Below are 72,089 nucleotides of genomic sequence, written 5' to 3'. Positions count from 1 at the left end.
CAGTTCTTAAACCGGTTGTCCTATTAGACTGATATTTTCTGTTGGACATAACCCGACCGGTCCTTAAGACGGTTATCCTGTTAGACTGATATTATTTGTTGGGAATAACTCGATAGGTCCTTAAGTCAGCCGTCCTATTTTATTGAGTCATTCAGTTGCATTCTGTATACTCCCATTCTGTATACTCCCATGCCCTATGTCAGATTAAGCTGCTCAATCATGTTCTTTGCCACATTAATATACTCACTAAAGAATGATATAATACATTAGGATCTTTGGAAATCCTTTTGATAAATCATATGCTCAATTGGAATTCCATTTGGGCGATTGATAATAAAATATAAGTGTTGTATGTCTGATCGATCCTTGGCCTAACTGGGTGTATGTGCACTTTGGTCGGACATACCTAGAAAGGTTTATGAAGGTGAGGGCATTAAGCCAGGACAACTAGTCACATATATAAGGGCTGACAAGGCTGAATGCCTTTATCCCAGCCGATCTTCATCTGGTCTGTCATACATATGAGAATTGATGAGGTTGAGCACCTTTACCCCATCTAGTATTTATCTAGTCAAAGCATACTTGCTTGCCCGACTTTAAGGCCGAATGAATATGCCCGCACACTTTTACTTATAATTGATATTGTTGGAATGCATACTATAAGCCTAGCTTTTGTATGAACATCTGTTTTTGAGATATTTTTAAATGAGAATTACTTTGGTCAAATATCTGTATTTTATATTTATATATATGTCGATGCAGTTATCTATTTAATTTATATTGTAGATAACATGGTGTGTGGTGCCACACAGAAGATCATATTATCGGTTCCTTATAAATTATAAATAATAATTCACAACCAAGATGGATAGGGACAAACCATTTGAACGGTTGTAGTGTAATTTGATATTAGTTTGTCTTTACTATATAATTACACTAGCACACTATGTGCGTATTGAGCAGGACCATTTGAGGTTGTTCGATTTATACTGATTATATAAAAGAACAGAACCTCTATTATTATAGATGTGCGTACTCTTAATCCCGATATAATAACAAACACATATACTTAATATTTATTTCTTTAACTTATCAATGGGTGAGATTTATTCGTTAAATCAATAGGCCCGATAAGTTGGGAGATAGTACCATTTATATGGTGTGTTGTTGATTATAAAGGGAAACTGTGTCCTATTTATTTAGGTTGATGATGTCCCCTTGAGGAGCTCATAAGGATTATCATGTAAACCCTGCAGGTAGACTTAGTCCAACATGATAATAGTTGAGTGGTACTACTCTTGGATTCAGATGCTAATTAAATGAGTTGTCAGTAACTTATTTAATTAACGGACATAGGATATCTTAAACACAAGGAAATTAACCCACTCATGATAAGTAGGAGCCCATATTGTAATATGGGATTAGTGCGGTAGTTCAATAATGACCCTTTAGTGGTATGTGTTATTATTGATGAACTTGAATTGAGTGTTCGGGTCGAACACAGGAAGCTCAAGTCCATCAGGAGGCCAAAATCAATTCCTCCTCTCGGTCCCTATTGTAGCCTCTATATATATAAAACCTCACATTCACCCAAGCCCTGCTTCTTACCTAAGCAAGGGGTCGGCCATAATAGGAAAAAAGGGAGATTTTATTTTAAACAAATTTTTTCCTTTTATAGCTATTTACAATGGTTTAAAAGAGAGATTTTAATTTTATTAAAATTTTTCCTTTTTTGTAATAATCCACAATAGGAATAAAAGGGAAATTTTATTTAAAATAGAATTTTGTTACAATCTTTCCTTTTTAGCCACCAATAAAGATTATAAGAAGAGGGGGTGGTTCCCAAAAACTAACCTAAGAATCCTCTTCTATTCTCTTGTGGTCGGCGCCCCTCCTCTCTTATTTTCCCCTTGCTTCTTTCCCTAGGGCCAACGACATCTTTCCCTTCCTCTTCATTAGGGCTGGCGCCCCTTTGGAGAAGAGTTTACTTTGTGGCCGGTTGCTTGGAGGAGAAGAAGAAGAGAAGGAGGCATCCTATTCTAGCATCTCTTGGTGGCCGAAAGATTGGAAACAAGAAGGAGTCGAGTGGTTTTGTCTTGGTAGATCATCGTCCACACGACGTCCAAGAGGAGGAGAGGAATACAGTAGAAGATCAAGAGGTCTTAGCATACGAGGAAAGGTACAACTAATTCTTATTCCGCAGCGCAATTAGTTTGTTTTTCTTCGTATGGATCTTGAACATCAACACAAGAGACCAACGATCTTGTGCTTCGATCAAGGTGCGCTTTGATCAATCAAGAACTTGCTTGATTGATCAAACACATGTTTGATCGAGTATGTGGGTTGCTTTGAAAGGTTCTGTGCTCGTACAAATTTTTGTATAAGGGATTTACACAGAACGAAACTCCCAGCGCCAACAGATATGTTGTAGAATGAGCCAGTCATTCCGACCGCTATATAAAATCAGCCATCCTTAAACTTAACCTCCCTAATATCTGGCCTCCCTTGAGACCTCGCTACAAGAAAAACCCTCATAGACATCGGTGGAACAACAACGGTTTTAAGCAAAAACTGATGTCTTTGAGTATTTTACACCAATTTTTCCAAAAACTGATGTCTATGAGCGCAGATTTTCGCTCATAGACATCGGTTTTTTAGCCGATGTCTATGAGCGCCTTTTTTTCGTTAATAGACATCGATTTTAATAGCGGTTTTTAAAATCCGGTGTCTATGATAAATAAAATAACTTAATTTTTCCACCAATACTTAGCCAAAATTTACAACACTTTACTCTTCCCTCCAAACCTAAACCAAACCTAAACCTTCCTCTTCCTAGATCGCGTCATCCTTCCCCGATGCCCCTTCCTCTTTCGATCAGGATCAACACACGACTCCCTCCCTTGTGAGGTTTGCGGAATGCCCCGCTTTCCCAAATGACCACATCCATATCCTCTTTCCCCTTCTCTTCTCCTCTCCCTTCCGTCTTTGCCCTCTCGCGGGTTGCTCCATCTCTTAGGGTTTCTTCTCCTCATGCTTTCTGGTTTCTCCGTTGATTCGTCGGCGGCCTTTTCCCCGGAAATCGTCTTGATTCCATTGTTGTTTTCGCTGCTGGTGCTCGGATTTGGCTCCTCGGGGCTGCTCCTTCGTCATCTACACTCATGGCGGCTCTCGTCAAACGCGGAGGTGATCCCTCGTTGATCCTTGTATGCTTAGCTTTTTTCTTAGTGTTTTCTTAGAGGAAATCGGTCGGCTCTGGGCTAGATCTGTTGGGATTTTTGAGTTCCTTGTTGGAATTTCTTCGCGCTGGTTGTTTTGATGGCTAGACTTTCTTTTGAGGGGTTTAAAGCTTGTTAAATTAAGGTGATGGTGTAGATCTATTAATATTTTTTAGTATTTACTTTTATTCTTGGTTTTGACTTCGCTTCTCAGGTCAGAGGTACAAATCTTTGATTGGTTTTGCTTCTGCTTCATTTTTTTTTGAGGGACAATTAGGGACCTTCAAGGGGACGCAAAGGCAAAGCAACCCTCCAAAATAAAATTTCTTCTATCTTTTGCACAGAGTGCCAGGGTACTAAATTATGGTAAACTAAGAACGACAAATTAAACAACACAGCATGCTACTATGAACGACGGATGTATGCTCGGCTCTTCTTGCATACATGTATGGGACTATCAAACAACAAGATTTGGAGAAGCATTGCTTCCCGTTGCTGGCTGCTGCAGGCAAGTATTATTTGCAAGACCTTAGAAAGTGTTGCGAGAAAATGCTTTTGGAAGATATCAATTCCAGTAATGTCTTTGAGAGACTTCAAGCGGCATGGTTGTACAAGCTGGACAGATTAAAGGAGGACTGCTTCAAATACTTGTCTGATTTCAATAAGTTACACGATATGAAAGAACAGCTGCATGATTTCTATTTCCATGCTGATAGAGAACTACTTCTGGAAGTCTTCAAAAAAACTATTAGTGCTAAGAAGCCTTGATGATCGTTGTGGCAGTGTCAATTGTTAGCAAATTAAGATTTATTACTTATAGACTTGTACAAATGAGAAGGTTTTGGTTTTTGAATAAAGCATTATATTTTTTTTCAGTTAAGACTATTTCAAATTTGCAGATCAAAAAAGCTGAGCAAATAAGTAAAATTATAGTAAATGATTTATTTTTGTAAAGCATTTGATCCCATGTATCTAAATTATTGGCTTATTCTTGTTTTCAGTGTTTTGGTTCCTGGTCATTTATGTTTTGATAAATTATGCAATTATATGGAATGATAGCAGAAAAAGTAGTGAGGAACTGATTTAAACAATACCTTAACTGTTGACTATTGGATTGAGGAATTGTTCTTTCTTTTAGCACACAGAACTCTGGTATTGCATTTTTAGACAGCAGAGTTTTTGAAAATCTCATTTATCATTGTTCTATTGAAATTTGTTTTTGGAAATTGAATGTAACTAAGCACAGCACAGCATGCTAGCCATATTGAGAAAGATACTAGAATGGCAAAGTGGAGGTGACTGGATGTAGTTTGAAGTGGTTGCATGCTGAAATTGTATATCTTTCCATTGAATGCCCTCAGTACTCATTGAGTTCCTTTTACTAAATGATCTGTTGTTTCTTTTCTTTTTTTCTTTAATGAGCTCTACTTATGTTCTCCAACTAGTTGCGTGTTTCATCTTATCGCATATCCATGCTAATGATTATTTGCTAGCATGTTTAATCCTAACCACGAGATCAATAATTATTTTCATATATTCCTTTGCTTGACATTGAGATACTAATTTTGGGTGTTGGTGCACCAAATGTAGTTTCTTATAATCGATGAAGCCGACCGAATATTGGAGGCTAACTTTGAGGAAGACATGGAGCAAATATTTAAGCGGCTGCCAAAGGTATGCTATTTAGTTCCCTTCGGTTTATAGTTATTACAGGAGTGTTGCAAAGTCGGCATCATGTTTTATAATTATCACATTCACTCCCTAATACGCAGACAAGGTAAACTGCTTTATTTACAGCTACCCAAACTAAGCAGGTTTCTATTTCTTTCTAACTACTATTCATAATCATTTTGGTTTTCATTTTCTTTAACTTATAAAAAAAATTGCAGGTTGAGGATTTTGCGAACTTATCATTTAAGGAAAACCCTGTATATGTAGGTGTTGATGATGGAAGGTCGAAGGTAATCTCCAGATTTATTTTATCATTGTTTTTACTTGGTTGTTTCGTCAATAGCAAGGTTGACACGAATTCATCTTTCTCAGGTGACCGTCGAAGGGTTGCAGCAGGGCTATTGTGTCGTGCCTAGCAATAAAAGGTTTCTGGTCTTGTATGCTTTTCTTAAGAGGAACCTTTCGAAGAAGATAATGGTCTTCTTCTCCTCATGCAATTCGGTCAAGTACCATTCTGAGCTTCTCAGATACATTCATGTCGATTGTCTCGACATCCATGGAAAGCAGAAGCAGCAGAAACGAACTAGTACATTCTTTGAGTTCTGCAAAGCTGAAAAGGGTATATACTGCTCTGCACTGATGTTGCTGCTCGTGGACTTGATATTCCTGCTGTGGTAAGTTAAACTTTGCTTTTATATTCATGCATTGTCTAATCTTAATGCCAAATCTTGTTGATTGGTCATAGGACTGGATTGGCCAATATGATCCTCCTGATGAACTAAAGGTGCGAGTTTAACCAAATGGCATGGTACCCTTTAAGATGCCTTATAACAGATTATTTTATTTTATTTTATTCAGGTAAGAGAACTGGAGAATCAATTAAATGGTGAGAGGGCAATCAATAAGGATGTTGCAAAGTTCCCAAAGCCTCCAGTGGCTCCTTTAAGATGGAAGCCTCCTTTACAAAGAATCACCAATCAGTTGTCACCCTCAGGAATAATAGTTATGTGTAATTTGTGGATACTGATTTGATGTACACAATATCTATTATCTTTTTATGTTATAAGAAGAATATTTATGTGTTGGTTATATAGATATTGACTTGGTGTATTTAGATACATCGATGCATTTTTATTTGTAATTTTCTTAGTGAATTAATAATATTAACTTAATTTTATGATGTGCTTGGTGATAATATTGGTTTTTCACTATTTCGGAAATCGAATTTGTGTCGTTAAACAATACTGATATTACATCGATTTTCCACCGCTACAAAACTAGTGTCATTAACTAATATTACATCGGTCGTATACCGCTGCCAAAACTAGTGTTATTAACATATAATATTACATCGGTTTTACACCCGATGTCGTTAAGTGATACTACACCGGTTTTAACCCGATGTCTAAAATGGCAGACCTTTTACACCGCCTTCATAGACATCGGTCGAAAACGTAATAAACATCGGTGTCTATGAAGGTTTTTGTTGTAGTGTCTTAGACTCCCTGATTCATTCAGCTAAAGGGTTGATCATCTTCTCCCGGCCGAATTATAATTCGATCTGATGAAATCTAAGAATCTTAGCCTTAGGTGATTTGATCAAAGCCAGATCAGGAGATTTTACTCCTAGAATATAATTATCACCGCACATTGACTTTGACCGTTTCTTCACTTGAATTTTGATCGTCATTTCATTTTCTAGATCCATTTATCATAATCCGTATCAATATTATAAATAATATTTTATTCACTTGTATTTTAATCAATATAGAAAGGAGATACATATACATATGCATGCTTTCAATTATTATTATTTTTATTATGGATGCATAATTGGTACAATATTGTGTAAGTCATTTTTATTGTGAACTCGTTTATTTTGGTTTTATTATTCAAGAACTAGCACGTGATTTTTAAATCTAGAGTCATGAGCAATATATATTTAAAAAAACCTAATTTATAATTTAAAAAAATGCAAGTTCATATTGGCTTCAACGGTTTTTATATTCCATTGTAGGAAATATCCTACAATGTTAGTGCTACGTACAATTCATGAGAAAAAAAATTTAAGGTAATGACCGTTATATTTGCCATCGTATCTTTGCACGCGGATTGAGTCATCTCTACGTGTTAAAGTATATCTAAAGCAAAAACATGATAGTGACATCAAATATGATATTAATTAAATAAAGTATATATTCGATTGGATGCCATTAACTAAAAGATAAAGAACAAAAAAAAAACTCCACTACATAAAAAGAAGGCAAAAAGTAAAATAAAATATATCCAAAACTATGGTCGAGTCTTGATTCTGCGTTAGTGTACTAACAACGTATTCCCATTGCGATCATCAGTTGAATCATATGTTTTTTTTTTAAAAAAAAAATAGAATTCATAAGAAAGAGTGGAGTACCTTAAAATATCCTCTCTAGTTTTGATTTTCACTTCCCTTTCTCACTCATTCCACACAACTTTGCAAGTGTATATCAAGGGAAAGTTTTTTTTTTTTATTTTTGCCTTTTTAAAAAAATTATTTGGTCCTTATTTTGATGCATAAACACGAGTTTGCTCAATGATCACAGTCACCTATTATCACCTATCGATAAGTGATGATGATTTATACATTCTGATGATCATCAAATGCTTCTTTCTTGGCTCCTTGTGTGAAGAATTCTTTTGCTAATAAGTCATCTTCCATTAGTTTCTTTATGCGTATCGTAAAAAAAATTATATGGGTTAAAGTAGGTTTCTTAAAATTGGTTTAAAAGGCTCTCTTCACAGCCAAAGATTATGACTTCGAATAGTTATAATCTGATTATTCTGTGTTTATTTATACGAAAGGTGATGTGAGATCAGTTGTTTTAATTTTTAAATTGTTAATTATTCTTGTAGAAGACAGTTCAATATCTTAGAATTTAGGGAGTAGAATTTGGATATCTTAGGAAATATGGAACGATAGACTAATTAAAGTGAGTTAACTTTCCGATGAAGCCAATATATATAAGTTAGGTCGATGGAGCTCTATTAGAAGATCTTGTGATATATTGTTGTCTTGTAAAATAAGTCATTGTATGTTTTCCGTATTGTTTTATATATATGCATTTGTTTCACTACATGAACATTTTTTTTTTTTTTTGTATATTCATTACTTTTTATTTTTTTATCCTTTTGCTCATAGATCTATTTTTTTTATATGTTTTAATTGACAAGATATTATTTTGGAGCTTAAATGGAGTCAAAAAAAACCCTCAGAGCGTGCATTCCAACATGGTGCATGGTTTATCCGTGCCCTCTAACATAGTCGTGCATCACTTGAAGAATTAGACAAAAAATAGAGCAACGTTTGGACTTCTAGAGCAAAACACGAGTAGACTGTGCTTTCTGACATGGTCGTGCCCCTTTCTGTCGACATAGAATAGAACCATGGCTAGACACAATTTAACTGTGCTTCCTAGTATAGTTGTGTCTGGCCATTTTTTGCACACCAACAAGCCACACAGCCCGATCTTATTTTTCCACACGACCATGGTACAATGACAGCACCCCATTATTTTTAATAGGCTCCAACAAATTTGGAAGGCTTTGGAGGCTTTAATAGGACCCAAAGGGCTCATGTATAGGGATTGAAGGAGTTTCCTTGTGACAAGAAATCCTAATTAGGAGTGAGCTGTTTCCAAAGAGTCGTCGAGATTCCGTCCATCAAGAAGTTTGGAGATCAGGTTGAAGCCAACTACAGACATCATGACTAAACTTTTCTTCTCTTTTCTCTTTTGATTTGAATTATAAAATGTTTTCCTTCGTATCTGTGCTTGTACCTTTATCTCCATGCAAGTGGTCTCTTAATTTCAAGATGAGGAAATAACTAGATGTCATTATTGACACTCATTTTATTAATTTATTTCATGTTATCATATGACATGTTTGATTTATAGTCCGGTTTTAGTATGCGTACATGACTACGACACTAGCATGCATTTTCAAATCCTACGAGATGTGGAGAAAGATTGAAAGGTGAGCCCAATTCTTTAACCCCTAAAGATCGAGATTTGAGGGGTTCACGAAAGTAGTTCAAAACCTCACAAGGAAACTATTGGCTATCACAAAACTTAATGAATTTATCCTGATTCAACTTCACGAAGTATGAGATAACACTTAGGAGACTATAGGATATAGTGATAGAAGTCTCCCTGAGAAAACGATCACTTTAATAAGATTATCCAAAAAAATAGATGTCATGTTTGAATAGATACTTTAGTATCATTCAAAAAGAGATTTCAGGTACCTCAAGATAAATCATCTTCATATTATCACATACACACAAAAAAATAAAAGAGTAAAAAATAATTAAGGTGTTAACCATCATGATAGCAAAATCTAAGTCCTAATATTACTTGATCAAATCGATTTTCCCCGCTAATCACTTAAATATAATTATACCATGTTTTATTTTTTTAAACTCCAAGATATATGATAACATTTGGAACACAGTAAGTCTTCAAATTTTAGTTTAACTTGACTTTGTTATTTATTATATTTAAAATGGGTAAATAGTCAGATATGGTTAGATATTAAAAATTAGACGACCAAGTCAACTCCTCGGTGAACCAAAATTCTCAGACGACAGTCATTGGATAAGATCGATTCCTACTTAATTTCACTATATAAATTTTGTTAATACATGAGTATTAATTATAAAATAATATGACAATGTATTTAAATAATAAATTTAATATAGTAAATATTATTTTAAATTTCATAAGTTAAAAAATAGAGACCTTATTTCTAATTTGATCTAACATATTCCTTCATATTTATATGATAAAATAATAAATTATACAATAAAATTAATATGTCTGATGAAATAATACGTTGGAACCTGTTAAAATATTTTTTCCCTCCCTTACATCATCATGCCGCCCCCCAGCACCAGAAGGCCCGACACCAAACCCGCGCATGATTGAGGCCAAGGAAGAGGAGCAGGGTGAGGAAGATAAGGAGGAGGAAGTATTGGATCCGGGAGGCATTTTCCTTTTGGGCCAACTGTTGCTTTCGAGCAAGAAGCACAAGAGCACCGATGTGATCCTCCTGAAGTTCCATTGGGCCCAAGAGTTCGAGGACGCCGAGGCACCGGAGATCTCCGGAGGACGCTGCGTTGGCAGCGGGAGTTCGGGCTCGAGTGTGTGAGAGATATTTGCGAGAATGACGATGAGGCGGCGACATTAACGGAGCACCTTAAGGGCACAACCTACATCCTGAGGCACGATCGGGATGGGAACCTTGAGTGCTACAACGTTTCAAGTTTGTTTATCTACTGGGTGATCCTCATTTGGAGGCCAAAAGGGTAGAAATTAAGTTGAATTTGAATAGTTCTTCTTCCCCTTTCTATACCTATCATTTTAGGTCTTGTGTACGACCTTTACCTTTTTTTTTAAGTATTTTTTTTTGTGAATTTTAGTTGCATTGCCTTCTTTAGCCCCTTCTACAATCGTTTAATGGAACTTGTCATCATTTATTTTTGTGAAAGATCTGATTTTGTTACATCTTGTTGTCTTGATTTTCAGATGTTCCTATAAAAAGAAATTCTACTTTGGTTTGTTCTTATGATTTTCATATTGGTACAAAAAGCACCAGACAATCGAATCTAAGCTTTGATTATGATAAAAGGTTCAAAGTTAAGTTGTCTTGTTGTCTTGTTGTCTAACAAGTTGAACTAAGTGTGCAGGAAAATCCTAAGTGGTTTTAGGCAAAAGTCCTAATGGATTCTAGGCAGGTGGAAAGTCCTAACTACGGTTAAGCATCGAAGTCCTGATCCGAGAGACTAGGCAAAGTCTTGGCGGGTTGAGGACGTTGGGCGAAATCCTAGAGTCGAGGACTCTAGGTGAAAATCCTGGGGGTCGTGGACACCGGATGGAAGACTGGATGGGTCGGGATTAGACGTTCAGCATGAAGTCCTAACGCCTTAAACGCTAAGCAAAAGTCCAGTCGGTTTGGAGGACTGATCTGGCAAAAGGTAATTGCTCCTGAGAGGAGTAGATGAGGACGGTTCCCCGTTGAGGGAACAGTAGGCGTCGGTTCGACTTAGGATTTCTAAAAAATCTGAAAGTCAAAACTGGACAGTCCGGAGACTATCGAATAATTTATTATTATTCATAAGTCATTGTGCTAACTTTATCTTGTAGGGTATATTTTATATTTTGGACTAACATGGCTTGTAGGGAGTGAAAACACACAAAATAAGTTCGGATGAACAATGCTCAAGGCACCTCCGGGGAGGTTGGAGGTGCCTCGAGCACCTTGGCTGAAGGCTCGCCTGAGAGGGGGGGAGGCGCCTTCCGTGTGCCTGAAGGCGCCTTGGAGTTGGGATGGAAAGCACCTTCTATGCCTTGAAGGCACCTTCAAATGGATAAACAATACATGCTACAGAGCTTATCGACATTGAGGAGTTGGAGATAAGATCCGAGCTAGAGGCGCCTTCAAGGAGGTTGAAGGTGCCTTCAATAGCTTATAATTGTCCTCTTTGAGCAGTGCATCCGCAACAACTCGAATTCTAGTCTACCCTCTTGAGCGCTGCTCCAAAGACGATCCAATGAAATCATAACGCTACTCCAACCACCAAAAGCTCTCAATTTCAACACTGTAGTTGTCAGTATAATTTTCAATTGTAGTACTTTAATTACAAATCTATTGTACTCATTTCTGTAATATTTCGGATTGATAGTGAATTGCTAAAGTAAATACTCAACGAGTGTGTGCCTTAGAGTAGAAGTCGGCATACGCTCCGAACTATGTAAAACCAACTTGTATTGTTGTTTTCTTTACTTGCTCTGATTCTGCTGTGTTTTACTCGATTGTTTTAAAACGAATGTAAAAGTCACAAGTCCTATTCACCCCTCCCTCTCTAGCACGTCTCGATCCTACAATTGGTATTAGAGTGAGGCCGCTCTGAATCGGTACAACTACCATTTGAGCATTTTTTTTATCTCTTTTTTGTCCGTTTTCTTTTCAAATTTTTGCTATAAGTCAAGATTAGTCTATAACCTCTCCTGAAAAATTTATCGATTCATCAAATTTTTTCTCAAAATTGGTACAATACCATTCGAGCCGATTTATTACCTTATTTTCTTACTACACTACTAATCTAAGACTGAGTCTTAAAACAAGTTTTATCATTTTTGTCTTTGTAAGAGTCTTTCTCTAAATGACCCACCAAGAAGGCTAAAACATTGCACGACCACCACTATTCTCTGACGAGGACTTCAGCTACTGGAAGAGCCGAATTAAGTATCACCTCAAAACGTAAATCGAAATATGGATAATCATCCAAACCGGCTTCACACTTCCACTTGACGACAATGGAAAACTAATTTCGTGCGAAAACTAGGACTCAAGTCTAATGAAGAAGATCGAAGCCAACGCCAAAGCAACCCAAACCCTCCAATGTGGATTAACCAAAGAAGAATTGAACTGAGTCGGTCCCTTCAACAGTGACCAGGAGTTATGGCAAAACCTAATCGAGTTGCACGAGAGCACCTCCGACACTAAGGTAAGTAAGAGAGATTTAATTCTTAATAAATTGTATAACATCAAAATGTAGGATGGCGAATCGGCTAGCCAACTACACGCCCAAATCTGAGATCTACTCAACGACCCGTTGGTTGCTACTCGGAAAACCTATAGGTTCCACTGTACAAAAATTTTGTACAAAGGTCTGAACCTTTTCCTAGCTACCATGTGTTCTTTTAAATTAAATTTTGGATCGCTTGCGGAACTTAACACGTTTGATCCAAAACTTAATCTATTTGTTCTTTTAGGTTTTAACTTGGATCTCCTGCGGAACTTAACACGTTCGACCCAAGTCTCCTTAAGTTATTAATTCCATTAAATATTAATTTCCATAATTGGTTCCCAGTACTGACGTGGTGAGGCACATGACCTTCTTGGATATGGGAGCAACCACCACCGACTAGACAAAACCTTTTATAGAAAGATAATATTTAATTTCCTAAAATAACTTTAGGTTAACCAAAGAGAACAATCAAATCACAAGGAAAAGAAAAAACAAAAGAACACAACTTCGAAAAAAACATATTCGAAATTCTAGAACGTAAGCCTCTTGTATTTGGTATTATTTCCATAAATAACTAGCATGATGTGGAAAGAAAAATTACTAGTTATACCTTGTAAAAAAAAACCTCTTGATCTTCTACCGTATTCCTCTTCTAACCTCGAACGTTGTGTGGGCAACGATCTTCCGAGATGAGAAACCACCAACCACCTTCTTCTCCTCCAAGCAAGGTTCGGCCACAAAAGAAAAACTTCACCAAGGAGGAAAACCAAAATACTAACCAAGCTCCAAGAGATGCTAGCTTTCTCTCCTTCTTCTTCTTCTTCTCCGAGTAGTATCCGGCCACCACAAGAGCTCCAATGGAAGAGAAGGGTTCGGCCACCACAAGAGGAAGAGAGGGAGAGGATGGCCGGCCACACCAAGGAACAAAAGAGGGAGAGGAATAATAGATGTTGTGTCTTGTGAAGGCACCCTCACCCCTTCTTTTATATTCCTTGGCCTAGGCAAATTAGGAAATTTAATTACAATAAAATTTTCTTAATTCCCTTGACATGATTTAATTGAGAAAAATAAAATAATATTTCCCCAATTAATCAATGATGGCCGGCCACATCAATGGGAAGCAAATTGGACAAGTTTTAATCAACAATTAAAACTTTCCTTATTTGTTTCCGGAAATTTTAAAAATAAAATTTCTCTTCAAAAAATATCTTCATGATTAATAAAAAGAAATTTCCATAATTTTAATTTTACAACATGTGAATAATTTTTAAAGAGAAAATAAAATATCTCACCAATCTACAAATAAGGAAAGAGATCTAATCTCTTTCTTTAATCTTTTGTAAATTTTACAAGAGAGATAATTTAATTTAAATCCTCTTTAATAAATTATTTCTTCCACATAATAAAAATTAAAATTGAAATTCTTTTTAATTTATTTTGGCCGGCCCTACTAGCTTGGGTTCAAGCTAGGGTCGACCACCCAATATTATACCTAGGCCGGCCCTAGCTTGTTCCCAAGCTAGCTTGGCCGGCCCCTATTGGGTGGGTATAGAAGGTGGGTATAGGTGGGTATAGAACTCTATAAATAAGAGGCTACGATAGGGACCGAGAGGAGGAATTGGTTTTGGTCTCCTGATAAAATTAAGCATCCCGTGTTCGCCCCGAACACACAACTTAATTTTATCAATGATAATTCATTCCACTAGAGAACTATCATTGAACTACCGCACCAATCCCAAATTACATTTTTGAGCTCCTTCTTATTATGAGTGTGTTAGTCTCCCTGTGTTTAAGATATCGAATGTCCACTAATTAAGTGAGTTACTGACAACTTATTTAATTAATATCTAAGTCCAAGAGTAGTACCACTCAACCTTATTATCATGTCGGACTAAGTCCACCTGCAGGGTTTAACATGACAATCTTTATGAGATCCTCTTGAGGACATTATCAACCTAGTATCTCTAGGACACAGTTTCCTTCTATAATCAACAACACACACTATAAGTGATACCATTTCCCAACTTATCGGGTTTATTGATTCATCGAACTAAATCTCACCCATTGATAAATTAAAGAAATAAATATCAAACATATGTGCTTATTATTATATTAGGATTAAGAGCACACACTTCCATAATAACTGAGGTCTTTGTTCCTTTACAAAGTCAGTATAAAAGAAACGACCTCTAATGGTCCTACTCAATACACTCTGAGTGTACTAGTGTAATTATATAGTCAAGATAAACTAATACCTAATTACACTACGACCTTCTAATGGTTTGTTCCTTTCCATTTTATTCGTGAGCTACTGTTTATAATTTATAAGGTACTGATAACATCATCTTCTGCATGTGACACCACATACTATGTTATCTACAATATAAATTATATGAACAACTACAAACAAATGTAGACAATTTGACCAAATGTGATTCTTTATTCATAATGAATGTTTACAAAGCTTAGGCTTTCAGTATACACTCCAACACGACCTCCACGCGATTGGGCAGAAAATGAAAAACCGCGACATTATCAGGTACGCACTCAATGCCTTTCCAAGGAATACTTTGTGGGCATCCATGGTAGATACTTACAAAGTATCTAAGGATCTTTCATTAATTAAATTAGATGAGCTATTTTCAGAATTTGAACTTCATGAACAGACTAATGCATTGATGGTAGAGAAAGGTATGTCTTTGGTTGTAGGTACAAGAAGAACATAGGAACTAAAAATCAAACGCCAAACTGAACCCAAACCTGAAGATGAATCAGACTCAGAAAATGACGATGAGATCACCGCCAAGCTCGTCAACCTTGTACGGAAATTGTACAAGAAAAGAAGGACTTAACAAAATGCGAGATCAAAAAGGTGATCCAATCAAAGACGACGCAACTAAGCCCAAACTCGAAAATGAAATCTAAAGTCACCTGTTATAGCTGTAACAAGAAGGGACACATCAAGGTGAATTGTCCAAACCAGAAGGAAGTGAAGAAGCAATGAAAAAAGAAGGCACTACAAGCAACATGGGATGAATCATCATCAGAAGACTCCGATGAAGATCTCGAATAGACAAGCTGCCTCACACTTCCAGCCCGATAGCAAGTGGTCGAATCCGAGTCCAAGATAAAATCGAAAGTTGAGTCCGAGTGAAGCCACAAATCTGTATCCAGTTCAGAAGGTTCCCAAACCAATGTAAGTATCTCTTTAATTAGATCGCATAACTTAATTTCCTACTTGTCTAGAAAGTTAGCTAAGTCCAACCTCTGGGTCAAATCACTCCAAGAGGAGGTCAAAGCCCTCAAGGAAGTAACTAACCCAAGCTCATTGATTGAATCGATTTAAGATGGAACTTCAACTCAAGTCCAACAACTTGATGAAGAAAATTCTAACTTGAAAAGATAAGTCCAGGAACTTAGGGACTCATTGGAACAGTTCATTTTGGGTTCCAAGAACCTTGATCTAATTCTTGGAAAGCAAATGACCATATACAACCGATCCAGACTTGGGTATAAATCCAAATGTAAATTTAAATCTTATTTGTCTCTTGTTAATCAAACAAATAGAAAAGTAGTCCAAGCATGGGTCCCCAAGTCTAACTTAATTAATCAAGTTGAACTTGATCAATATTGGATCCCTAAGAATCAAATTCATTATCTTGATAGACCTTATCGAGGCTACCCAAAAATTTGTACCTTTCATATAGTGATGATGTACTCACTTGACCCATAAAGAATCTATTTTGGACTTGATATCCCATAAAATCTTACTTAGCAATGCCTCATTCCATGCAAGAAGATCCCTAAGGACATACCCCCCATCCTGCTTTGATAGACACATCTTTGACCAAGATATAAGAGAGTGTTTTGAGGACCAAATAAACATACGACAAATAGCTTTTATCTTGTCTATGACTCCACTAGTAATTGGAACCATTGAAAGCCAAAAGTACTCCACACCTTGGAGAACCGTACCTACTTATTCCAACCGCTAGGCATATGATAAGGTATGCTTGGGCCAAGCATTTATCCTTCTTGTAATAGCATCTTGGAGTGGCCCATAGTTAGCAATCCTTAGTATTTTTACTGCCAATGGAATGCCTAAATATCAGAAAGGAAAAGTACCTTCTTGGAAACCCATGAGACCAATAATTTGAGCCTTTAAACTCACCTCAACATCTGCCATATAGATCTGCATTTTTTGTGGATTTCCCCTTAGCCCCGAAGTTCTTTCAAAGAAATCCAAGCAATCGACTAAGTGTTGAGTATATGATGTATCTCCTCGGAAAAATAACATATGGTCATCCACATAAACAAGATGTGTAATGTCCACCTCTCATAACCTCTGCAATCATAAGGTGGTAAAAAATGTTGAGTGTCAGAGGTTGTTCGGTAAGGAAAGACGTACAACTTGGGAGATATACTGTCACCATTTAAGGAATCTTCCGTACCTATATGTGGATCTCTTTTATAACTTACGCCATTAATGAGACAGTTGAAGAAATACGCCATTAATGAGGCAGTTGAAGGAATATGCTGTCATAATATATCGGCTGATGGAAAGTATAAAGTTGTTGGACCGGTTTAGCCGGTTAGAGAGGGTTGAGTCACCTGAAACACTAAAATGAACTCCTTTCTCGTCTTTCGACTCGGATTAGCAAAGCAATTAAAATAGAAATAACAACTTAAAGAAAATAAGTAAAAGGCCAAGAATTACTTGGTTACAATCTAGATCTTAATCCAAGGCAGTAGAAAGCTTACTAAGAATCTCCTTCACTGAAGCTAGAGAAGCCTTTTACACACAATGAAAGTTCAGAAAAGACTAGGAAAGTGAATACACAAGTTGTTACATTTTTCCTAGGTCCAGGGGTCTTTTTATAGCCCCTGAAAAAACTTATCCGTAGGCTGAAGGCGCCTTCCATAGGACTAGAAGGTACCTCCAGTGAGGCCAAAGGATAAAACATTATCCTTTCCGCAAATGGCCAAATTTCCTGGTCGAAGGCGCCTCCCATAGCTATGGAAGGCGCCTTCCATGATGAGTTGAAGGCGCCTTCCATGCGTAAGGAAGGTGCCTTCCATGATGGCTTGAAGGTGCCTTCCATGCACAGTGAAGGCACCTTCCAGCAGAAGGCTTCAGCTTCTATTTCTCTTCCTCTCGCTCTTTCTCTTGGGTGATTTCGGCCAACCGAAATAAGTCTCACCCGAACCCAATTTTGGTATTCTCCTCGAGCGGCCTTCCTCCCCGACTTCTCGTCCCTCGAACGTCACGTACGTTCTTCTTGTCCACCGGTGTACTCTTCCGCGGCACCTCGTCCCTCAGACGCACCGAGCCCGTCAGCTCTCTCCCATGTCGTCCTTCTCGCTAGCTGCATCTTCCACTCGACTTCCTGTGCACCTAAGCTCCTACACACTTAGACACAGGGATCAGAACATAACAGGACCTAACCTAACTTGGTTGATCACACTAAAAGTAACCTTAGGGTTCCAACAATCTCCCCTTTTTTTAATGTGAGCAACTCAAGTTAAGTTAGGATAAACTAGCCATCAAGTAGAGATAATTAAATTGTAATATCAAGTAAAGAATATGCAATAAAGTGCAAAAAGTTTTTTAAATTTAAATTTAACTACTATCTCCCCCTAGACTTAACCTTCCCTTCTTCCCCTTTGATCACATAAAAAATTAGGGGGGGGGGGGGGGGGGGCTAAGGGTAAAGAAAAAAAATTTAAGAAAAGCTTAATTTCTAAGTAACTTTTAAGTAAAAAAAAATTCTAAGTAATATTTGCAAGAGAAAAAAAATTCTAAGTGAAATTTGCAAGTCAAGAAGAAAAAACAATAAATATTAAACCATTGACAACTATTCAAAGCATTAACTATTTCATGCTTATCAGTTTGTCAATTAAATATTCAATTCAATAATTGACTTCCAAGCTATGGCGAGACACTATGCCTTCTTAGTTATTGGATCATCAACCACTTCTAGACAAAGTCTCTTAAATAATTCAAATATTTAATCTTCTATCTGAAAGTCCTAAGTCCAATTTTACTTTTAATTTATACAAGTTTTTATATAGGTTTCTTCCTATAAGATTAATCAAGAATTTTGGGGGTACATAACTTTTCTAATTTTGGGGGTACCGACTTAGTCTTTTAAAATCCTGAGATTGAATAATTGAACATGTATGGGTTTTCAAGTTTTCTACTTGTGTTTTTAATTTATCGTTTTCCAATTTTAATTTTTCAAAATCCTCTAACGGACAAGATTTGGCTAAAATTATTTTTAATTCTTTTTTTTCTTTTTCAAGTTTACAACAGTCTTTAGTTAATAGTTTAATAAATTTAAATAACTTATCAGATGGAAGAGATCGTACCTGACTTACCTTGTCGATTTTGTCATCTATAGCCCCCCTTGAACTGCTGCGTTCTTCTGATGTTGATGCTCCCCCTTCATCGATGCTCTTGATACTCATTTTGGAAGATCTTGCTCCGTCTTCTGGTAGGTACTCGGCTATTAGAGCTGTTCCGGTGATTTCCTCGATTTTAGATTCTTCTGATGATGACTTGGTGTCTATCGAGGAGCTGGATTCGACTTCTTTTGGTTCTTCATGGAGCTTCCACTACAACAAAAATAGATTTTCGCAGCTTGCTATTAACGACACACATTAAAAGCACGCTGTTAATAGTATTATTAATGGCGTGCATGTTGATGCGCGTCGTTAATAGTATAAACTTGAATCAGAAAAAAAATTATGTCTAAATATTAACGGCGCACATTAAAAGCATGTCGTTAATACTATAAATATTTAGTAACAGTAACAGCATGTAACGCCCGAAAATTCTCAAAACTGTTTTAGGAATATAGTATGATTTTTCTGGAATTTTTAGATATTTTTCCGGAATTTTTCGAGTAGCGGAAGTAGCAAAAACAATTAGAACCGTAAAATAGCTTAGGCGGGAATCGAACCCGAGACCTATGGTTTCGGGATAATGTTAGTAACCGGTTGAACCCAGCAGGGCCGTGCTGAAAGGAAAGGGGATCATGTATATTTATAGTTGGGTTGGCCGAATTAATCACTTGATTTAAATAGGAAGATTAATAGGGTGAAGAGTTATTTGGTTTTATTTTCACCGTGACCTATTCCTCTTCCAAAACTTCACCGCCGCCCACACCTCCTCCTCCTCTTCTCTCGGCGCCCAAGCCCCAAGGGCCCCCGGTTCACCTTCCGGCGACGACTCCAACACAAAAGAGGTTCTTCTCCGCGAGAGGAACGCGAAGACGTGATCGGATCGTCGAGAGGATCATCTCCACCAGAACTTTAGCGGATAGAATCGTAAGAAATTACGATCAAGAGGTAAGAAACCCCTCACCTGCAGTATAATAGCTTTCGTTTGATTGCATACTGTTAGATTTAGCTATATGCAGGTTTTTCGGCACATAGGGTGTGTTCTAACCCTCCTCGAGGATTTAGGGATCTAGTTGAACACCTCTAGACGGGCCGGACACGTTGTTCCCCTTTAGTTGGAGATTCTAGACGTTGTCGGGTGCCTAGAGGTGATCTCCCTATTAGAGGAGAGAGTTGGAGCACACCAAGTGTTCGGTAAAATGTTAGTGTAGCTAAATACCACCTCAGTTATGTTTAATAGCTCAGTTAGATGCATTAGAGGCATTTAAACCAGCACATTAGTTTAGTTCAGTTTTATGGGACTACGGTCCAATGGGTGGGCTCCCACAGTCGCCTCTAGGTTCAGATAACCTAGCTCTAGGTTCAGATAACCTAGAAACAGCATGTTATATCAGTTAGCTATAGATATCAGTATTTTATTTTCAGTGGCACTGTACTGGATTAGATATCCATTGGGTTGGACTCCCACAGTCGTCCCTAGGTTCAGATAGCCTAGACAACCCTGCTAAATTCGGGACTTGCAACCCCGGGTCTAGTAGGGATGCGCGCACAGCAAGTACAGTTGTCGGGCCCAACAGCATGTTTAGTATTTTCACCTATTATGTATTAGATTTCAAAACTCAAAATCAATTATGCTAGTTGAGTTTGTTTCTAGTGACAGATTTAGTTTCAGTTAGTTTAGCTTATGTTCAGTTCAGTGCTTTTATTGCTTGCTACGATATGATCAGTGCTTATGCCATGCTCATGTGTTGTGCTTTATGATTTCAATATATCATGACTTAGCAAGTTTAGTGCATAATTTCAAATAGCATGCTTTAAAAACCATATTGCACCGAATGCATGTTTTTGTGAGATAGATGGTTTCTTACTAAGCTTTAAGCTTACAGATTCTACTTTTCCTTATACTGCAGATAAAGGTAAAGGAAAGATGGACTAACAGAGGAAGCTGGAGGGCAATGCAAAGATGGTGTGTGTGGCAGGAACTGGAATCAAAGATCTTTAGGGGACTTAAACATTCTAGCTTAGAATTATGAACTTCAGTATTTTGCTTTTTATGCATTTTAAGTTGTTCAATGCTAGAAATTAAAGAACCATGCCCTATAACAAGTTAGATTGCTAGTCATATGTTATTAGAGGGTTTACTATGCATTAGCTAGTGGTAGTGTGAGGTTTTGGCACGAACCAGTGCTGAAATCAGAGTTTCAGTGCGAAATCAGACACCCCAATCGATCGGTGGATCGATTGGGGGGTCCCAATCGATCAGCTGATCGATCGGGCAACTTGCTCCGCGAACAGTAGGTTTCTGGATCGATCATCCGATCGATCCAGCAATTTCTGTCGCGAACAGAAGGTTCGGGGATCGATCCCTGGATCGATCGGTCAGTCTGGATCGATCAGCCGATCGATCCAGAATATCGTCCCGAGCACAGTAGCGTGCTGGATCGATCACTGGATCGATCCAATTTATGTCCCGCGTACAGTAGCCGGCTGAATCGATTCCTGGATCGATCCGACGTCCCAATCGATCAACGGATCGATTGGGAGGTCTGAAAACAGCCGAGAACGTTTTATTTCAGCTCCTTGACCATAGGGGATGTAGTATATGTTAGGTATACTTTAGATTACATCCTTCAGTACATGTAGAACCAGGAACAGTTATCAATTAGCAACTAAAATTTAAATTAGATCAGTTTTCCGCACAGTTAGCACAGCATAACTGTAGCGATCGGCCTTACAGCTTAGTACCTAGAAGGCGGGTCGTTACACAGCATACAAGAATAAGCATGCTGCAAATACTTTTATTTATTATCAATAGCATGCAACATATATGCTGCGATTAGTTTGGAAATAATAAAGAAAAAGTAATAATAAAATAAAATTATGTTAAAAAAATTAAATAAAAAAACATGATTAAAATAAAACGTAACTTGTGATTAGTATGGAAATAATAAAAAAAGTAATAATAAAATAAAATTATGTTAAACAAAATTAAATTGAAAAAAATACATGATGAAATGAAAACATAACTTGGTTAAAAAAACTCAAGTAAGAAAAATTAAAGTTAATTAAAAAAAAAAGCAAGATCCTGCTAAATAAAAAAAACATGGCTAAATTAACGCATAGGTTAAACCATCGCCCGAAGCCTTCGCCGCCAGAAGCCATTGCCGCAACAGCTCCTTGCCTCTCCGCAATAGCTCTCTGCCTCTCTTCACTACCGTCGTTGTCGCCAGACTTCTCTCTACCTCTCGACACTCACCGCCATCAACCATAGGAATCCTCTCTGCCTAGACCCGACCCCGGGCCGGGTCTGGCCCGGACCCGGCCCGGGCCCGTAACCGGGTCAACGGGCCGGTTGCCCGTTGACCCGGTTCGCCGGGTCGAACCGGAACCGGCCCGGCAAGTTGCCGGGCCGGTTCATTGGTGTAAAATCGGCGAACCGCCGGTTAACCCTAGTTCAACCTAATTTTTTTTTTATTTTTTGCCCATTTAACCGGTGGTTCATAGCATTGGAACCGCGGTTAACCGCCGTTCGAGGGGGGTGAGGGTTTTTAGGTATTTTTTAACGGTTAGGATCATTTGACCGCTTTTTTGATCAATGGCTATGATTTAGTGTCCGTTACTATCAAAACTCTATAAATAGAGAGCTTATTTCATCATTTTTCACACACATCTTCTCTACTCTTAATCTCATTTTCGATTCTCTAATCTCTACACGCTTTCAATTACAATGGAAGGAGGCCGCGGAGGTGCATCATCTCGAGCTCTAAGGGAAAGCAAATAATGAATCCATGGGAGGAGGACCCCAACATTCAATCCACCGATGATGAGATTGAACACCTTCCGAATCCGACACCCGAAACACAAGGAAGTACCGATGCAATTACTTCTAAAGTTCGGAAAATTTCTCTTCTAAAGTCTTCTATTTTTACTAAACATTTTAAGAATGTCACTCTTCCATCGGGAGAAATGCGTATAAAATGTAAATACTGTAATTCTTCCTACAAATTCCAAGCCGACGGTGGCTATGGGTCGTTGAAACGACATGTAGAAACGAAGCACCCGACGGAATATGGACTCGACCGTTCTCAAACACAATTATCAAGATTTTCTTCAACTAGCGGTAGTACCGATTCCGGTTTATTTTTATATTCGGATAATAAATTAAGAGAATCATTAGCTAAATTTGTTTCCGTAGAACATCTTTCTTTTAGTTTTGGATCTAAATGCACATTTGAAGATTTTTGTAAAGAATCTCTTAATCCATGTGCTAAACGTGTTCCTAGGACTACACTTACTCGTACAATTAAAAATTAGTAAAACAAGGAAAAAGAATTTAATTGATGAATTTAGTAAATTAGATAATAAAGTTTCTTTATGTTCCGATATTTGGAGTGATCATTGGCAAACACATTCGTATATGAGTGTGACTTGCCATTGGATCGATAACTCTTGGAATCTCCAAAAAAGATTATTAGCTTATAGAGTTTTTGATGAATCACATAATGCTCATAATATCGCACAATTATTATGTTTAATTTTAGAAGAATATGGTTTAACTCATAAAATATTTTCAATATCATTAGATAATGCTAGTTCTAATACCGCTTGTATAGATGATCTAAAATTTGTTTGTCAACCTATTATTGGAGGTTTATTTTTTCATATTCGTTGTGTATGCCATGTTTTAAATTTATGTGTTCAAGATGGTTTAAAAATTTTAGAAAGTTATATTAAACCAATTAGAATTACAATTTCTTATTTATGGTCTCATCCATCTATAATGAAAAAATGGGGTAGGTTTTGTAAAATTAATGGAATGAGACCTAAAAATTTCACGTGATGTACCAACACGTTGGAATTCAACATACCAATTATTACAAGATTCATTTCAATATAAAGAATTATTATGTTCATTTTTGCACAAAACACTAATGCTAATATATATTTATTTTCACAACAATGGAATATTTGTAGTAGTATTTGTGAAATTTTAAAAGTATTTAATGATGCAACCGAACAACTTTCCGGTGTTTATTATCCCACTGCTCAATTAGTTTTAGAAAATTTTTCTAATATAGTATTAGTTTTAAATGAACATATTAATAATGAATCTTTATCTCCTTGCATCTTAGCTATGAAAACTAAATGGGAAAAATATTTTATTTAATTCCTGAAATTTATTTAATTGCATTTGCTTTAGATCCTAGATTTAAATTAGAAGTTTTACAAGAAATGTTAACTTTATATTATGATGCTTTAATTCCAATTAAAGATTCTTCTTCCCCTGATCCAGCTAATATTATATATAATGTTAGAATTTATTTATATGATATTTATAATCAATATTATGCAAAATATGGAACACAAATTAATATTTCTGAAATTCAACAAACTACTAGTAGTAATTTAAAACTTACAAAAGCACAACTCTTATTAAAAGAACGGACAAAACGTCCACGGGGATCCTCAAGTTCCACACAGGAACTTGAGAATTATTTTACGACTTCTTTTGATTTTAATGAAGCAGATAGCGAAAACTTCGATATCTTAAAGTGGTGGTCACAGAAGGCTCAAAGCTTTCCCGTTCTCTCCGTGATCGCAAAAGAAATTTTAGCTTGTCCAGTGTCAACTGTTGCTGTGGAGCAGACGTTCAGTGCCGGCGGCAACATATTAGATGAACGACGATCAACTTTGTCTCCCGACTCATTGGAAGCCCAAGCATTACTGGACGATTGGACCAGAGCGGAGAAAAGAATCCAAGGAATGCAACTTTCAGATGACGAAGTTGAAGATTTTGATATTGAAGGAACAAATACGACAGGAACAGGAAATGGAAGTGAATGAAAATGTAAAAGGATAAAAATGTAAAAGAACTACGTGGGCTTTGATTCCCCTAAAGGGATACGTAGGCAACTTAAATAAGTGCAAGCCCTTTTTTTAATAAATTTTAATTTCTAATTTTTAATGTTTAATGTTTAATTTTTAATTTTTAATTTTTATTAACATATTAATCTTGAACCGTGACGAACCGTGACGAACCGTGAACCGAACCGTGAACCGGCGGTTCTGAACCGTGAACCGTAACCGTCTTGGGCGGTTAAGGTTAAGGGTCGACCTGCCTGGAACCGTCGAACCGGCGGTTCCGAACCGTCGAACCGTCGGTTCCGAACCGTGGTCAGGTCTATCTCTGCCTCTCTGCACTATCCATCGCCGGCTGCACAACTCTACTCTGCCTCTCCGCACTCGCCGTCGTCTGCTACAAGACTTCCTTCCATCTCTCCGTATCATAGAACCACAGCAAGAGTAAGCAAGCCCTTTGCTGACTACACCACACTCTACATCAAGCCAAAAGCTCCAAGCCAAAGGTAACCCTAATCTCTAAGTCCCTAAACTTATTTGGGCGACATTGCTCGACTCTTTCACTTTTGTGAACTGTGTTCAGCTTTGATTGTTGTACACTTACAAAGTATGAGCACTTAAATGCTCATTTTAGAAATGATTTTTGCAAGCCGCTGCGCCATGCTCTGTTTTTGCTTCTGCTTATAGGAAGTGCGAATGGAGCTGTATGGCTTGTGGTATATTTATAGGCAAAAGGATACATATATAACGGTGACCACTTCTCAATTCTAAGTTATATAGTGAACATTTTCTTTATATTTTTCACATCAGATGTAATTAATTAGTTTTATATTAGATTGTGGTCATCTAAGTTATATAATGAACACCTTCTTTATATTTTTCACATCAGATGTAATTAGTTTTATATTAGATTGTGGTCAATGATTATTAATTGGATCGTTGCAAAATATTATGATGTAGGAATCAATTTTTTATATTTAAGTTTTTTATTTATTATGTGATGTTTTCTTATGCATATATTTTGATAAAATCTCATAATTATTTCATATAAATGAAAAAGGTTTATTCACGAGATGGATAAGGAATGGATGCATCTGCCTTCAAGGCTTGTACTCGAGTATGAAGAAGGGGTAAAAAAATTTATTGCACAAGCTAGGAACTATGCAAAAACACGTGAAGTAATCTTATGTCCTTGCAAGCGTTGTAAAAATAAAAAGTATATGAAATTTAACCAAGTGTACGACCACTTAATTATTAAGGGGTTTGATCCTACTTACACTATTTGGGTATTCCATGGTGAAACTTATAACTCACAATCTCAAGATGAAGGTAGTTCAAAAGGAGTTCAAAAAGAGGATGAATGTAGAGAGGCATATCACTTATATAAGGATGTTTTTGTGCCAGAAGAAAATGTTGGATACACTATGTCTGAGGCAAAAGATTATGAGTTTGATGATTTATTAAAAGATGCAGAAACACCTCTCTTTCCTGGTTGTACAACTTATACAAAGTTGTCGGCAGTTGTCACACTATATAATTACAAGTCTACTAATGGTCACACAGACAATAGTTCCAATGAGCTCCTTAAGATCTTAGGTGATATGCTTCCAGAAAACAACACACTTCTAGAAATTGTTTACACAATGAGAAAATTATTAAAATCATTTGATTTAGGATACGAGAAAATTCATGCTTGCCCAAATGATTGTTGTCTATTTATAAAAGAGATTAAAGATTTGGACTCATGTCTGAAGTATGGTTCCTCAAGATGGAAGATAGACAAAGTCACCGCCAAAATTTGTAAAGGAGTTCCTGAGAAGGTCCTACGATATTTTCCAGTGATACCAAGATTGAAAAGGATGCTTAAATCAAAAGAAAAGGCTGAAGAGTTGATTTGACACTCGAACCACAAAAGTCAAGATCATATGATGCGTCATCCAGTTGATTCAGTGGCTTGACATACAATAGATCATAAGTGGCCAGATTTTGCATCAGATCCTAGAAATCTCCGCCTTGGTCTTGCGATAGATGGATTCAATCCTTTTGGTGACCTTAATCCCAGATATAGTTGTTGGCCAGTTATTTTGGTCAATTATAACCTTCCTCCATTGATGTGCATGGCAAAGGAAAATCTTATGCTGACATTACTAATTCCAGGTCCAAAGCAACCAGGAAATGATATAGATGTATACTTGGAACCTCTTGTGGAGGATTTAAAGGAGTTGTGGGACACAGATGTGGAGGCATATGATGCATTTAGCAAGTCAATATTCAACCTAAAGGTTATTTTGATGTGGACAATCAATGATTTTTTAGCTTACGGAAATCTAGCTGGATGTGCCACAAAAGGAAAATTTGGTTGCCCAATATGTGGTGAAAACACATGTTCTATGTGGCTTAAGTATAGTAGAAAGTTTGCATATTTAGGACACAGGAGATTTCTTTCTCCTAATCATCCATTTTGTCAGAAAAAAATGGTTTAATGGGGAAAAGGAGAGTAAAGGGAAACCTAGACTTTTGAATGGGTTAGAAATTATCAATGCATTAAAAGATATTGAAAATGACTGGGGTAAAAAGAAAAAGGGTGAGACGGTAAACACTTTGAGGAAAAAGAGGAAGAAATAGGAGAGTTCAAAAGAGGTACAAAAACCAGTTCAAAGGTGGAAGAAAAAGTCAATGTTTTTTCAATTTGCCATATTGGAGCGTAAGTTATTTTTTACTCTATTCATTAGCTTTTACAATTTGTTATTTTTTGTTCCTAAATTATGTTATAATATTCTGAACTAACACTATAAATCATGTTGATGTTTACCTTTAGGGCCTCTTGCTATGTCATAACTTAGATGTGATGCATGTTGAAAAAAATGTCTGCGAGAATATCATAGGTACATTGTTAAACTTGAAGACAAAATCCAAAGATGGTGTGAATGCTCGCAAAGATTTGGTACACTTAAAAATTAGACAAGAATTACATCCTCAAGAAAAAGGAGAAATTAAATATCATTTGCCCGCTGCACCATACACATTGTCTAGAAAAGAAATGGATGTGTTTTGCTCTAGGTTGAAGAAAATAAAGTTACCCGATGGATATAATTCAAATATTGGTAATTGTGTTTCTGTAGAAGAGCGTAAGCTTATTGGGCTAAAATATCATGATTGTCATATTCTAATGCAATAATTGCTATCAGTAGCATTGAGAAATCTTCTACCGAAAGGTCCACGTAATGCTATATTTCTGTTGGGTGCATTTTACAATGAATTATGTCAAAGAGTATTAGACCGGAACCGTTTAGAACAACTCGAGGAGAATATTGCTGAAATTCTGTGTATGTTGGAAAGGTATTTTCCACCTGCTTTCTTTACCATCTCGGTTCACTTGACAATTCATTTAGTAAGAGAGGCTCGTTTGTGTAGACCAGTCCAATTTCGTTGGATGTATCCATTCGAAATGTAATAAATAATAATTATTCTTTTTGATAATTTTAATATTATAAAATGATTTAGATTTTATTAGAACACTTCTTTCATTTGAATTTTTCTTTATGATTTAGATTTATGAAAACACTAAAAGGGTATGTGAAGAACCGGGCAAGACCAGAAGGATGCATAGCTGAGTGTTACCTCGCAGAAGAACGAATGATATTTTGTAGTGCTTATATAAAAAAAGGCTTATAGTATTGGTGTTCATTCTAATAGGAACGATGATTTGGAAGATGGATTATTAGAAGGTCGCCCAATTTCTAAAGGGGAAGAAAAGATTTTAGAGGACCACGTGTTGCAAGCTACACATCGATATATATTATTCAATAGTGCAGAAGTTGAACCTTACTTACAGTGAGTGTAGTTAATTTCATATTGTTAGTCTTGATCTATTACATGTCTTATGTATTCTAACATCTCCCTTCAATGATTTTAAATAAGATGCACATTGACGAGCTTAAACAAACAAATCATCGTTTCTCAAGTAATGAAACATTGTTACAAAAGAAACATATGGAAACATTTGCCAAATGGTTATCAAAACAGGTTTCTGTTAACTCTTCAGGTCGAATTCAATGGCTAGCACATGGTCCTAGAAAGCACGTTACATCTTATACAGGATATATTGTAAATGGATATCGGTTCCACACAATTGATGTTGGAAGGTCGACACAAGATAGTGGTGTTTCAATTGAAGCCGATACTATTTATCAATCTAATGTTAATGACAAGCCACATACAGTAGGAAGATTATCATACTATGGGGTTATTCGAGATATTATTTTGCTAGATTACTATTCTTTTAAAGTGGCTGTTTTTAGATGTGATTGGGCCAATCCTAGAATTGGTATCAAAATTGAAGATGGTTTTACACTGGTCAACTTACATCAAGGACTAAAAACTTTTGAAAGTGATTCTTTCATTTTAGCATCACAAGCAAAGTAAGTATTCTATTCTAGGGATAATGATTAATCAAATTGCTATGTGTTGCTAAAAGCACCGCCTCGAGGTATTCATAACATTAACGTGCTTGAAGAAGATGCTTATACGTCCTCAACACCTCTTGATGTGTCCCAACTTGAGATTAACATTACTGAGAAAGAACCGTACTCAAGGAATGAGTGTGAGGGAATTGATGTGATTGAGACATGATGGACATTTTCAACTATATATTTTATAGTTATTTATTTTGATTGATACATGTTCTTATCAATAATGGCATAACTCTTTATTTAGTGTTTCAATATATTTGTCTGCTTATTTATTTTCAACAATGCATCATGTCATATTATATGTTTGACCAGGTCATTACATAGCTTTCAAAAGATGAGTAAAATGGTTTAAAAACGTGGCAAAGGATCTGTAGCTGAAATTCAGGTGATATTGTATTCTATTTTAACTCTTGGTTTATTTTACTAAAGACATTTCAATATCTCTTTTTGCTATTTAACAGGAAAATATAACTAATAAGTTATCGAGAATGGACTCTAACAATTCAACCAATTCATCAGAAGATTTGCATGGTAAAGAACCAATTGCTGATGAGAAAATTGATAAGAAAAAAGGACGGGGTGCGTCAAAGTTGAAAATGGTTAGTGGCCAAGACAAGTGCAAAGAGCTGGAGCGTAATGAGTTTGGACAGCCGATTGGAGATAATTCAGTGAAGTATGCTTCTTTCCTAGGTTGCATGATAAAGGAATTTGTGCCATATACATTAGATGGATGAAGTGATATTGATGAAGAAGTGAAAGATAAGATGTGGAGTTGTCTTCAGGTAATATATTTAGTTACTTAATTTTTCATTTCCATTTTTATAACAAAATGTAGACATTTTTGTTATTAAATGTACAGATGACTTATAAAGTTGAGGATTGGGAAAAGAAAATAATTTTTCAAAAGTTAGCTAAATTGTGGCGCGATAGAAAATCCAAATTGCAAATACTTGTACAAGAAGCTAATACAAGTCGAGTGGCTTCACGAGATCTCAGTTTGTTGAAGCTTGAATTTATGGACCAAAATCAGTGGGACTTGTTTATACATATGACATTATCATCTACCTTTCAAGTAAGTATTTATTCACTTAGACCATGAGTTGGATGGGAATGCATTGAATTTATTCTAATGCTATGGTTGGGTAAGAGACTACTAAGTTTTAATATGTTGGAGAGTTTGATTATGCGATTTTGACTAATCTTAGGAAAAGAGTGCAAGATTTAGAGCAATGAGGGAAAAACAAGACCACATTCACACAATGAGTCGGAGGGGTTATGCTCGTTTGACTCACATTATGGTAATTATTTTTAATTTATTATAATTTAAGTAATAATTAATGATATATGCATCTTTTAAGTTATGCTGTAATGATTTTGTATATATTTTTATATTTAAGAAAAAGACAAGTCCGATAGATACAAAAATTACGAGATCGCAAGTTTGGATTGAAGGTCACAAGAAAAAAAAATGGGGAGCCCAGTACTCAAGCCGTTGGAGAGAAAATGGTAAGCATGTTCACTCATTTTAGATTTCTTTAGAATTTTATTCCACTGATATGGTTTTTCATAAACATTTATACTTAAGATCTCCATTTATACTCTTACCAATGTCTCCGTAGAAAGACTTTTATCATGTTGAGCAAGTATTCCACTAATCTTGTTTTTTCTATAACTCCTTGCCTATTACTTGGATCTAAGATATGGCCAAGAATGCTAACGAAACCATACAATACACAGCTCTACCTGTTCTGCTTTGCATCATGACCTTATTTGCAAGTATTGCTAAAGTGATTTCAAGCGAGGGTTCCATATTTGCTGCTTGGCAAGGAAAGTCAATAGGTTGAACATTGAAAGATTTTTCACTGTGAAACTGATATTCACTTTTAAGCACTCTCGTTGCACTTGAATTCAGGTCTTTAATAGGTTTAGCCTTAGAACTGTGGTGTAACTTCAAAGACTGATGACTAAATTCAGTTTTCTGCATCATGTTTTTAAGATTTCCACCATTAGAACATGGATTGCCATTGGTAAGAGGAAACGATGATGATAGTCCATCAGTACCTACAACATTTGCTCCGGCAGAAGTACTTTCAAATGAAGCAAGGAGTTTCCTTTGGAGAACAGATGGATTATATTGAACAGAAGCTCCAACTGTACCAAACTTATATTTTCAGACTTCGTGAAGCTTATCAATCTTTGGCTCCTTTGGTTCTTTCATTAACCAACTATGTAAAAAAGCTTCATTCCACACTAACCAAACTTGCACGTGTTTCCAATCTCCGTGCAGGAAATCTTCATAAAGTAATTCTCAAGTTATAACTTCTTTGTGCTTAAGAATGTTGTTGGCCAACTTTAGTCGTTCTTTCCTTTTGATTTTGAAGTCATCCAAATTTCATTTACAAATACCAGAATTTCTGCTTTTAGTTGATCATTTAGCTTGATATAGTTCTCTAAAGTTTGAATGAGCAAATCATTCTGTTCAATCATGGTAATTGTGGTTTTTATTGCAATATTGAGAAAACCAATGGACATACATTTGCATAAACATAGATGTGCTACTGGGCCTATACCAATTTCTTAGAATAATTATCTAAAACAACCAACTAGATCTTTTATTGAAGTACGTACATGTGATTTTATTGAATTACGTGCATTATATGTTGATTTCATTTACATGCATTATATGTTGATGTTCAGTATAGTCATCTATTATATTAATGATAATATATTGAAAGTTTTTTTTTGTTGTAGAAAAAAATATTAGAATGTCCACCCGAATCTCAAAACACAACTAATATTGTTGATGATGCAATTAGTATTGTGTTTGGCAAAGAAGCTCGGGGTAGAGTGCGTGGAAATGGGCTTTGGAGTAACACCATCGAAAGTTGGAGCTTCTGTGCAACAAAATGGAATGGTTCAACAACTTCAAACTATAGTACAAAATGTTCAACAACAAATGCAAGAAATGAGGCAACAAAATCAACTAGAAATGCAAGAAATGAGATCTATGTTTTTACAAAGTATGAGACAACAAAATCATCCAGAACAGGTTAGTAAGTAAACAATATATATAAAATAAGTTTGATATGTACACTTAAATGTTTTTGAATTATCATGATGACATTGTTTGACACGATTTGGTTATAAAATTAGATTGCTAGTGGTGGCATTTGTAGCGGTATTGGGAATGAATTTGGTAGCAATAGCGATATCAATATTGGTGCTAAAAAAAGTGATGATTTTGGTCATGTTTTTCAGGTGATTATCATAAAATTATGTATTTCTGAATTACAAAATTGTTACAAAAATATATATGATTGAATTAATAACTTTGTATTGTTTATTTATAGTCAAATTTGAGAAATGTGAGTCGTGGAGATATCTGTGCTAATACTAAATGTAAGCTACTTCATTGATCTGCTGATGAATTAGTTGTTGCAGAAGGCCGAATTGCATCCACAGATCCAAACACAAAAGTGCATCACGTTATTCTTGGTGGATCATGTTGAAAAGTTTGGGTTGATAAAGTTTTGGTGGAAAAGGTGGACCTAATTCGATCAAATGATGAAATGCAGTTTCTTGATGATGCAATAGGAAGCACGGTTTCATGGTTATCAAAATTTATAGTATTGTGTGATTGATACATAATATACTAATTTGTGTGGATTGTAAGTTTAATTGTTGTTATGTAATAACTAGTTTGATAGAGATTTCGTATCTTATTTAAGATCTTTAAATTTTTTTGGTATAATGAAAAACTATGACTTTTGTTAATTTTATGGATTTATTTGCACTAATTTGTTGTAAAATTTTGGTTTATTATTTTCATCAAATTAATATTTTTTTTTAATATAGTTAAGACTATCAACAGCGTACATTTATAAGCTGCAGATTATTATCCTTAGCGCATAAAAATGCTTTCCGCATCGTGCTTTGCGTGCTACGGATAATATTATCCGCAGCGCACAAAGCACATCGCGGAAAGTATTATCTGCAGCGTGTAAAGCATGCCGCGGAAAGTATTATCCACGGCGCGCAAAGCACGCTGTCAATAATTTAGGACTTTTAACAGCTTTTAATTGTGCAGCATGCAATGCACGCTGCAGAAAGTGAATTTGCGCGCTGCGAAAAACTATTTTTGTTGTAGTGTTCAAGAACTTTCCCCAAAATTCTTTTGCACTTTGGTAGTCACCAATTTTGTCGAGATCTTCAACTGGTAGTACGCTTAAAAGATGAAATTCAGCCTTACCATTTGACGTAAAATCGTCACGCTGCTTTTTGGTCCAGAGGTGTTTTTCGATTTCTTCTCCGTTTTGTGTTCTTCGGTGCTTCATAACCATATTTCATTATTTATAAATATTAAAATCTATTTTGAGAAATACCTCCATTCGTCGCTTCCAAAACGCGAACTCCCCCTCGAACGTTGGTGGGTAGATACTAGCTCCGTCCATTTCTCGTTTGCTTCAGTCGGCGGTTAGTCCTTCTGAGGCGGTTAAGCTCTGATACCACTTGTTGGACCAGTTTAGTCGACTGGAGAGGGTTGAGTCACCTGAAACACTAAAATGAACTCCTTTCTCGTCTTTCGACTCATATTAGCAAAACAATTAAAATAGAAATAACAACTTAAAGAAAATAAGTAAAATGCCAAGAATTACTTAATTACAATCTAGATGGGTGTTAATCCAAAGCAGTAGAAAGCTCACTAAAAATCTCCTTCACTGAAGGCAGAGAAGCCTAGGAAAGTGAATACACAAGTTGTTACGTTTTTCCTAGGTTCAGGGGTCTTTTTATAGCCCCTGGAAAAACTTATCTGCAAGCTGAAGGCGTCTTCCATAGGGCTGGAAGGCGCCTCCAGTGAGGCCAAAGGATAAAACTTTATCCTTTCCGTAAACTGCCAAATTGCTTGGTCGAAGGCGCATTCCATGATGAGTTGAAGGCGCCTTCCATGTGTAAGGAAGGTGCCTTCCATGAAGGCTTGAAGGCGCCTTCCATGCACAGTGAAGGCGCCTTCCATGAAGGTTTGAAGGCACCTTCCATACACAGTGAAGGCGCCTTCCAACAGAAGGCTTCAACTTCTATTTCTCTTCCTCTCGCTCTTTCGCTTGGGTGATTTCGGCCAATCGAAATAAGACTCACCCAAACTCAATTTAGGCCTTTTCCTCGAGTATCCTTCCTCCCCTGCTTCTCATCCCTCGAACGCCACGTACGTTCTTCTTGTCCACTGGTGTACTCTTCCGCGGTACCTCGTCCCTCAAACGCACCGAGCCTGTCAGTTCTCTCCGGTGCCGTCCTTCTCGCTAGCCGCATCTTCCGCTCGACTTCCTGTGCTTCTAAGCTTCTTCACACTTAGACACAGGGATCAAAACATAACAAGAATTAACCTAACTTGGTTGATCACACCAAAAATAACCTTGGGGTTCCAACAAAAGTCACCTTCGAAAAAGGTTCCAGTGAAGGCCCATATTATAATAAAGGAATCTTCTTTGACAGACGATTGTTATTCTAACAGGTTGTTGTGATTTCCCGATAATGTTGTCCGCTGAGTGTATCTCGACTAGATCTTTAAATCAACTGACTGTATAGTCGTCCTTTCCTTAAGCTTCTTGATTATGTACTAGGTGATGTTGAAGATCTGCTCTGGAAGTAATATGAAGCTAAGTTGCCTAGGTCCGATCTGTTCTGTGACCGATTGACCATATACCGAGATACTTACCTCTGAGAAGTGGAAAACTGAGTCCCGGGAGATTTGATTTATACTTTTAGCTAATCACCCAAATGATCGAAGACTTGCCTTTGGAGTGAGAAACTGAGATCTAGAAGTCTAACCGAATTTATAAGGAGAGTTTCTTTACACTTATCTTTTGTACGTATAAGAGATGGGCATACTGAGCTGTATAAATTTCACCGAAATTATTACCGACCAGCTATATGAAGGAGGACTGACATGTGATAAAACTCAAAGGATCTACCAACAATGGGGTTGATCGGTCATATGCTAAAAGACTTATATTGAGAGTGGGAAGTTGGATCCCCTTACTTAGGCCGGACGTATGACCGACATACTCTATGGTAGGTCAGACATTCCTTGACGACCAGCAGTGGAGTTGATCGGTTATATACTAAAAGACTTGTACTAAGAGTGTGAAGCTCGATCCCCTTACTCCGACTGGACATGTGACTGACCGGCTCTATAGTAGTCAGACATCCCTTGAACTCGATTGACTATTAAATGATCAGATATATAATAGATATCTTAATACATGAATGTAGCACTAGGTCTCCTAGCTCCAATTGAGTCATGAGTTGATCGTTCTCGTACTGAAGGGATTAGCACTGAACGAAAAGTAAAATCCTGTTAAGAATGATACATTAATTGTCACCTCTCCTTAAATAAATTAACTGTTATATTAATTAGACTCCTATCATATCCGTATCCATCTGTAACCTGGCATCGCATATCATCTGTCTTCATTAATGATCCATAATAGCTATTTTTGTGCCTTTACCTTCTGTTTTTCTTGTCAAACGTTTTTCACAATCAATTTAATATTGACATGCCTAACTTCTACTTGCATTGCAATGAACATATAACTAGCTAGACCATTCATGCACTAAATATAAACTTAGATATAAAATATAATATTTTCAATACTTATTTAATTGTTTGAAATTTTTATACTTTTTAACTTATTTAGTTAGTTAATGAACTTATTTTAAAAACTTGTTTGTTATTCATTTATACTTATCCCATTTTATCTTTCAAAGTAAAAATTAATTATGATAAATTTTTAATTTTTAATCTTATCATTAAGAGTGAATATTTGATTAAAATTGAACCAAGGAACCCGGTTAAAAGTAATTTTTTTTAAAAAAAAAATAGACTAGTCAAATTGATTAATTTTTAATATTAAAAGTAAATAAATCGATAAAATAAATAATTAATTCAGCCATGATCAAATTAATTGATTTTAAATAAAATAAAAATTATTAAAACTTTTTAACTTTTCATTTAATATTTCTTTGTCCAGATGAGATGCATCAATTGCACCAATCAATTATTTCTTTTAACTTTTCATTTAATATTCAACGATGAATCTTTATCTATTTCAACACATAACTAAATAAATAAATAAATAAGTAACTTTTCATTTAACTTTTTAACTTTTAATTTCCATTTTTCACGAAAGAATTCCATATGAATCATTTTTCCATTTTTGCATTGTCCCAAAAGATCAGGAACTCATGACTCAATAAATAAATACATTTTAAAATTAGACAAAATATTTAAAATATATTATTAATATTATTCATCCATCCATCGATTGTTGAAGAAGACTAATTCAATATAATTTTTAAAAAAGTCTGAAAAAAAACAATCACAGTCAAATAGTGAGGGAAAACGCCTGTTCTAACGTTGTAGAACAGCATGCCTAAGCCCCACCTCGCCCAATAGCGTCTCCATAGCCCGTAGAAGCGGTCAGTTCGCCATCGGTTGGACCATTCTGCCCTCGAACAAATCATTCTGGCAAAGATTCTAAACAAACGGAGAGATTGAGTCAGAAATGGTGCGATTTTGTTGAGCCTAAATCGAGCCCCGTAATTTTCTGCGAGTCATAAAAGAGGCACCCGAGCTGTCTTCCATATAAAAATAGCAGAATAGTGATTGTTAAAAGACCGGAACTGGGAATCGCATGAGAGAGAGAGAGAGGGGGCGCCAAGACTCAAGACAAGAGTCTGGTTTTGTTCTTGGTCGATGGTTATTGGCATGGAGGCAGGGGGTAGTGTATTTATCTATTTCATCCTTACTGCAATCACAATGTGTGTGACATTTTTTCCCCTTTATAATCCAAGTTAATCATGTTTGGATTGTTTGGATTGTTGGATCAGGTGTTTAGTTAGGGTTCTTAGATTTCTTATGAATGTTCTGCTTTTTTGACTGTAGAGTGTAGAATAAGCACGTCTCTTGAAATGTTTGTTTAAAACCCTGATTGAATCTCTCTGTCACCGACATTATCGTTTTACTTGGAAACATTATCTTCGTTGAAACATTTGCTACTATACCTTGGGTGTTCTAATCATGGATTGTGGAAAAAATATGGCGACCATGTTAGATTTTATATCCATGATAGTGAACTTCTATAGATTCGAAGTCCTTTCAAATTTTAGATTGTGCTTTCCCTCTCCCTCTAATACTTTTTCCTTCTTGGACATGCACAGAAACTAGGTATTATGACATGGATTTCTTTGAGTTGGCTAAAATTATCTTTGGAAAAGTTCAAAAGCTGGAACCAGAAAATGTTGCCAAGATCATGGGATGCATATTTTTGAAAGAACCAAGTGAACAAGAAATGATCCAATTAGCATATGGTCCTGAACACTTATTATTATTGACTGTAAACGATGCCAAAAGCATGCTCAACGTACTTTATCCCAAGAATTTTATGCCTGACTTCCGAATTGGTTCTTACCCTCCCTTTGAATCGCAATCCTCCGACTCCTCTTGCAACAATTTCCGCATCTCAACATCTCATTGGAATACTCGGCTTGCTCAAAATGAACACCATGCCTCATCCCACAGTTTTGATTTATCCCCATTTTCTGATTTGGTTGGAGACAAGTACTCCTTCCACACTCGAACTCAATCAATGGAACCACTGGATGGTGCTCCTTCTAGCCACATTGCCAACTTCTGCCCGGATACTGCATTGCCTGGTGGAATGGCTACAAGGTTCAACAGGAGATCACACAGCTTTTGTGACTTGCCTATTAAGGCTTGCTACTATTTCAGCAAAGGCTACTGCAAGCATGGAACTAATTGTAGGTACTCACATGCCCAGTCTTTCCCAGATGGGTTTCCTCATGCGCATAGCACCAATATGCAAGAATGCCCCATTGAGGACAATACACTCACACCGAGATCATTAGAGAAGTTGGAATTTGAAATTTCAGAGCTTTTAAAGTCAAAGAGGGGAATGCCTGTTTCAATTGCATCGTTGCCCATGCTATACTTTGAAAAGTTCGGAAAGAATCTTCAGGCTGAGGGGTACCTCACTGAGAGTCAGCGCCATGGCAAAGCTGGTTACAACTTGACCAAGCTGCTGTACCACTTGAGGAAGAGCATTAGGCTCATTGAGAGGTACCTTGAATGCATTGGCTTGCAAACTTAGCTTATTTGTCTATACTAACCGTTTTATGTATTAATGATAGACCGCATGGACAACACTCAGTAATTTTGGCAGAGGATGCCCCAAGATATAGGGAGGGCAGGAATGAGAGAATTGACCTATCTCCAATTTCATCTAGTTCTCATCAGATTTATCTTACTTTCCCTGCTGAAAGCACATTCACTGATGAAGATGTTTCAGACTACTTCAAGTAATTATAGATAATTAAATTGAGCATTTAAATTGGTTGCTTGTTTTTAGCTTTTTTTTTTTGTTTCTGCTTGTCCTTGCTTTTGTGCAGGCAATATGGTCAAGTGCATGATGTTAGGATTCCTTGTCAAGAAAAACGCATGTTTGGGTTTGTTAGCTTTGTCCATCCTGAGACTGTCAACATTGTTTTGATGAAGAGGAATCCCCATTACATATGTGGTGCCAGAGTCTTGGTGAAGCCATACAAGGAAAAGACAAAAACCACCCTGGACAGGTCATTTGCTTCTATATTGTTGAGGATTTTACTTTTTTAGTTGTCTATGGAGTTCTATAGAATCTTTTGCCAGTGCTAATAATTTAATATATGCAAGGCAGATCTTACACAGAAAATTCAAAACCCATTTTACAATATCATTCCAATCATCATGAAATGGATCGTGATGCTCATTCTGGTGAGTTTGATTGTAAAGTTCAAATTATATTGCACTGGAAAAATGATGTTTGTAATTTACATATTTTTCAACTGGATACTATTTACCCTTTCAGTGTTACAAGAATCTGAGAGTGCCAGACTACTTCGATATCAGCAGTTGATTGACAAAAATGAGATGTTGGAGCGTGAGAGAACACCTCTCTCTGGAATGAACTTGGCTTGTACGGCGGTAGCCCAGCAACATTATTTGACTCCAGGGGTTGATGACTTGAAAACTTTAGAAGGTAACGGAAGAGCTAATCTCATTCTCACCTGGCAAGTTTTAGTATCATTAGCTAACTTTTACTTTGCAATAATATGTATGCTTGTTCAGGTCCCAATCAGTTCTCACTAAATCATTTCGGCTATGAATTTGACCTACTCAACAATGGTACCACAATTGACAGCAAAACTAGACATACAAGCGAACAAGAAAGGTAAATACTTAGTGATATGTTCACAAACAAGGTAAATTGTTAGTGATACAGTTAATTTTCAACTGTGTAGAAATTACTGCTCGATAGGATATATGATTAAATAATGTAGTATTATATATTTTTTTTATTGATTTAACATGCTATAAACCTGAGAACTTAAACACTAAGAATCATTACCCGCCTACCCTGTCATTATCAAAATCACAAGACTTGTAACTTTGCCAGAAAAAATGTTTTATTCTAAGTTCCTTGATGTCAATTGTTTGAGTGAATTCATTTGATTTTGTTTTTGTTTTTGCTTTTCATATAACATGATTCTTCTGTGTTGCATACAGTGACATCCTCAAACTCCCTGATAGCCCATTTGCATCTCTGTCTTTAGCGAGTAGGATCTCAGCAGTCCTATAATTATCCAGAATGGGAGAAAAAAACAAAGAAATCAAGGGAGCTTTCAGTTCCAGTTTACATCAGTTGACTCAGACTACTAATAATCTTTATATTCAGCAATGGACCAATAAATGCGTCTCCATTTTTACTGTGAAAAGGATAGGATGATGCCTAACAGAAGGAACTTATCGTTGTAGATACTGAAGAAGGAAAACGGTGTTCTTAAAAGAGGAGACTAATTTATCATAGAAGGACAAGATCTACCAGAATAGAAATAAATGTGATACATCTTACACTTTAGGTGGTAATTAGCTGATATACCTCAATAATTACTTGTGTCACTTGCTATTAAATCTTGTGGCAAACGGTGGGCGGATGATTGATTACTGAAGAAAGTACTAGATAATACAATGGTTGTATTACAAACTTTTGCTCATCTTCCTCGAAATTATTGCTGAAACAGCTGAATGTAAATATATAGACATTTCTGCTACAAATTTTATGATGATAATTCGAAAGTTGGAGTCAAGAAATCTCTGCTTGTGCTATGATAAATTATTGTGGACTTATTTTGTATGGTGTGACAAATTTAGACGGCTTCACTTGCATTTCTTTTGCCATTAGAGATCATACGAATTCCGTGTTAAATATGTGAGCCCTGTTTGCTCCTCTGAACTGACATGAGGAACAATAGTGGTGTAAATTATATCAGAATCTTATGTTAACGAATGGAATGTTTATTTCCCTAAAACTTATACCTATATATCAAGAAAAAAAAAATCATACATTTAACTTTCAGCAACCAACATTATTAATCTTAAAAGTAATTAGTAGTGTTTTTTGGTGAATCAAAAGATAAAATTGCAACAAATCCAAGCATATGAAACTCTTTAAAAATCTGGATGAGTGCCTAAGTGATCTTCAAGAACTCTTATAAATTATGATTCAGTGTTCAGTTATAAAATTTAAAAAGGCAATGCGAATAATTGATACTATAGCGCAAATAAAAACTATTTTTGTTCTTATGGGGCTACCACAGGCGGTCAGTCCTAAATGTTGCCTTATGAACTTCAAATAAGTTACCTTATGGTCCAAGTTCTAAGCCGTTTGATAAACAGCTCTATTGACCCCGAGGTGTAGATTGAAGAAGGAAAGGAATGCAAAAAAGCAGAAAAAATCCTTTAAAAAAATGAAGTGAAAATAAAAAGGAAAAAATTTCATGGAAAAGGAAGAGAAAAAAGAAATAGAAAGAAAAAAAAAAAGGAAAAGAGGGAAAAAAAGGTGAGTGTTCTAATCTGAGATTGTCGACGAATGAGCTATAGATGAGCTATCTTGGATGTTGACAGAGTCGTCAAACTTCAAGGAGGAGCAAGAAGGAGGGAGTTGGATCATCAAAAGTATCTACTACACCTGAGAGAGAAAGAGAGAGAGAGGGTTAGAATAGAAGTAACGGGTTGCCTCGGCTCAGTCATTCTGATACTCAAGTTAATATTCAACGAGGGAGATGAGTGAGAAGATGAAAATTGTAGATGACTTGGATGCGTATGTTTTTAGTTACATGCACGTACCTTTGCTCACAGGAGTGGATTCCTTTTATATTACTGTTGAAGGAGTGAAATGGTACCTCTCCCCTTCGAGTTTTGATTGATGGGACGTTTAATAATGAAGATGTCACATTGTCATGTCAGAGGATTATGTTACCCACATTCTTTACTGTAGAAAACAGTGTGGCTCATGCTATGTCGACCAAGCTATTCCACGTGCTATGATAACCCACATGCTAGGTCTATCTACATGCAATTATGCTAGAGGGTTTGACGTGTTAAGTGAAGAGGCGTTAGATCAATATAGCTAGTTGACTGGGTAGGAGTATTGGTTTAGAAGAGCTGTGCCAACTAGGCAAGAGTGTCGAATTGGTGAAGTTGAGCCAATTGGGGAGTTGACCATCATCAGGAAGATTGGGGAGTCATCCTTCTTTGGGAAGACTGTGGAATCGGCCTTTGTTGGGAAGACTAGAGAGTCTCTTTTGTTGGGAAGACTCCTCAGGGGAGTCGACCTTTGTAGGGAAGACTCCTCGGGTGAGTCTACCTACCTTTGTGGGGAAGAATCCTCGGGAGAGTCGAGGAAGACTCCTTGGGTGAGTCCACCTTTGTAGGGAAGACTCCTTGGGAGAGTCGAGAAAGTCTCATCGGAGGAGTCACCTTTGCTAGGAAGACTCCTTGGGTGAGTTGCCTTTGTTGTGAAGACTCCTCAGGTGAGGTCACCTTTGTTGGAAAGACTACTCGGATGAGTCGAGGAAGACTCCTTGAAAGAGGTCAATGACTCGGTTGGTCAACTTGGCTTAGCAATTGACATGCCTTGTGGAGTTTATGTTGACCAAGTTAAGGATCCACCACGTGGACCCTTATTTACCTCGGAATCACAAGCATCCTCGTCGAGTCTAGTCAGCAATTGACATGCCTTGTGCCTTCATTTAGCACAATGAGCTTATCCCTCAAATCCTTAACGCTCTTAAAGGGTCCAACCTTGTTAAGTTGTTCCGATCTTAACGCACATTGAAGAGTCACGATTGCCTTAGCATTTGCTTGAGCCTTCATCTTTTGTTCAATAGTCCATTTTGATGATTCAAGCACTTTTCCATCCTCGGTTGGTATCGTAAATCCCTCCGTGATTAAGAACCACATGTCAATTTCAGTTATGAGATAGTGCTCCATGCGGCTCTTACAGTAAGTAAAGTTGTTGTCTTCATAGAATGGTGCTCGTGAAGTGTTGTGTCCCTCTTTCAACGATATCCTGTAGCTATAAACTTGTGCTTCCTTGGAGGTGAATCCTTAAAAGCCAACCTCGCTCTGATACCACTTGTTAGGTCCGGTTGGGCTAGAGAGGGGGGGGGGGTGAACAACTCACTCCGATTTCTTGATTAATTTGATTTTACGCAGTGGAAACTTGAAAGCAATGCTAACTCCTTATATTTACTTGTTATCCACCTCCTTGAGGTGACTAATCTAAGGTTCGACACAATGGTCATACTTTGTACTATGAAACTTCTCCTTCTTGGATCAACACCGAAGGTGAAGAAACCTTACACAATCATCTACAACTCTCCTTCTCAACAGAATACCTCACAAGGAAGAAGAAATTAAGAGATTAGGGTTTTTAGTACACCTACTTCTTCTTTAGTGGCTCACGAGTGTAGTACTAGTGAGAGCTTGAGCACTTGAGATTGAACTTGAACTTAAGCTTGAGCACTGTAGAGCAATGGAGAACACTTGATCTCAATGGAACAGTTGCATTCAAACAGGCAACTTCATAGCTTCTTAAACCACAGAGAAAGAGTCATTTTTCTTGTCATTTTGTGAGTCTTAATCGATTAAGAAGTGATGTTAGTCGATTACCAGGTGTTAATCGATTAAAGTAGTCAATTTGGTGCGTGTTTCATTTACACGACTCCTCCAAATCACCTACCCTAAATGATTAAGATTAGGGTAATTGACTAGCTTAAGCGATTAGGAATTATTCTATTTTTGAATAGTGTCTCTTAATCGACTGAGCCAATCACTTAAGCTTCGAATAGAAGCATTCTGCTTGAAGCAAAATGACATCGTAAGCGATTGATTCAATCACTTACGGTTTCCTAATCGATTAGGAAACCTTCTGTTTCAAACAAAAGGTTTGTTAAGCGATTGACTCAATTGCTTAACACCCTTTTAATTGATTAAGTGTTTCTCTTAATCGATTAACACACTTTGCTTTAGCATTATCAATTGCCTTGCCAAGAATCTTGTTCTCGACCTCCTTGGACTTCTTTTGCCTTACATCTAGTATTCCGACTAGTAAGGACTTCTCCCGTGCCAAAGATTTAGTCCCCTGACCTCCTTGGATGTCTCTTGCCTTGCATCCGATCTTTCGACCAACAAGGGCTTCTCTTGCTAGGAATCCGATCCTCAACCTTCTTAGTCCTGCAAACTCAAACTCATATTAGATCCAATGTATTAGCCTAAACTTAAATAATTGTCAATCATCAGAATTTCTTCCTTAGGGCATGATTACACCAGCGGCGTGCTCCATACGCATTTTAGAATCGTTTAAAATCAAAGTCATGCAGTGGAAAATCAAAGATAGAATAGGAAAAATATAAGGTGGTTTTACTTTGATTCGCAGCTGCATGACTACTACTCCAAGGCCCATAGTTACTTTGATCATTTTCGATGTGAAATCACTATTAACCTTCATCTTGAAAGAGAAGAAAGTTTGTTTCTTTTACAATGATAGAGTTTGGTAACAACCTTACCGACCCTTAGAACAAATCCAAACAAAAGAAGCGATTGCAAAGTTGCAACTACAAAATGATACCAAATGCTAGGCTCATTTGAGCTTGTAGCGGCGTCGCGCCATTGTTGCGTCATTGAAGCTTGAGTGCAACATCATTTTGGAGTCTTAGAAGCGTAGATGAGCACTTTGATGTCTCTCTGCAGTAGGGTGTTAGAGTGTCAGAGTTTTGGCACAGAATGGAAGCATAAAGGCGTAAAAAGGATGATCAGAAGCTGCTGTTTGAAGCTCCTTTTAAAGATGATTTTGGGCACTTGGACCAACCCTAGGCACACACAGCTCGACCTTATTCAATTTGACACAATCACGAATTATCCATCTCCATGTGCATAGAACCCTTCCGCGCGCTTGGACTACTAACGTGGCATGAACAGGATGAAGCTCTATCCAGTTGTGAATTATCTTTCTCCGACCGCCTGTATTTCTTCTAGGCACCTGGTTACTAATGTGCGCTGTCCAATCAGGATGTGACACCTTACATGGACTTGGGGCTGGATTTCAAGTCATCAGGATACCTAGACCCACTTGGGGGCGCTTGAACCTCTGGTTAGCTAGAACATCTCTCGGTGCCCTGAGTCTCTAATTCCAGCCATCTTTTAGTAATTGACCCATGCTTCACAGTGTTAGAACCAAAAACTATTATTATTTTGATTGACAACTTTCCAAGTTGTTTAATCATAACTTTAGGTCTCCCATGAGACCTTAGGTCAAGCTAATGTCTACTGCTCTTATTTCGAGAGCGTGCCCTCACAACTCTACTTGAGAGAGCACCTGACCTATTGTAGAGTTTTACTTAGCTTGATCTTGACCTTTGGGATTTTCCGCTAGACCTTTGGCACTCAACCCGTCTAGACTTTTTGTCTAGTATTCTCAACCCCCAGGGCTTCCGATGTCCTCGATTTATTAAGACTTCTTACCCAGTCCATCTGATTTGGACTTCCTTGTCTAGCCTTAATTAGGACTTTTCTGCAAGCATGACAAGCACATCAAACCTTAAAATGACTTAACTTTTAACCCTTTGTCAGTATCAAAATCTAAATTTGATCGTATGATATTTCTTACACCAATAGACTCCTCAGGAGTGTCAAGGAAGACTCCTCGAGAGATTCGCCTTTGTTAGGAAGACTCCTTAGGAGAGTTGAGGAAAACTGCTCGAGAGATGTCAATAACTCGACTGGTCAAATTAGCTCAACAATTGACATATAATGTGGAGTCTATATTGAGCCAATTAAGTGTAAACCCTTAGGGGGAAAAATATTAAATAGAAGCTTACAGTTGCTAGTGAAGTTGTCGGTGGCCATATGCAAGGTTAGCCGTGGTTGTGCGTGAGGCCGACCATGACTCCTGAAGCGACCATGCTAGGGCTAGCTGCCAGCTATCGCATGAAGCTGCCGATGACCGCACAAGGTGACGATGCACGGAACCACCTGCGGCCATGCAAGGTGATCACAGAAGACGACCAAGCACAAGGTGACCTCGCGCAGAGCGACCCCAGCCACGAGCTACCTCTCACGGTCACGAGCGCCATTAAGAGAGATTTGACTAACATAGATAAAAATATATCCAAAAAATAATCTATTTTAAATCCGTTTGTCTAATATTTTATAAGTAGGTAAACAAAAAAAGATAAATAATCTATTTTTTTTCACAAAATTAATTTAATTTTCTTAAATTTTTTTTCGTCCACCCAAGTTCACATAAAGCTTCAAAATATAAGCTAAACAAAATTAAGCACTACTTATTAAAGTCAAAGAAAAGATACATAATTTCCCCATTTTCTTCTTTTCTCTATTCTGATATGTATTTTATCGTGGCATCTTCTTCATGGCGTTGAGTTGTAGCATTTGCATTAGTAGAGTTCACCGCCGGCATCTCCACCACATCAGTTGGAGCCTTCTCTTCGCCTTTCTCCGTCTTCCCAAACAAGTCATCAATCTCCTCCAGCGTCCTACCCCTCGTCTCCGGAAGACATGTGAAAAAGAAGACCCACGCGATCACCGTGACGCCGCCGTACAAGAAGAAACTCCCCCCGAGAGTGATGGCATTGTATAGAGATATGAATGTCATGGTGATAAGGCCACTGGTCAGTCGGTTTACCGCCACCGCGATGCTCGCCCCCTGTGCTCGCAACCGCAACGGCAGGATCTCCGATCCATAAACCCACGCGATGGGCCCCATGCCGATGGAGAAGAACGCCACGTAGAAGAGAATCGCCACGATGCACAGCGTCACCGCTTCCTTCCGACCGTGGTCCACCAGCGTCAGCCCGAGGCCGAGCCCCAGCACAGAGACCACCATCCCGCCGGTGCTCGCGAGCAGCAACGGCCGCCGCCCAACCCGGTCCAGCAGGAAAGTCGCCACCAGGATGAAGAGCGTCTTGACGAACCCCACGGCCACCGTGGTGGCGAGCAACTTCTTCTCCTGGCGGATCCCCGCCTTCTCGAACACCCGCGGGCTGTAGAGCACCACCGAGTCGATCCCCGACGCCTGCTGGAAGAAGTGGATTCCTACCGCCGTCAGCATCGCCCGCCGCACCTTCGGCGTCGGTCGCAGCAGCAGGTCCTTCCACACTGACTTCTCCGTCCCGGGGCCGCCGCTCCTCTTGCCGGCTCCTTTGGGGACGACGTAGTCATCGTCGTCGCAGTCGGCGGGGATGCCAGCAGCGACCTTGATCTCCTGAAGGCGGAGCAGGGCCTCCTCGGGGCTGTCGGAGGTCCTCTCGAGGACGCGTCTGGCCTCGCGGAGGCGGCCGCGCATGACGAGCCAGCGGGGGGACTCGGGCATAGCGAGCACGCCGGCGGCGAGGAAAACAGAGGGAACAGCGCCGACGCCGAGCATGAAGCGCCACCCGAGGGAGGTTCTCAAGTTAGAGAAGGCGTAGTTGGAGACGTAGCCGAGGAGTATGCCGACGTTAATGAAGACCTCCGGAAGCGAGGTGAGGAAGCCACGGGAAGAGGCGGGGGACAGCTCGGCCGTGTAAACAGGGGCGATCATGAGGGCGTAGCCGACGCCAATGCCGGCCACGAACCGGCCCACCATGAGGAACGTGTAACCCGTGGCGAAGCCCATGAGGAGGGCGCCGGCGAAGAAGATGCCGGCAGCGAGCACGATGGTGTACCGGCGGCCGATCCAGTCGGAGGTGAATCCGGCGGCATAAGAACCCACAAGCGAGTAGACATTCAAGATACCCAGCAGAATCTGCATCTTGTTGTCGTCGAGGTTGAAATCCTTCTTTATAAATATCGCCGCGCCACTCATCACTCCAATATCTTTGTTCAATTTTTTTTTTTGTTTTGGGCAAATCACAAAATTAAAAATCTATTAAAACGCTCATTAACCCAAAATAATAATTTTATTTATCTATCAACAGTGGAAGAATAATATATTACCGTAACCCAAAATGATCGAGGTCGTGGAGGCGAGCAAGGCACAGGCGATGGCGAAGCGCTTGTTCCGGTGATTAACAGCCGCAGCCGGAGCCTCGGAAGCCATATTATTGTTGGCTTCTAATCGCTGCTCCGCCATTACTTTCAAGCTTTTTCTCTTTCTCTTTGATCTCTCAATTATCCAAAAGGCTTATTTATAAAGTTTGAGAAAATTGCATTTATGGCATCACGAGATTATTATTTACCAATTTTAAAATAAATAAATAAATAAATAAAGTTATCAAATCACTCCTAAAATTTAATACCTTAAAATATTTTATTTTTCTGTCAGAATACTTCCACTTTTATAATGAAATGCATATAAATTACCAATCGAACTATTAGGGAATGTTTTGATTTTAAATATATTTACTGGACAGTATTTTTGGCATTAACAAAGCACTAAGTTTTGCTTAAAAGAAAGTTATTAGACATTTTTAGAATTACACACTAATTATGGGTTGCAATTAATTAATTCCATATAGAAATCCCACGCCTTTATCTTCAATTGTATTCTGAAAGTGTAATCTCTTCTTTCTTTATATTAGGAATATTATCATCCTATCCCTTTCATAATTATTTGCATTCACCACCATATATTCTGATTTATTTTAAACCATTAACGAAGATTACGTCAATCTCCTTTAATTTAATTTAATTTAATTAATATATGTTAGGATATAATCATCAGGGGAGTCAGCAAATAAGGACAAAAGGTAGCAAATCACAAATTGTTAGAATCCAGAGCCGCTGCTTTGTTAATTAATTAAAAAGCACGTGGGAGGAAATTCGTGTTCGACTTCGATCCGTCTAGCTAAAATCTGTTTAAGAAATTAACACTACGTTTCATTACGGGTAATATAATCAAGTTTATAATGTCACAAATTTTGTAATATAATATAATATAATCTTTATATTACAATTTTAAAACTGTGCAAAATAAAATAATCAATTTTTTAATGTAATCTTGATTACATTATAATGTGGATTACACCCTATCAATCCTACCAAACTGTAACCTAAAGAGTTATATATGCTCTACAAAATGGATTAGGTCTTTAATGTAAACAAGAATATAAATATAGAAAAAAATAATTAAAAATAAATTCTATATTAATTCATCCTCGATAAAAAAAACAAGAAATTAAAAACCTTCAAAATTAAAAAATACTACAAATTTACACATCTATTACAAAATATTCAAGATTAATACATTTATAATAAATAAAATAAAATTTTAAAATATTCAAAATTAATACATCTATAAAAAATAAAAAAAATAAAAAAATTTATTTTTTTATTATTTGATAATTAAGATATTCTATTTTAGTAATAAATAAAGAATAATTATAATCTCTATTATTAGCCTATTCCCTTTATTTAGAATGTTTTTCTTTATATTTATTATTAAGTCAAATCTATAAAAAGGAATCCAAAGTCTTATATTTTAATATCTTTAAATTAATATAATTACTAATTTTACCTCTATATGTGATAATTTTTTGCCGTGGTTATTTTCTTCTTCACTTTATCTGCTTCGTTTTTAGTTCCTAAGTGAATTGATGGTTCGATTGTGATGTCGTGCGGTACCAGAGCCGAAGTTTGATGGTTTGATTTTGACCCTAGTTATCCACAACTTATTATAACTTGACATGTGATCTTTTACATCTCTTTATTGTGATTTCATTTCCTTTTTATCATCACACGTATTATTGTCTCCCATGTATCTTTCGCACAATTATTTTTTATCTTTATCTTCTATATTTTTATTTTACCATCATTATTAATTTTCAATTACCATATATTTTAAAATTCTAGAGCATCATTTCCATAAATAGGGAAGGAAGTATATATAGATAACGATGAAATTCTAGAAACTTTCATTGTGAATCACATGCCAAAAAATGAGCTCCCTTCCATATTGAAATTAAACTTATTTTATAATTTAAGAACAATTTTTTTTAAAAAAATATAAAATCAATAAAACATAAGCTCATTATGGATGACATGTAAAATAAAACGAGCTCCCTCCCATATTGAAATTAAACTTATTTTATAATTTAAGAACAACTTTTTTTTAAAAAAAAATTAAAATTAATAAAACATAAAAAATAATTCAACCGCTAATTATTATTATTATTATCATTATTATTTAAAAAGTTTATCTATAAATACAATAATATCCTCCAAATTTTAAAAAATATTTCATATGTTTCACCGTATCCTCTAAACTTTCTAAATTTTTATTTTTTTTTAAAAAAAATCGACGAATCTGAGTAATGCCACCCCAACTCTCTTTTGCATATCCATGATAGGCAAAAATCATAAGTGTATGATTATCATTAAGTAATAAAAAGATTGATTCCATAGGGAGGGACTGTTCGCGAAACAGATTATCTATCAAGTCACAAATTGCAAGAGTTAAAAAATAAAAAAAATTGAGTAAGAGCACACAAGAAGTCAAGGAAGAAATATTAATTTGGGGGAAACAATTCTAGGATTTTGGCTTCGCCGTGATGACAATTGACACCTTAAGTACTATTTACTTTTCTACCTCAATGTTTGTTCGCATGCAAATAGACTATCTTGAAATCCTAAAATAGACTTTTAAAATTATAGCAACATGTTTACCCAAACTCGAGATCTACTTTCAAGGTGAACTTGTAGAGTGATCGCTTTCTAATGTCAATAATACATCAGACTACTCTATCATCATAAAATCTAGAGTAGTAATCCATGAAGATAGAGTTACTATCGAAATACAATGGAAAAAAGCATCCTATTACTCAAAACATAGAGAGAAGAGAAAATGAAACTTAGTCGTGATGGTTGCCAATGTCTTCGAGAGAATTCTAAGCTCCTAGGGTGGACGGAAGCTTTGACGATTCCTTGGAACGATGTGTCTAGGGCACCCTGTCATAGGGAATACCCTCCTCTCTCTACCAAAATCCTTATAGTAATTTTTATAGCCCTTCAAAATGACAAAAATGATTGGGCATTGCCTCAGGGAACCGCCGTCACGCCATGGCCATACTAGGAGGCATGGTTGAGCCATGTCACGTAGTTACTTAAATCGGGGTCAAACACGGCCATGCCAACGGGCACAGCCAAACCATGACCGATGTTATGAAGAGGAGCACAGTCGTGCCAAGGGGCATTGATGGACGTTGTAAAACCTTATGCTGCATGGATTCTAAAGCCAAATAAGAATTCAAATAGGAAATACAACAATAAGAGACAAATTGACAAATCTTGTTTCTACGAATCATGGCATAACAACATAATGTAAACCATAATGACAAGGAACTTGAATGTATTGCCATAGCCTTGTCCTATAGCATCGTCATAGTATCCAACGCCCCTGAGGAAGAAGAAAAAGTGAAAGCAAACAAGGGGAGCTCTTCCGAGGGAATTAGGGATGATGGTGTTGCACAAACTCTTGTCAATGGGAAACCCTTTGTCAAGATATATAATCCATCAGGGACCCCTCCTTTATATAATATATCGATCTGTTATAAGCCAATAGATGACAATAGATCGGGCTAAAGGATTCTATACATCAAATCTACATCCAATAACCCAAAACCAAAGAACTTAAGTTTGGTCACTTAAATGGGTTTAATTCATATTCATATGTACAACTTACAAATAAGTCCACTTAAACGAAATATCTACTAGGCAAGTCCAGGGCGTGTTGGATGTTGCGATGAAGGGCACGGTCAGGCCATGTCACAAGCTATGGAGAACAATACGGTTGTGCTTAGGGGCATGACCCGGGCATGCTAATTGCTGTTACGGCTAGATGGGGCACAACCATTCCTGGGGGCATGACCAGCCTGTGTCAAGGTCAGACAACCTCATTTTTGTTCAGTTCTTCGTCTAACTTCGGCTAGAGGAACACACTCATGTCATGGGACATGACCGGAGCATGTTCCTTGTTTTAAATCCATGTTCCAAAGCTTTTAAACTCTAATTCCGCTCCAGTTTCACATCCTATCAATAGAAAAGCACAAAGAGCATATTTTCAAATAAAAAGAGTAAAAACACTAAAAAGAAGATGTGAGTATACAAAATATGCTCATGAGATGACATAGAATGCGTGCAAAATACTAAAAATTATGCATGAAATACACATATCAAATACCTATACACTTCAACTTTTGCTTGTTCTTAAGCAAAACTTGCAATCTAGATCTATGTGTGTGAATAATATATCATAGTCTCTAATAAATCAATCTAGTTCTATCATGTAGTTTCACTAATGAACAAAGTCAACCGTATTATCTTAATATGGCTTAATCAAAAGTTCTCCATACTCAGTGTAAAAAGTGTCTCAACTCTTTCTAGTTTTCAACCTTTAATCCTAGTCAAGTCATTATCTAACCGTGTTCCTAATACTTTCGATGATAGGTGTTGGTGTAGGGAGTACTAGATAATAGCAATTAACCTCTGGGGTTTTGATATTTGATAATATAATAAGATATGATCAAATTGACAAAGGATTGATCCAAATAAGACTTGATGTTTGGAAGTGAGTGAAGTATAGTTAGGTCAAAGTTGATCAAATGACTAGTAAGGAGAAGTCTAGCTAGGACCAAATGACTAGCAGAGGAAGTTGAAGGTTAGACAAGGAAAAATCCTAGTGAGTGGAGCTAGATCCTAGTGAGTGAAGTCAGGAAATGAAAGTCCTAGTGAGTGAAGCTAGGTCCTAGTGAGTGAAGTCAGGAGGTGAAAATTCTAGTAAGTGAAGCTAGATTCTAGTAAGTGAGCCTAGAAGGTGAAAGTCCTAGTTAGTGAAGCTAGGTCCTAGTGAGTGAAGATAGATGGTAAAAATCCTAGTAAGCGAAGAAGGTGGTGGAGGTTCTAACGAGTGAAGCTAGACAGTAAATATTCTAAGAAGTAAGCCTTAGGTGGTAAAGTTTTGGATACAATCTAAGTATGAAGCTTAATAGGTCGGGTAGACTTATGGGAGTGCAGCTTGATCTTAAGAGATTGACCCTTAGGTAGTTGATTTGGAGGAGGAACCTTCAAATAAAAGGTAAGTCTAGTAGGTTAAGTAGACTTATAGGAGTACGACTTGATCCTAAGAGATTCACCAATGGTAAGTCTACTAGATCAAGTAGACTTATAAGATTAAGACTTAGCTTACTTGTTTATTGTTGTATGGTTATTTTACAGGAACCTGGAGTTGGAAGCAAAACAGAGAGAAGGATAATACAAATAGATGAACCGACCTTGACTCAGGTCAAACTGGACTCAAACAAGTTTAGTAGACCAAACTAGTGGTTCAGTAGACCGACTGGGTTCAGTCTAGATTACTAAGTTATCATGTCACACCTCGAAGGTATGCCTGCCCGACAAAAGGACATAATCTCCACCTTATGACAACATATGAAACTTTGATACATTGCCACAAGGCTATACAAGTGTAATAACTATAACCCACATGATTGGAAACAAACACAACATAAGACATATGATAACTACATAAACCATAAAATGATAGACTGTGTGCTGGTATTGTAACGCCCGCCCCTCCACTGCTACTAATGAAGGGATGGGGTTACTTACTTAAAACGTACATACAGGTATATGCATATGAACTCATGGCAGCGGAAGTGGGTTGTCTAAAATTTAATTTGATCATATGCATATGGACTAAACATGACATGTGAACCATATAATCATATAACATAGTAAACATGCTTAACATCCTAATCCTTCAAACATAACATGTAACTTGATTTATCATCAACTACTTAAAACATGATTCATGATATCATGAGCATACCAACATGAAACAATAAAACATAAGAGCATAATCTATCCATGCTAGTTCAAGTAGTTATCAAGCATATAGTTAAACATGGTTCACATAAAAAGTCAAGACATAAATATAAGTTTTGAAATACAAAGGGATCTATTCCACCATGCCACTTCCACACACATACTTGCCCTTCCTGCTGCTCCTCTTAATTTATCCATTCCTTTCCTTTTTCTGCAGTACAAGGAAACATAAAACTATAAGCACGTAGGCTTAGTAAGTCCCTTTCCTACTCACAAAACCACGAATCATGCATAATCCATAAAGTAGTAACATGTTCATTTGGCAAATCATAACATAACATGTGAAAACATAAGCCTAAAGTCATATCTTAGCATGTGGGAGCATAAATATAAAAATCATAACATAACATGTGAGAACATAAACATAAAATCATATCATATCATATGAGAGCATATCATGAAATCATATCATATCATGTGAGGGAATAATAATCATATAAATATTATAGACATATTTTCAAGAGCATCTTAAATAAGCATAAAGGAAATCATATAACATGAACTTGTAGATGCAAGATGTTCTTTTGAAAACATGTATCATGAAATGAATATATGCAAGATGTTCTTTTGAAAACATATATCATATACATACTTAAACATAATCTCAACATGAGGGCCCGATTTGTACCACATACATACATGAATGCACGCATCCAAAGTAGATCCAAGGTAGCTAATCTTGAACCTACTAGGAACTAGGCCCGTTTCATATACCATCGACCTAGGGGCAACTTAGGAGCTCATCCCTTTTACTAGGCCCGTTTCATAGACCATCGACCTAGCGGCACTTATGGAGCCCACCCTTGGTACAAGCCATACAAAAGTAAAATAGCATATCATGTTTCTTATCAGATCATACATATCATGTTCTTGTCATATCATGACATATCATGTTCTTGTCATATCATGAAGAGTGCTTTTAATCCCAACTTAAGGGACGCATCTCTTAGGCTTTTCATCTTACATAAGCCTTTCATAAACATATCATGTTCTTGTCATATCATGTAACATAGCATGTTCTTGTCATATCATGAAGCATAACATGTTCTTATCATATCATGAAGCATAGCATGTTCTTATCATATCTTGAAGCATAGCATGTTCTTGTCGTGTAAAGCATATCATTCTCATGCATAGTTAAGGGTTTTGAACTTTCTATAAGCCCTAGTCATACTTGGCCGAAACTTGCAAGGGTAATGGTCTTGGTTCTTAAGCAACTTTAAACAAGGAAAACATCATATTAGTATCACATGGTACTTATCATAACATAGGGGACCTTTAGCAACGATAAACCCTAGTTTTCTTGGTTTGGCCGAAACCAACATATCATGGATCTAGGTTTTCTTTTTCTTTTTTTTTTTAGCAACATAAGCATGAAGAATTTAAACTAACATCATATAGGAGCTCATACATCATAAGGAATCATGAACAAGCATAGTTGGTTCCAAAAGTTTTCTCTAACCCTTTTATCTCCTCTTGGTCGAAACCTAAAGGAGGTGGTTCTAAACTTTTTTAAGCAACATGTAGCATGAAACTTTTACAACATTCATAGCATAGGAAGAGAGGTTCTTAGTAAGCATAATTAGGTTTCTAACCCTAATATTCAACCTTAGCCGAACCCTATAAGCATGTGTTCTAGGTTTCTTTTAACAATTTGAAGCATGAAACTTTTACAACATACATAGCATAGGACAAGATTCATAGTAAGCATAATTAGGTTTCTAACCCTAATGTTCATCCTTGGCCGAACCCTATAAGCATGTGTTCTAGGTTTTCTTTAACAACTTGAAGCATGAAACTCTTACAACATACATAGCATAGGAAAAGATTCATAGTGAGCATAATTAGGTTTCTAACCCTAATGTTCATCCTTGGCCGAACTCTATAAGCATGTGTTCTAGGTTTCTTTTAACAACTTAAAGCATGAAACTTTTACAACATACATAGCATAGGAAAAGATTCATAATGAGCATAATTAGGTTTCTAACCCTAATGTTCATCCTTGGCCAAACTCTATAAGCATGTGTTCTAGGTTTCTTTTAACAACTTGAAGCATGAAACTTTTACAACATTCATAGCATAGGAAAAGATTCATAGTAAGCATAATTAGGTTTCTAACCCTAATGTTCATCCTTGCTCGAACCCTATAAGCATGTGTTCTAGGTTTTCTTTAACAACTTCTCTTACAACATACATAGCATAGGAAAAGATTCATAGTGAGTATAATTAGGTTTCTAACCCTAATGTTCATCCTTGGCCGAACTCTATAAGCATGTGTTCTAGATTTCTTTTAACAACTTGAAGCATAAAACTTTTAACTAATATCATACAATGGGTTATTTATCATGAGGAATCATAAACAAGCTTAGTTGAGTTTTTAACTTCCTCTAATGCCTTTGTTTCTTACTTGGCCGAAACTCTAAAACATGGATATACCCTTTTATGCAACCTAAACATGAGAACTTTAAGCTAACATCATGTAGTGAGTTATAAACCATAAGGGATCATAAACAAGCATAGTTTACATTTTAAACTTTCTCTAAACATCTTTATCTTCTCATGGCCGAAACTTAAAAGAGTGGGGTTCTAAGTTTTAAACCACATGAAGCCATAAAACCTTTTTAACAACCATAGATAATCAAGAACTAATAGATGACATGTTTCCAATTTTACTTATCATGGCCGAACCCTACAAGGTAACTTCCTAGGTTTCTTTTTTTTTTAAATTATTTTTAAGCGTAGAAAACATAGGAGCTACTTGTACTGCAGGTGAGGGGGGATACTTACTTCCTCTCACTTGATTTACTAGGAGAAGTAACCTTGCTTGTGAATCTTTCCTAGAGAGAAATCCTTTTGGTTGGGTTTCGGCAATGGTGAGGAGAGGGAGGCTTGATTTCGGTGGAGAGAAGGAGGAGGAAGAAGAGGGTAGAAGAGAAAATGAATTTTTCCATTCTCTTTCTCCTTTTATTCCAAATGAAAGGAAGAAGGAAAAATGAACTTTTCCTTCCCTTTTTCTTTTACTCATCCTAAATGAAGGGAGAAAGCAAAACCCTCTTTTCATTGGAAGAAGAAGAAGAAAACTTGAACTTCTCCTTCTTGGTGAAGAGAGCCTTCACTTTCCTTACCTTTAACTATCTTGTCCCTTTCTTTTCTAACAGCACACCCCTGCTGGGGCTACTGGTTATGACATTCATGCATCTAACAAGAGGTCCAAGGTTCAAACCTTGGTCATGCCTCTTTTTGGTTCTATTTTTCTTTTATTTTTGGAGATATTCACGTAAGGCTTATTCTAATCATGCAACAATTCTCATAAAATAACTTAGGGATCCTATGAGTGTTACAGTCCCCCATACCTCATAAAAGTTCGTCCTTAAACTTAAAATAGCTCTGGGTACTTTTGTTTCATACCGTCCCATAACTAGGGTGGCTCAGGACTTCCTGCTGAGTGCATCGACCACTTTGTTCGCCTTTCCCGGATGGTAGAAAATCTCGCAGTCATAGTCCTTGATTAGTTTGAGCCATCTGCGTTGTCTCATGTTTAGATCCTTCTGTGTGAAGAAATATTTCAGACTCTGGTGGTCTGTATAAATCCTACACTGAGCTCCATATAGATAATGCCTCCATATTTTGAGGGCAAAGACCACAGCTGCTAGCTCCAGATCGTGAGTGGGATAATTTCTTTCATGTTCCTTGAGTTGCCTAGAGGCATAGGCAATAACCTTGTCATTCTGCATGAGTATAGCTCCGAGTCCTAATCTAGAAGCGTCACTATACATATCGAACCCTTCGTTACCTTCTGGAAGAGTGAGAATTGGAGCACTGGTCAGTCTCCTTTTCAATTCTGTGAAGCTCTTCTCACAATCGTCTGTCCATTCGTACTTCTTGTTCTTCCTGGTGAGAGCTGTCATAGGGGCTGCAATTATGGAGAAACCCTCTACGAACTTCCGGTAATAGTCTGCTAGCCCGAGAAAACTTCTGATCTCAATGACATTCTTTGGCCAGTTCCAGTTACTCACAGCTTCAATTTTGATTGGGTCTACCATCACTCCGTCCTTGGAGATAACATGACCCAAAAATGATACTCGATCGAGCCAGAACTCGCATTTAGAAAATTTCGCATACAGCTGCTTCTCCTGAAGAATCCGCAAAACTATGTTCAGGTGTTCGGCATGCTCCGCTTGGGTTCTTGAATAGATGAAGATATCGTCGACGAAAACGATCACAAAATTGCATATCCATGATAGGCAAAAATCATAAGTGTACGACTATCATCAAGTAATAAAAAAATTGATTCCATAGGGAGGGACTGTTCGCGAAACAGATTATCTATCAAGTCACAAATTGCAAGAGTTAAAAAATAAAAAAATTGAGTAAGAGCACACAAGAAGTCAAGGAAGAAATATTAATTTAGGGGAAACAATTCTAGGATTTTGGCTTCACCACGATGACAATTGACACCTTAAGTATTATTTACTTTTCTACCTCAATGTTTGTTCGCATGCAGGTAGACTATCTTGAAATCCTAAAATAGACTTTTAAAATTATACCATCATGTTTACCTAAACTCGAGATCTACTTTCAAGGTGACCTTATAGAGTGATCACTTTCTAATGTCAATAATGCATCAGACTACTCTATCATCCTAGAATCTAGAGTAGTAATCCATGAAGATAGAGTTACTATCGAAATACAATGAAAAAAGCATCCTATTACTCAAAACATAGAGAGAAGAGAAAATGAAACTTAGTCGTGATGGTTGCCGATGTCTTTGAGAGAATTCTAAGCTCCTAGGGTGGACGGAAACTTTGACAATTCCTTGGAACGATGCTTCTAGGGCTCCCTATCATAGGGAATACCCTCCTCTCTCTATCAAAATCCTTCTAGTAATTTGTATAGCCCTTCAAAATGATAAAAATGATTAGACATTGCCTCAGGGAACCACCGTCATGCCATGGCCATACTAGGAGGCATGGTTGAGCCATGTCACTTAGTTACTTAAATCGGGGTCAAACACGGCCATGCCAGTGGGCACAGCCAAACCTGTCCGATGTTGTGAAGAGGAGCACAGTCGTGCCAGGGGGCATTGATAGACGTTGTAAAACCTTATGCTGCATGGATTCTAAAGCCAAATAAGAATTCAAGTAGGAAATACAACAATAAGAGACAAATTGACAGATCTTGTTTCTACGAATCATGGCATAACAACATAATGTAAACCATAATGACAAGGAGCTTGAATGTATTGCCATAGCCTTGTCCTATAGCATCGTCATAGTATCCAACGCCCCTGAGGAAGAAGAAAAAGTGAAAGCAAACAAGGGGAGCTCTTCCGAGGGAATTAGGGATGATGGTGTTGCACAAACTCTCGTCAATGGGAACCCCTTTGTCAAGATATATAATCCATCAAGGACCTCTCCTTTATATAATATATCGATCTGTTATAAGCCAATAGATGACAATAGATTGGGCTAAAGGATTCTATACATCAAATCTACATCCAATAACCCAAAATCAAAGAACTCAAGTTTGGTCACTTAAATGGGTTTAGTTCATATTCATATGTACAACTTACAAATAAGTCCACTTAAAGGAAATATCTACTAGGCAAGTCCAGGGCGTGTTGGATGTTGCGATGAAGGGCACGATCAGGCCATGTCACAAGCTATGGAGAACAATACGGTTGTGCTTAGGGGCATGACCCGGGTGTGTTAATTCCTGTTACGGCTGGATGGGGCACAACCATTCCTGGGGGCATGACCAGCCTGTGTCAAGGTCAGACAACCTCATTTTTGTTCAGTTCTTCGTCTAACTTCGGCTAGAGGAACACACTCATGTCATGGGGCATGATCGGAGCATGTTCCTTGTTTTAAATCCATGTTCCAAAGCTTTTAAACTCCAATTTCGCTCCAATTTCACATCCTATCAATAGAAAAGCACAAAGAGCATATTTTCGAATAAAAAGAGTAAAAACACTAAAAAGAAGATGTGAGTATACAAAATATGCTCATGAGATGACATAGAATGTGTGCAAAATACTACTAAAAATTATGCATGAAATACACATATCAAATACCTCTTACACTTCAACTTTTGCTTGTTCTTAAGTAAAACTTGCAATCTAGATCTATGTGTGTGAATAATATATCATAATCTCTAATAAATAAATCTAGTTCTATCATGTAGTTTCACTAATGAACAAAATCAACCAAATTATCTTAATCTGGCATAATCGAAAGTTGTAACGACCCAATTTTTCCTATTCTGAGTTTCAAACGTCCATAAAAATGTTTGAAAATACTGTTAAAATATTCTAGAGATTTTTAGAAATTTTTAGAGTATTTTTGCGTAATTTTTGGAGGTCGTTTAGCATTTTTACAAAACCAAAGAAGTTTAGGCAAAAAGCGTTGGAAGTGAGGTTTGAACCCGGGACCCCGGGTCGGACTGAACCAAGCCAAACCGGCTTGACCAACGGGGATAAGAGATTTATGTTAATCTCATATAGAGTTAAATAAGGTTATAGTATAGTTGGGTTATATCCGAATACTTATAAAAGGAAATAAGTTTTGGGATTTTAAGAAAACCGAACTTTTTCTCCCGAAAACCTAATCTCCTTCGCTCTTCTCCCTCGCGACGGCGCAAAGCTGCGGCGGAAACCTAGAGCGAGCTAGGGTTGGAGATTCCGGCGCCGGCGAGACTTGATTCCAGCCATCCCTCACCCACGGTGGCTGTTCCCGACGGAGAGAAGCCCGAGAGCTCCGAGAACACGCCGGAAAAGCTGCTACCCGAGCCCTAGAAGCCCTCCTTCCCTTCTTCTCGGTTGTAAGTCCAAGAAAGCAAGTAAGTACTACTCACCTGCGGTAGGAGTTGCTCCGAGCTTCGATTTGTTTTCCTTGCTTCGATTTTTACCGTGCCGAGTAGTTCCGAGCTTCGATTGGTTTTCTTTGCTTCCATTGCAGTTCGGATTTGGTTTTGAGGTTGTTGCTGTGAGCCTCAAATGGGAACAAAGAAAGGAAAGATGGTATAGGTTAGGGATTTTAGTTCCTTGCATTGGAACCTGCTGTAACCGGATATGGTTGCTAGAAATATAGGTTTCTTTTTAGTTCATTGCTACTGTAAAGAACGTTTAAGGAATGTTTAATTCCAAAGTTTTCTCCTTTGGAGTTTGCTGGAATTTTTGGTTTTCTGCCATAGCAGATGGAGAGCATGAAGATATGTTGTTATTACCTCTTTAGTTTCTAGTAGCAAATTTAATGATTTAGCGTGAAGAATTTATATACAAACATGTACAGAACTGAGCATGTGCTTTTAGATTCAATTTCATTGCTATATGAGGAATAAGAGCAATTTTATTAAATTGTTTAGGGTTAACATGTGGTTTCGGTTCCTATTAGTTGATCATTCTATTGCAAATAGATGAACAGATTTCTTTATCAGATAGAAGTTGGTAGCGGCAGTAGCTTTTCTTGTTGTTTTACTTCGTTGGAAAGGAGTCAACATGTGTAGATCTAGTGACGCATGCTTTGGTACACCACGTGTAGAAATTGTTAGCAGCAGTAGTTTTTATCGCCTTATGCTGTGAATATGTTGCAAGGAGTTTTAGTTCAGCAGGTTTTCTTTTTAGTTAAGCATGCGGTTAGTTTTTCGTGCTACTCAAAGGGCAAGAACAGCCTTCATTTAGTTAGAATGGTATAAGCATTTTATTGAGCTTAAGTGCAGATTTTTAGTAGTTTTATGTGCAGATTTCTATTAGCCATATGTGCAGATTTTTATTAGTCATGTATGCTGACTTTTTGGGTTCTCTTGCTTCACAATGTACATGAACAGATTTTAGCATTCTGTTGCCTATTTTACAGCATGTTTAGAAAGTTTAAAGTTGCTTTCTTTTGCTCTATTTTATAGCATGATTAGTAAGTTCAGATTTGCTTCTTTTCCTTTGTTTTACAGCATGTTTAGAAAGTTCAGATTTGCTTTTCTGTTGCTTTGTTTTATAACATGCTTAGAGAGAGTTTAGATTTGTTTCCCTTGTATTGTTTTTATATAGCATGCTTAGTTAATTGTAATCCTATACTTGTTAGATATATATCTAAAGGATTCTAATAAGCTCTAATAAAGGATTATGAGAAGTATGAGTAAAGAAAAAGACCAAGGTCTAATTAAAAAGAGATAACAAGTAAGTAAAGCAAGAGGCTAGTACCCGACATCCAAGAGCTTGTCGTTAAACAAATCCAGGTGACCATTTCCGAGGTCTTGGCCCTGGTAGACCGAGGTCTGCTCTTTTAGGATTGGTGGCTCGCAACCCCAACCTATTAGGGAACGCGCATGAGTTGGTACTAGGCCTGGGCCCAAGAAAAGAAAACCCAAGAAAAGAAAACCCAAGAAAAGAAAGAAAAGTAAAGAAGTAAAGAAAGAAAGAAAAGTAAAGAAGTAAAGGAAGAAAGAAAAGAAAAGTTAAGAAAGAAAGAAAGAAGAAGTGAGTAAAAGATAGGAATTAAAAGATTAATTTCTAACACAAGGATATAAGAAATGAAACAAGTTACATGCTTAGAATAAATAAGAATGGTTAGTTTCTTTGATTCTAAGTTTACATTGTTAGTTTCTTGTTATCCTGCTGATACTGAGTATGATTTGTATTCCGTTCATTTTCTGTATACCATGAGCACATGCAGATAGCTTTATTATTTCAGTTTCAGCACTTATGCATTTCATTTATGCATTTCGAGTTTTGTGAGATAGATTAGTACTTACTAAGCGTTTTCGCTTATAGATACTTTTCTTTTCCTCCTACTGCAGATAAAGGAAAAGCTAAGATATGAAGGGAGGCGACAGGGTGGTGGTGATGATGGATGTGTGTGGTGACTGAACTATGGAGAGGTCCAGAGGGGACTAGCAAGACTTATTTATTTAGAGTTTATGTCTAGTTCATTTTCCCTATTTCTGTTATGAAATTATGAGTTATGATTGAGTTGGATGTGCATTGTAGCTTATTATGCTTCATTCTGGGAGATTGAGTTTAGTTCATGTTGCTAGATTAGTTTTTGATTATGATATGACTTATTACTGCGTGGTTGTGAGTAAATTGTGATCCAGCCGCATGTGGCTGTGTATATATATATTGTGTATTATAGATTTGGTCACCGGTACAGGGGAGACTCTGCCGAAATTTTTCGGTAGGGATTTCTCTGAACCGTGATAAATCTAAGTGTCGCTAATAATAGCATAAGTGACACTAGTAAGTAGAGTAGGAGTTAGGTAACGGTCGCCCTTAGAGAGTAGTAGTAAGAAGGGTGGGTTGTTACAGTTGGTATCAGAGCCGTGTTCCATTCTCCAGCATCACACACACATCAGCATCATCCTCGCCGTCTCCAAGTAAGAAAGTATTTAAATCCTTTCTTTATTCTGCTTTCTTTATTATTAACTGCAGTATAGAGTACTTGTTTTTTTGAGTACTAAAGTAAGATAAAAGATTTAGTTTCCCTTTTCTTTATTCATATTTATGTATGATTAGAAGGGTTAAAGTAAGATATCAAGTCTTTTCTTTGCATAATTAGATGTTAAGAAAAAGGATGTCCCTGTACCGTTCGTACTGAGAACCAAGATCAGGAGAACGAAGGGCTTAGATCAACTGAGCCAAATCTCTCTGAAGTTGTTGCCTAACTCCAGAGACAAGTAGCAGAGCAGCAGCAAGTGATTGCCAATCTGATGGCAAACCAGCAAGCAGTTCCCCTCCTCCAGTTGTCACTGCAGAGACCCCAGTGGTAACTGAGACTCCACCAGCTACTCAGAGAGCCGTCACAGCATCCCAGAGACCAGAAGCATACCTTATACAATGGCTGAAGCTGAAACCAGAGAGCTTCTCAGACACGACTGAGCCCTGGGATGCCCAGGCTTGGTTTAAACACTAGAGAGCACTATGGAGCTTCTTGACTGGCCAGAAGTCGAGAAGGTCAAGTGCGCCTCTTTCTGTCTGTCTGGAGATGCTCGTATGTAGTGGGAGAGGATAAAGACCAAGAGAGCAGCCGATCAGATGAGCTGAGCAGATTTTCAGTTAGAATTCTATGAAGAGTTCTATCACCAACAAGCACTATGAGGAGTTTATAGAGTTCAAGCCAGCCAAGGTAGAAGACAAGACAGTAGGGAGCTTGGAGCCCTAGTCAAGTAAGTGCAGGAGAATAGAAAGAAGCTAAGAAAGAGGGGGTTCGGGTGGTCTGTGAATATCCCGAAGTATTCCCAGCAGATCTACCTGGACTACCTCCCAATAAATGAATGGATTTGAGATTGAATTGGTTCCTAGAACCGGTCCAATTTCAAAAGCTCCGTATCACATGTCTCCAGCAGAGCTGAAGGAGTCACAAGAACAACTACAGGAGTTACTTGACAAAGGCTTCATTCGCCCTAGTCATTCACCCCGGGGAGCTCCAGAGTTGTTCGTTAAGAAGAAAGACGGATCCGTGCTAATGTGCATAGATTCCAGAACGCTGAGCAAAGTAGCAGTTAAGGACAAGTACCCCCTTCCCAGGATCGATGACTTATTTGATCAGTAAAGAGGGGCAACAGTATTCTCGAAGATAGACCTGCGCTCTGGGTACCATCAGCTGAAGGTGAAAGAAAGAGATATACCCAGAACGACATTCAGAACCAGATATGGACATTACGAATTTGTAGTCATGCCTTTTGGAGTGACTAATGCACCTGCAGTCCTCAGGGACTTAATGAACAAAGTGTTCAGAGAATACCTTGACAAATTTGTCATCGTATTCATCGACGACATTCTGGTCTATTCAAGGACCCCAGAGGAGCATGACACGCACTTGAGGATGGTACTGCAGACTCTGCAGCAAAAGCAGCTTTATGCTAAATTCTCAAAGTGCGAGTTCTGGTTAAATCAGGTGGCGTTTTTAGGTCACATAATTTCTAAAGAAGGTATCCAAGTGGATCCAGCCAAAGTGGAAGCGGTCAACAACTGGAGTAGACCCAAGAACGTCAGAGAGATCAGAAGCTTCCTTGGTTTAGCAGGGTACTACAGGAAGTTCGTGGAGGATTTTTCCAGGATAGCCTCTCCACTAACAGCCCTCACCAGAAAGAACAAGAGATTCGAATGGTCAGACAAATGTGAGCAGAGCTTCCAAGAGCTAAAGAAGAGATTGATCAGTGCTCCCATTCTGACTGTCCCACAGAGTGACAAGAGTTTCGACATCTACAGTGATGCTTCCAAGATGGACTTAGGAGCTGTACTCATGCAAGAAGGAAAAGTCATAGCTTATGCTTCCAGACAACTCAAAGATTATGAGAAGAACTACCCTACTCATGATCTTGAGCTGGCAGCTATGGTTTTTGCACTTAAACTCTGGCGACATTATTTGTATGGAGTTCAGTGTAGAATCTTCACAGATCATCAGAGTCTTAAGTAGTTCTTCACTCAGAAGAACTTAAACATGAGACAGCACAGGTGGCTGGAGTTGGTCAAAGATTACGACTGTGAAATTCTCTACCACCCAGGCAAAGCTAACAAAGTGGCAGATGCACTCAGCAGAAAATCTAGTGCATCACTGATGTCTTTGTCATCATTAGCCCTGCCACTGCAGAAGGAGATGTCAGATTTTGGACTTGAAATTATTGAAGGGCAACTCTCTGCATCGACCTTAGAGTCCACATTGCTTGAGGAGATACAAAGAGAGCAAAGTGAAGATCCAGACATCCAGAAAATCAAGCAAGGGTTACAGAAAGAAGACAACTCAGAGTTTAGAGTAACAGACAGCGGGATTCTTTATCAGGGGAGACGCATTTGCATGCCCAATGATGAAGAACTGAGGAAGAAGATCTTAGAAGAAGCTCACAGCACACCATACTCCATGCATCCTAGTTCTTCCAAGATGTACCAAGATGTGAAACAGAGGTTTTGGTGGTCAAGACTCAAAAGAGATGTAGCTAAGTATGTCAGTACCTGCTTGACATGCCAGAGAGTCAAAGCAGAACACCAGAGACCAGGAGGAGTTCTTCAGCCTCTTCCAATACCAGAATGGAAATGGGAAGACATTTCCATGGACTTCATAACAGGTCTTCCAAGAACCACCAATGGATATAATGCGATATGGGTAATAGTAGACCGATTGACCAAGTCTGCTCATTTCCTAGCCATCAAGGTGTACCACTCCATAGAGCAGTTAGCCAGCTATATGTTAAAGAGGTAGTCAGACTTCATGGAGTTCCTAAATCTATTATTTCTGATAGAGATGGGCGCTTCACTTCATGATTTTGGGAGTGCGTTCAGAATGCACTAGGCACCAAACTCAAGTTCAGCACAGCTTTCCATCCGCAGACTGATGGACAGACAGAGCGAGTGAATCAGATTTTAGAAGACATGCTCAGAGCTTGTGCGCTAGATTTCAAAGGAAGTTGGTGCAAGTATTTGTGCTTAGCTGAATTCGCTTACAACAATAGCTATCAGGCTACCATTAAGATGACACCTTATGAGGCACTATATGGCAGGAAATGCAGATCACCCATATGCTGGCAAGAAGCAGGAGAGAGAAAAGAGATGGAAGCAGAGTTGGGCATTCAGACAGAGGTGATAGACGAGACTACTCAAGCGATCCAGAAAATCAGACAGAGAATTGAGACTGCCCAGAGCAGACAGAAGAGTTATGCTGACACACGTCGTAGGCCATTGGAGTTTCAAGTAGGAGATTCGGTTTTCCTCAAGGTCGCTCCTATGAAGGGAGTGATGAGATTTGGCAAGAAGGGCAAATTAAGTCCTCGCTACGTAGGACCTTACCTGATCATAGAGAGGATTGGGAAAGTAGCTTACAGGCTGGACTTACCACAAGACATGTCAGCAATACACAATGTATTTCATGTCTCCATGCTAAAGAAGTGTCTCCATGACCCAAGCCAAGTGATTCAGCCTCAGTCAGTACAGATCCAAGAGGATCTTAGTTATGAGAGCAGACCTACACAGATAGTGGATAGAGCAGTCAAGAGACTAAGAGATAGAAGTACCACTAGTGAAGGTCATCTGGTAGAACCAGAAGCACGAGGAAATCACTTGGGAGCGGGAGAACAGTATGAGACAGAAGTATCCAGAGCTATTCTAAGTTCGAGGACGAACTTTTTATAAGGTATGGGGGATTGTAAAGACCCAATTTTCCCTATTCTGAGTTTCAAACGTCCATAAAAATGTTTGAAAATACTGTTAAAATATTCTAGAGATTTTTAGAAATTTTTAGAGTATTTTTGCGTAATTTTTGGAGGTCGTTTAGCATTTTTACAAAACCAAAGAAGTTTAGGCAAAAAGCGTTGGAAGTGAGGTTTGAACCCGGGACCCCGGGTCGGACTAAACCAAGCCAAACCGGCTTGACCAACGGGGATAAGAGATTTATGTTAATCTCATATAGAGTTAAATAAGGTTATAGTATAGTTGGGTTATATCCGAATACTTATAAAAGGAAATAAGTTTTGGGATTTTAAGAAAACCGAACTTTTTCTCCCGAAAACCTAATCTCCTTCGCTCTTCTCCCTCGCGACGGCGCAAAGCTGCGGCGGAAACCTAGAGCGAGCTAGGGTTGGAGATTCCGGCGCCGGCGAGACTTGATTCCAGCCATCCCTCACCCACGGTGGCTGTTCCCGACGGAGAGAAGCCCGAGAGCTCCGAGAACACGCCGGAAAAGCTGCTACCCGAGCCCTAGAAGCCCTCCTTCCCTTCTTCTCGGTTGTAAGTCCAAGAAAGCAAGTAAGTACTACTCACCTGCGGTAGGAGTTGCTCCGAGCTTCGATTTGTTTTCCTTGCTTCGGTTTTTACCGTGCCGAGTAGTTCCGAGCTTCGATTGGTTTTCTTTGCTTCCATTGCAGTTCGGATTTGGTTTTGAGGTTGTTGCTGTGAGCCTCAAATGGGAACAAAGAAAGGAAAGATGGTATAGGTTAGGGATTTTAGTTCCTTGCATTGGAACCTGCTGTAACCGGATATGGTTGCTAGAAATATAGGTTTCTTTTTAGTTCATTGCTACTGTAAAGAACGTTTAAGGAATGTTTAATTCCAAAGTTTTCTCCTTTGGAGTTTGCTGGAATTTTTGGTTTTCTGCCATAGCAGATGGAGAGCATGAAGATATGTTGTTATTACCTCTTTAGTTTCTAGTAGCAAATTTAATGATTTAGCGTGAAGAATTTATATACAAACATGTACAGAACTGAGCATGTGCTTTTAGATTCAATTTCATTGCTATATGAGGAATAAGAGCAATTTTATTAAATTGTTTAGGGTTAACATGTGGTTTCGGTTCCTATTAGTTGATCATTCTATTGCAAATAGATGAACAGATTTCTTTATCAGATAGAAGTTGGTAGCGGCAGTAGCTTTTCTTGTTGTTTTACTTCGTTGGAAAGGAGTCAACATGTGTAGATCTAGTGACGCATGCTTTGGTACACCACGTGTAGAAATTGTTAGCAGCAGTAGTTTTTATCGCCTTATGCTGTGAATATGTTGCAAGGAGTTTTAGTTCAGCAGGTTTTCTTTTTAGTTAAGCATGCGGATAGTTTTCGTGCTACTCAAAGGGCAAGAACAGCCTTCATTTAGTTAGAATGGTATAAGCATTTTATTGAGCTTAAGTGCAGATTTTTAGTAGTTTTATGTGCAGATTTCTATTAGCCATATGTGCAGATTTTTATTAGTCATGTATGCTGACTTTTTTGGGTTCTCTTGCTTCACAATGTACATGAACAGATTTTAGCATTCTGTTGCCTATTTTACAGCATGTTTAGAAAGTTTAAAGTTGCTTTCTTTTGCTCTATTTTATAGCATGATTAGTAAGTTCAGATTTGCTTCTTTTCCTTTGTTTTACAGCATGTTTAGAAAGTTCAGATTTGCTTTTCTGTTGCTTTGTTTTATAACATGCTTAGAGAGAGTTTAGATTTGTTTCCCTTGTATTGTTTTTATATAGCATGCTTAGTTAATTGTAATCCTATACTTGTTAGATATATATCTAAAGGATTCTAATAAGCTCTAATAAAGGATTATGAGAAGTATGAGTAAAGAAAAAGACCAAGGTCTAATTAAAAAGAGATAACAAGTAAGTAAAGCAAGAGGCTAGTACCCGACATCCAAGAGCTTGTCGTTAAACAAATCCAGGTGACCATTTCCGAGGTCTTGGCCCTGGTAGACCGAGGTCTGCTCTTTTAGGATTGGTGGCTCGCAACCCCAACCTATTAGGGAACGCGCATGAGTTGGTACTAGGCCTGGGCCCAAGAAAAGAAAACCCAAGAAAAGAAAACCCAAGAAAAGAAAGAAAAGTAAAGAAGTAAAGAAAGAAAGAAAAGTAAAGAAGTAAAGAAAGAAAGAAAAGTAAAGAAGTAAAGGAAGAAAGAAAAGAAAAGTTAAGAAAGAAAGAAAGAAGAAGTGAGTAAAAGATAGGAATTAAAAGATTAATTTCTAACACAAGGATATAAGAAATGAAACAAGTTACATGCTTAGAATAAATAAGAATGGTTAGTTTCTTTGATTCTAAGTTTACATTGTTAGTTTCTTGTTATCCTGCTGATACTGAGTATGATTTGTATTCCGTTCATTTTCTGTATACCATGAGCACATGCAGATAGCTTTATTATTTCAGTTTCAGCACTTATGCATTTCATTTATGCATTTCGAGTTTTGTGAGATAGATTAGTACTTACTAAGCGTTTTCGCTTATAGATACTTTTCTTTTTCCTCCTACTGCAGATAAAGGAAAAGCTAAGATATGAAGGGAGGCGACAGGGTGGTGGTGATGATGGATGTGTGTGGTGACTGAACTATGGAGAGGTCCAGAGGGGACTAGCAAGACTTATTTATTTAGAGTTTATGTCTAGTTCATTTTCCCTATTTCTGTTATGAAATTATGAGCTATGATTGAGTTGGATGTGCATTGTAGCTTATTATGCTTCATTCTGGGAGATTGAGTTTAGTTCATGTTGCTAGATTAGTTTTTGATTATGATATGATTTATTACTGCGTGGTTGTGAATAAATTGTGATCCAGCCGCATGTGGCTGTGTATATATATATTGTGTATTATAGATTTGGTCACCGGTACAGAGGAGACTCTGCCGAAATTTTTCGGTAGGGATTTCTCTGAACCGTGATAAATCTAAGTGTCGCTAATAATAGCATAAGTGACACTAGTAAGTAGAGTAGGAGTTAGGTAACGGTCGCCCTTAGAGAGTAGTAGTAAGAAGGGTGGGTTGTTACAGTTGGTATCAGAGCAGTGTTCCATTCTCCAGCATCACACACACATCAGCATCATCCTTGCCGTCTCCAAGTAAGAAAGTATTTAAATCCTTTCTTTATTCTGCTTTCTTTATTATTAACTGCAGTATAGATTACTTGTTTTTTTGAGTACTAAAGTAAGATAAAAGATTTAGTTTCCCTTTTCTTTATTCATATTTATGTATGATTAGAAGGGTTAAAGTAAGATATCAAGTCTTTTCTTTGCATAATTAGATGTTAAGAAAAAGGATGTCCCCGTACCGTTCGTACTGAGAACCAAGATCAGGAGAACGAAGAGCTTAGATCACATGAGCCCAATCTCTCTGAAGTTGTTGCCTAACTCTAGAGACAAGTAGCAGAACAACAGCAAGTGATTGCCAATCTGATGGCAAACCAGCCAGCAGTTCCTTCCCCTCCTCCAGTCATCGCTACAGAGGTTCCAGTGGTAATCGAGACTCCACCAGCTACTCAGAGAGCCGTCACAGCATCCCAGAGACCAGAAGCATACCTTATACAATGGCTGAAGCTGAAACCAGAGAGCTTCTCAAGCACGACTCAGCCCTGGGATGCCCAGGCTTGGTTTAAACACTAGAGAGCACTATGGAGCTTCTTGACTGGCCAGAAGTCGAGAAGGTCAAGTGCGCTTCTTTCTGCCTGTCTGCAGATGCTCGTGTGTAGTGGGAGAGGATAAAGACCAAGAGAGCAGCCGATCAGATGAGCTGAGCAGATTTTCAGTTAGAATTCTATGAAGAGTTCTATCACCAACAAGCACTATGAGGAGTTTATAGAGTTCAAGCCAGCCAAGGTAGAAGACAAGACAGTAGGGAGCTTGGAGCCCTAGTCAAGTAAGTGCAGGAGAATAGAAAGAAGCTAAGAAAGAGGGGGTTCGGGTGGTCTGTGAATATCCCGAAGTATTCCCAGCAGATCTACCTGGACTACCTCCCAATAAATGAATGGATTTGAGATTGAATTGGTTCCTAGAACCGGTCCAATTTCAAAAGCTCCGTATCACATGTCTCCAGCAGAGCTGAAGGAGTCACAAGAACAACTACAGGAGTTACTTGACAAAGGCTTCATTCGCCCTAGTCATTCACCCCGGGGAGCTCCAGAGTTGTTCGTTAAGAAGAAAGACGGATCCATGCTAACGTGCATAGATTCCAGAACGCTGAGCAAAGTAGCAGTTAAGGACAAGTACCCCCTTCCCAGGATCGATGACTTATTTGATCAGTAAAGAGGGGCAACAGTATTCTCGAAGATAGACCTGCGCTCTGGGTACCATCAGCTGAAGGTGAAAGAAAGAGATATACCCAGAATGACATTCAGAACCAGATATGGACATTACGAATTTGTAGTCATGCCTTTTGGAGTGACTAATGCACCTGCAGTCCTCAGGGACTTAATGAACAAAGTGTTCAGAGAATACCTTGACAAATTTGTCATCGTATTCATCGACGACATTCTGGTCTATTCAAGGACCCCAGAGGAGCATGACACGCACTTGAGGATGGTACTGCAGACTCTGCAGCAAAAGCAGCTTTATGCTAAATTCTCAAAGTGCGAGTTCTGGTTAAATCAGGTGGCGTTTTTAGGTCACATAATTTCTAAAGAAGGTATCCAAGTGGATCCAGCCAAAGTGGAAGCGGTCAACAACTGGAGTAGACCCAAGAACGTCAGAGAGATCAGAAGCTTCCTTGGTTTAGCAGGGTACTACAGGAAGTTCGTGGAGGATTTTTCCAGGATAGCCTCTCCACTAACAGCCCTCACCAGAAAGAACAAGAGATTCGAATGGTCAGACAAATGTGAGCAGAGCTTCCAAGAGCTAAAGAAGAGATTGATCAGTGCTCCCATTCTGACTGTCCCACAGAGTGACAAGAGTTTCGACATCTACAGTGATGCTTCCAAGATGGGCTTAGGAGTTGTACTCATGCAAGAAGGAAAAGTCATAGCTTATGCTTCCAGACAACTCAAAGATTATGAGAAGAACTACCCTACTCATGATCTTGAGCTGGCAGCTGTGGTTTTTGCACTTAAACTCTGGCGACATTATTTGTATGGAGTTCAGTGTAGAACCTTCATAGATCATCAGAGTCTTAAGTACTTCTTCACTCAGAAGGACTTAAACATGAGACAGCGCAGGTGGCTGGAGTTGGTCAAAGATTACGACTGTGAAATCCTCTACCACCCAGGCAAAGCTAACAAAGGGGCAGATGCACTCAGCAGAAAATCCAGTGCATCCCTGATGTCTTTGTCATCATTAGCCCTGCCACTGCAGAAGGAGATGTCAGATTTTGGACTTGAAATTATTGAAGGGCAACTCTCTGCATCGACCTTAGAGTCCACATTGATTGAGGAGATACAGAGAGAGCAAAGTGAAGATCCAGACATCCAGAAAATCAAGCAAG

The 72,089-nt window shown here is 37.7% G+C and overlaps 4 protein-coding genes and 1 long non-coding RNA gene across 5 annotated transcripts; 4 read left to right on the top strand and 1 right to left on the bottom strand.

Annotated features, from left to right (window-relative positions):
- Positions 1-2,954: 2,954 nt before the first annotated feature.
- LOC122026633 (DEAD-box ATP-dependent RNA helicase 27-like) lies at positions 2,955-5,668 on the top strand. The gene is made up of 5 exons (XM_042585365.1): positions 2,955-3,183; positions 4,806-4,889; positions 5,105-5,176; positions 5,259-5,560; positions 5,632-5,668. The coding sequence occupies exons 1-5, from the start codon at positions 3,031-3,033 to the stop codon at positions 5,666-5,668; spliced, it is 648 nt and encodes a 215-aa protein (XP_042441299.1). The 5' UTR covers positions 2,955-3,030.
- Positions 5,669-30,237: 24,569 nt separating this feature from the next.
- LOC122026856 lies at positions 30,238-30,698 on the top strand. The gene is made up of 3 exons (XR_006124185.1): positions 30,238-30,258; positions 30,392-30,484; positions 30,584-30,698. It is a non-coding gene; the product is annotated as an uncharacterized LOC122026856 (long non-coding RNA).
- A 1,389-nt stretch (positions 30,699-32,087) lies between these two features.
- LOC122026324 lies at positions 32,088-32,679 on the top strand. The gene is made up of 3 exons (XM_042584997.1): positions 32,088-32,235; positions 32,340-32,444; positions 32,537-32,679. The coding sequence occupies exons 1-3, from the start codon at positions 32,098-32,100 to the stop codon at positions 32,600-32,602; spliced, it is 309 nt and encodes a 102-aa protein (XP_042440931.1). The 5' UTR covers positions 32,088-32,097; the 3' UTR covers positions 32,603-32,679.
- Positions 32,680-36,727: 4,048 nt separating this feature from the next.
- Positions 36,728-40,378, top strand: LOC122028109 (zinc finger CCCH domain-containing protein 54-like). Its single transcript, XM_042587126.1, has 8 exons — positions 36,728-36,964; positions 37,404-38,322; positions 38,394-38,561; positions 38,652-38,834; positions 38,936-39,012; positions 39,107-39,277; positions 39,367-39,469; positions 39,805-40,378. Exons 1-8 carry the CDS (start codon positions 36,940-36,942, stop codon positions 39,875-39,877), a joined length of 1,719 nt encoding a protein of 572 aa, XP_042443060.1. The 5' UTR covers positions 36,728-36,939; the 3' UTR covers positions 39,878-40,378.
- Positions 40,379-45,971: 5,593 nt separating this feature from the next.
- On the bottom strand, positions 45,972-47,686 carry LOC122028110 (putative polyol transporter 2). Its single transcript, XM_042587127.1, has 2 exons — positions 47,575-47,686; positions 45,972-47,454 (listed from the first exon to the last, which is right to left on the bottom strand). Exons 1-2 carry the CDS (start codon positions 47,675-47,677, stop codon positions 45,974-45,976), a joined length of 1,584 nt encoding a protein of 527 aa, XP_042443061.1. The 5' UTR covers positions 47,678-47,686; the 3' UTR covers positions 45,972-45,973.
- Positions 47,687-72,089: the final 24,403 nt, after the last annotated feature.

This window comes from Zingiber officinale, chromosome 10A, assembly GCF_018446385.1.
Source record: "Zingiber officinale cultivar Zhangliang chromosome 10A, Zo_v1.1, whole genome shotgun sequence".
Lineage (NCBI taxonomy): Eukaryota > Viridiplantae > Streptophyta > Magnoliopsida > Zingiberales > Zingiberaceae > Zingiber > Zingiber officinale.
The sequence above is the reverse complement of the archived record's forward strand: the minus strand, read 5'-3'. Positions and strand labels throughout refer to the sequence as shown.

Coding starts and splice junctions, on each gene's coding strand:
- LOC122026633 (XM_042585365.1), top strand. CDS start 3,031: ATGCTTTCTGGTTTCTCCGTTGATTCGTCGGCGGCCTTTTCCCCGGAA. Junction 3,184..4,805: donor GGCTCTCGTCAAACGCGGAG/GTGATCCCTCGT, acceptor CACCAAATGTAG/TTTCTTATAATCGATGAAGC. Junction 5,177..5,258: donor TTGATGATGGAAGGTCGAAG/GTAATCTCCAGA, acceptor CATCTTTCTCAG/GTGACCGTCGAAGGGTTGCA.
- LOC122026324 (XM_042584997.1), top strand. CDS start 32,098: ATGGTTCAACAACTTCAAACTATAGTACAAAATGTTCAACAACAAATG. Junction 32,236..32,339: donor AACAAAATCATCCAGAACAG/GTTAGTAAGTAA, acceptor TTATAAAATTAG/ATTGCTAGTGGTGGCATTTG. Junction 32,445..32,536: donor ATTTTGGTCATGTTTTTCAG/GTGATTATCATA, acceptor GTTTATTTATAG/TCAAATTTGAGAAATGTGAG.
- LOC122028109 (XM_042587126.1), top strand. CDS start 36,940: ATGGTTATTGGCATGGAGGCAGGGG. Junction 36,965..37,403: donor TATTGGCATGGAGGCAGGGG/GTAGTGTATTTA, acceptor GGACATGCACAG/AAACTAGGTATTATGACATG. Junction 39,013..39,106: donor GGATCGTGATGCTCATTCTG/GTGAGTTTGATT, acceptor TTACCCTTTCAG/TGTTACAAGAATCTGAGAGT.
- LOC122028110 (XM_042587127.1), bottom strand. CDS start 47,677: ATGGCTTCCGAGGCTCCGGCTGCGGCTGTTAATCACCGGAACAAGCGC. Junction 47,455..47,574: donor CTCGATCATTTTGGGTTACG/GTAATATATTAT, acceptor AATTGAACAAAG/ATATTGGAGTGATGAGTGGC.